The sequence below is a fragment of the Perca flavescens genome, chromosome 22, assembly GCF_004354835.1.
Source record: "Perca flavescens isolate YP-PL-M2 chromosome 22, PFLA_1.0, whole genome shotgun sequence".
In the NCBI taxonomy this organism is placed as follows: Eukaryota; Metazoa; Chordata; class Actinopteri; order Perciformes; family Percidae; genus Perca; species Perca flavescens.
This window is the reverse complement of record NC_041352.1, coordinates 22,612,726-22,684,814: the sequence shown is the minus strand read 5'-3', so window position 1 is coordinate 22,684,814 and position 72,089 is coordinate 22,612,726. Positions and strand designations below refer to the sequence as shown.

The window sequence follows — 72,089 nt, the reverse complement described above, 5'->3', positions numbered from 1 at the left end:
CTTAAGTTGGTATCCAATAAGAAACCTATCTCAATATCTGATGTCTACTCAAATTTCTTTGTTTAAGTGCTCCTGCTGTCTATATTATTAACGATTTTTGAAAGTCTGTCTCTTTTAGACTATTAATTTTATTTTTACTTTCATATTATATTATTTGCATATATTTTTGTATCTTATTTGTTTACGTATTGCGATGACTGAATATCTGTAAACTATTTTTTGAAATAAAGTAAAAAAAGTACCCACATTTTCATCGCATAAAATTGCATAATTATCCTGCATATTCCATCACATTTTTTAAGAAAACGTGCCGCATAATCAAGGATTTTTGCCCGCAACAATCACAAAAAAAAATTTCTGGAAGGACTGACAAGCAGTAGGAGACCAAAAGCTCAGCTAAAAGGAAGGTGGATGTTGGACTTAAAATCACCAGGTGGCTAGCAACATGACTCCAAATTAAATATTGATCTCTGCTGCATGCGTAAATAGGAAATTCTTGAAAACACCGTTTACACTTAAAATGTTGTAATATCTCCATGTTGTGTTTGCACCTTGTTGCTACTGCCCCCACATAGCCAAAATAAACCAGTGTTTCATATTTTATGTATTAATTGAGATGAACTTCTGGTATAAGTTATGCTTCACAATGGTACATGCATAACTGGCTAATATCACTACAAACATTGTTTTTCTGATTTTCATTTTCACTTGTAACTGTTGAAAAACCACACAGCAACAACCTGCTATACTATAGTATATTTTGACATTACTTGTACATCGCCCAATTTCTACTAGACTTCTATGACGTCAGCAAATGTGGTTGCTAGCAGATGTGTGTGCAATGCCTCAATAAAATTGAAGAAACTATTTCACATGACAATCTGTTTAGAATTCTACCATTCGTTACTAGGCTTCCTTTTTGCCTTATGTCCAGATATATGGCTTGACTGTGGACAAGTCCTACTGCATGTATACGTGCTGAATGATGGTGTTGTTCTTCTGCCACATCCTGAGAGAAAAAGGGTAACTTTGCCATTTGTTTTTTTTCTTCTAGAGGATAAAAGGTGTCCCGTAGGTGTAAAATAATGTTAGTGGGTCCCGGTATTTTACGATATATTCATTCATTTTAGTGTTTACTGTCCTATTATGGGAAAAATACAGTTCTGTTGAGGTAACGGTGGCTTCTAAATAGACTGTTTTTGGCTTTTAATGGATCAAGGGTTTGAATTAGAAGATGTAACTGGCTGCTTACGGCATCATATTGTGGTGATGATAAAATGATGTGTGTTTTTTTTTTATCTTGCTCTATCTGGCAGAAGGCGAGGTTGCCAAGGAAGGAAAGTGCATCTATTGAGAGGTTGGACTGAAGGTCATCATCATTGAATTGCCTGGAGATATAACAATTGTGCCTTTAAGTAATGTTAGTAATAAAAGTTGTATTATTCTGTTAAATGCTTATATTCTTCAGGCAAAATCTGCATGCGCGTACGTATCTGTAGAATATGTTGTAAATAGTTACTTGTAAATTAGGACTAACATATACGTGTACTGCCAAAAACAAAATCAACTATTTTTATAGTCCAAATAGGTTTTCCACCTACATATGTCGTGAAATGTTAAGATGCAAAAAGAAACGTCTTTTTGTCAAAATGTCAACATTTCACAGACAAATATCTCTACAGAATATTTTTTTTTCTTTTCTTTGAAAGCCAGATGGTGAAATAGGATATGCTACTGCATGTCTTTGTTTTCCACAAAATACCAAAGGAATAGGCCTCAGAATCCATAATCATTTAATTTCATGTACTTTAACCTCTCCAAATTGTGCCATGGCAACACGGTTTCCATGTAATCCTCAAGGGAAAAGATGGAGCATAAAAAAATGCGTAAAAACAGGTTGGATACTCTACAATGCTGGACCAGGGGTTCTTGCCATGTTATTTTGGATGTAACTAATAGTAATAGTAGTAATAGTTAATAGTAACTGAACGCATTAGCCCCTCATATCACCATGTGCATGTGGTGATTATGGTTCATCAGCAAATTGGCTGAGGAGAATTACAGAATTAATTGGAAAATGAATAACCTGTAGAGGGAGAAATGTCAGTGTCAAAGCCGTACATGTTACTCTTTTCGAGAATTGTGGGTGAACAAAAGGAACCAGCCACATGTATGATGTCAAACCCAAAGAGTGATGCACGCCGACTTCTGTAAAACAAATAATTGTTTGCTGAAAAAAAAAGAAAAGATGAATGGTTTTTATTTATAATAGCCTCCCACCACATTTGCATGAAGCCTGTCCATGCACACAGTTTTCCACAAAAAGAAGTTATGTAACACAAAATCCACTTGATGAATAATAACAAATAAAACTATGTGGGTCACCCAATGCAGAAAGGAAAGAAAGAGAAGAACACCAGTGTCCTCCATATTATGTATTCATACATGGACAAGCTAGGGCATAAAGCAAACAGACACATGGGTAGTCCTAATGTTAGATAAGGATATTTGCATCATTATTCAAGCCCGGAGCAATAGTTTTGTGGATTTAGTTAATATAAAGATGAACTGAACTAAACTTTGTAAGCCCAGGGAATTTGACACAACAGCTCTGTTTATCCATACTGTACATATGTTGACATTAAAGGTTCCACCTTGGCCTGCAGAAAAGCACAAAGATCCTAAAGCATCTGGGGTAAGAACACACATATTATCCCAGAGTCACTGAGTATAAGTCCAGAATGACGACATGTCTCTTTGGACACTTTCCAAAAGGAGCAGGCTGTCATTCACTTGCATGAACAATAGAGCCCGACTGATAAAGGATTTTTAAGGCCGATACAGATAGTTTGGAAAATGCCTAATATCGGCCTCAATATGCATTTTTTATTAATATATACAGTATTTATGGACAAATAGTGTCAACAATGTAGGAAGAAAAAATGCAGCAGGAGAAAACAGCACTGGCACTCTGCTCTGCAGCACAATCAATTGACTTCTGATGGAAATTTACAACTGAAAGTGAAACTTAAACTAAAGCTACTTCTGCTGGTTAGCCTAAAGGGGGCACTGCTGCACATGCAATTATGTTAAAAAAACCAAACTTACTTAATTTACTTCAGAGAGGTCAGAACATCTGTGACTCCAGTTAGGGAAAGCCCGTGGCAAAGATTATTCTAAATAAACTATGGGTAAGGTATGGTTATACTGTAGACAGGCAACAAAAACAACCGGTGAAGGTTGGAGAAAGATTGTATTTGCGGTTAATCGCAAACATCATTTGCAAGTCTGTGACACAAATTCTGGTCTCCTGTGTGAGTCTGATTCATTACACGCCAATCAACCATCCCGCTCCATCCTTGCTTTTTGCCTTGCTACATGAAACACACTACTCTCTGCGCTGGCAATAACAGTTGGCTGTGGACGTAAATCAATAGCTGCAGAATCATCCAACATGAATGTAATTCGTACATACCATGTTTTCTAAAACTATTGATAGGAACGTGGGCTGCGTCTTAAGTGTAAAATCAGAATGTGCACCGCAACGTCAACAAAAGTATAACACAATGTCTATTAGGGCTGGGACGGTTACCGCATTATCGCAATACCGCAGTCACGTGACGCCTGACGTCTGAGCTCGTCACCGTCATCAACATTGGCCTGCATGTGTGTGCATGTTGTGTCTAGTGACATGGGTTCATTGATTCCAATTACATGGGTTCATTGATTCCAATGACATTGATTAATTGATTCTAATGACATAGATCCATTGATTCTAATGACATGGATTAATTGATTCCAGTGACATGGATTCATTGATTATAATGACATGGATTCATTGATTATAATGACATGGATTGTGTCTGATGACATTGTGTCTTACATGGATTCAAGGTTTTCTAAACAAAACTTATCAAAAGATGGAGCAAATCCAACCTTTTGCGAGTTGGGGAGCGCAAAATTCCACGACACATAATAACATTCCACGACACATAATAACATTCCATACGTGTTAGGCATGTATATGCGAGAGTAGCCTACCTGTGTAATGTCTTTGCCTTTCCTATGGTGTATTACGGTAGGAAAGGCAAAGACACTTCTCCGTTCTCAGCTGAGGTAGACAAATTAACGTTACAGCTGCAGTGTTTACCATTGCACATTAGCCTAACAGCTAACGGAGTTTCCTTCTGTTTATAGCTTTATCCTGATAAAATGTCACGGTTGAATTTCAGCCTGCATGCACGATTTGTAGCCTAAAACAGAGCGGCTTATATTGGTAGAGAGAGCAACAAGTTAGCGGACTGCCGAGTTGCCCTCTCTGCTCTCTGGCTGCTCAGCTGCTTGACGGGCTGCAACACGTTGTAAGGTTTAAGCCAATGTTTTTCGAGGGTAACGCCATTCACTTTACCGGCGGTATTGACAATAGATACCGTGGCTTGAGAAGCTCTAGCTTGTTGTTTTATTGTTCACTTCTCATTTTACATCAACTTTGCTTTTTCCTCTCGCTTTTCCTCACAGCGGCACTCATACGCTACTCTCCGTTACCGCTCGCTCTCCTTGCGCAACCACGCGGGCACTGATGTCACTCACATAAGGTACCCTGCCATTCTCGCTCTAACTTACGCTACTCTCTTAAGGGGGTTGCGGTATACCGCTCTACTGCGTGAATTTCTTGCTCTTCAACCGCGGTAAGAAAAAACCCATACCGTCCCAGCACTAATGTCTATACGACAAATGTGAAGCATACAATGTTGAATTGTTGATAAAAGCTTTTGATTTAATCTATCTATCCACTTTCCAGTGCTTATCCAGGACTGTGATGTGCTTTCTCCCTAGGTAGATCCTGTAGCCCTTCCTAAAGATCCTGGTCTATTCCTGGCCTAGATGGGATATAAAATATAATCCATCCAGTGCTATGGGCTTTTAACAGCCTCTCTTCCCATTTGGACACTCCCAGTGGAGGATGGATACCTGAGAACCATCTTAACTGGCTCCTTTAAAGCGAAGGTGTAGCACTGAGCCCCTTGCAGATCTTGTTTAAAGATTGCAACAAATAATTGTGTAAAATTGTCCAACTAGTTCTTAGAATTTCTATTCATAAAGTACCAAAGGAAACTTGTTCATCATTTATTTTTGTTCAGTTGAACAAGCTTACAATGGCTCACAGTTTACAAAGTTTGTCTGAGTCATTGTCTAAAGAATTGAAATATGTGATCCCTCACTGCAATCAGTGTGAATGTGAATGAAGGAGATTTTATAGATCATGTTGAAGTTTATTGTATGTGTTGCAGCACTTGGAACGTTATTCTGGGCCAACATGGGGTAGAGAGGAAGGCATTCATGGCGAGACCTCCGGGAACATAAAAGTGTCAGTTTGTAATAGTGACTCAAATGCGCCACGTACATATGTTCAGATAACACACTGTAATATAAGTCATCCTTTCTACTGCCAACTGATTGGTGATCACCTTTAGGGGCACTTGGGGCTCTCCACTGGGGTGGTTAAGGCTGCAATTCTCTCCGAGTTTACCCCTAAGGCCTGCAACAATTTGCAGTCCACAACAATTTGCAGCTTGTATATTATTTGGATGTCTGTCTTTCTGGTATGTTAACCTGTAACTGACAATATAATCTGACAGTGATGCAGTGGGAAGAAAAGCATAATATTGGTATTTGAAGTTGTTCTTTTCCCACTTGTTTAGACCGCTTTCCAGTTACATAATGTGTCTTCAAACTTGGGCTGAATTAAGATAGTCAAATATGCTTATGATTTACTCATGATGACAATAAAGTATGCCTGCAGCCATTATTTGAGCTAACCGTGATCATTTTGCATAATCGTTTCCACAATCAACAGAATTTAAAGACAATGTTACCAATGTGGCAACAAATAGAAAGTGAATTAGGTGCATTTCTATCAGCTGGGTAAATAGCACAATGTTCCCATGTCATGGTAAAAAACATTGAAAAGAGAGAGCTTGGCTGCGAGATTGTACTGTGGTCTGATCTGTTGTATTTGTTGCTTTCTGAAGCAAGATGATGGCAGAGAGGTGTCAATAATGGATCTGTTAGTTTATAGCGGAGAGCCCTTAGCCTATCACTGCGTTTGGCAGCTCTGGGGAAAGGTATGCTGGCGTGGTCGCTTCCACCCATCTTTTTTAATTATATGATTCACGTAAAAATGTTTTCATGGAAACACGGTTATATATATATATTTTTTTTTATATTAAGACGGCCTACACAACTGTTTCAGAACATGCTATTTAAAATAAAGTAAAAATAATAAGCAGAGGGAGAGGTGAAACAGTGTTTCAGCAAACTTTTCGTAGATTAATTGACTCCCCTTTGCCAAAAATTGCATCATTTCGATGACCATTAAAGTTAATAACATAGATGTAGGCCTAGTTTCAAAGCCAAACGGAACAGCACCTATGTGAGGCATAACATGAACAGAAAAATGCAATGAAATCATTAATCGCTATTATTTTTATGACAATTAATTGCCAACTTAAATTTCATAATTACTTGGAAAAATTTACTTGTCATTGGTCAGATCAAGTTTTGAATGTGGTTATGCTGTCCTGATCAAAAACCCCTGTCTATGTGCAGATTTCAGTAGGAACAGGGGAGCAAACAAGATGTCAGTGAAACATAATTATCACAATTGAGACAATTTTACTTGCAGTGTTAATGGAGCCTGAGTCTCCTTAGGCTTAGGACTGATGCACAGCTCGCTGCTCAGAGTGCGGTCAAGAGGTGTATGGTGTAATGGCAGCACAGTTGGAGGCACCGAGGTGGAACACATGACTAGTGGCAGTTATAGAGACTAGTATCAGTCATGACCAATCAAATTGCCTCTTTCCTTCCCTTTAAAAGCAGTTCTTAGGGCTCCAGCAATTTGAGTCAATTTTGATGGAGAAAATGGTCTCGAGTAGATCTGCCAAAAAGGCGTCTTCAAAGATGAAAACAATGTCCGTGGTGGGAGGTGTAAAATCCCAGGAATGACTGCAAAGCGCATTCAATTAAATTTTGTTGGAAATGAATTAACACGTTTGTTTACCAATGGTCCAAGGAGATTCTCTGCCCAATGCACAAAATCATTTATGAAATAGGGCTACCGGCCAATAAAGAACTTGTGGCGGTCTCCAAGGGCAGTTTTGACCAGTCCCTCGCATTTATATAGGATACAACCGCCTCCATAGTTTACACCTAAAGTGCTCATATTATGCTTTTCAGTTTTTCCCCTTTCCTGTATTGTGTTATATATCTTTTTGTGCACGTTACAGGTTTACAAAGTGAAAAAGCCCAAAGTCCACCCCAAAGGGACTTACCATCTTCCAGAGAAAACACTGTTCACAAACTGCTCCAAACAGCTCTGTTGTAGTCCAGCCTTTACTTCCGTGACGAACGTGCGTCACTTTGTAACACGTTATAATGCTCGCCTTGCTGCTAGCATGGGACACATTTCTGTTCCATCTTTGTTGGGAGTCACACATGCGCATGTGTGACTCCCAACAAAGATGGAACAGAAATGTGATGCCTTACTCTGTAGCTAAAACAGAGAGCTCAACACACAGGGTGAAAAGAGGAGCTGAGCAATGTGTAGTACAACACAAATATATGGTGTTTTCTGAAAATTAAACCACATAAACCTATTCTGGTACAACCTCTAAATACAATTATGAAACAAAATAACAACTCTCAAACTGCAACCACATAAGTAATCCTACACACACACCCAGCTTTATTATTGGTTTTCTACACCTTGAAATACCTTAGCAAAGGTTAAATACCACAACAGAAAGTTGAAAACATGGCTTTAGAAAAGAGCGTTGGTTTTAATGGATATGGGTCAATCAAGTTAAGACAGGGAGTTGTGCTCACAAAGTAAACATTATTTAAACTTAAATCACAATTTCTTTTTCAATTTCTTACAGCAGCTGCAAAAATGGATCTTGATTTGTCTTACAACATGCAGTAAACAGACAGATACAATGAATAAGAGATTGCATTGAAATAGTGAGGTCACTACGGAACAGATGCTAGCCTAGAGATGGCTAGGGTTGGGCATCGTTTGGATTTTAACAATTCTGATTCCAATTCCGAATCTTCCTTGAAAACGGGTCACATGCTTATTTCACAAATAACAGGAAAGTTTTATTTTGATTCAATGGTGGTTTGCAGTTTTACCAGACGTAAAACAAAGCCAGACTAAAACTCTGCTTACTGTGCTCCATGGCTGCAACACAGCAACAGCCTGGGTGCTACGGAAACCAAAACTTGCGCATGTCAAATTTGGAACCGATGATTGGATTCTCCAAATGATTCCAATAAAGAAACAAATCCGATGGAATCGTAATTTTTGGAAGGATCCGAGTAGGAATCGGTTCTCGATGCCCAACCCTAGTGATGGCGCCATGACTTCGGCCCTCTAAAGAATTTTAAATCTCTATCTTGGCTTGATCTTGAGACTTAAAATTGCCTATTCTCCTAAATAACAAACTGTGCGGGTGATTTAAATGAGGTGGGCTTAATTTATCGTGTTGCATTACGGTAAATATAGGATTCACTGGTTTTGGCGCTTGAACATTACCAGGAACTAAAAGTCAGCATATCTCAGCATTTGCTGCATTGATTTTGTCCATTCTTTTATTAAAATTCCCCTAATTTCAAGTGCTTTACCAAATCACTGGAGAACCCCGTTAAATTAGATCTTGCTTTTGGGCTTGAAAAGTCACATTGGCAAACTTGTCATTCGTAAAACGTTTTTTAAAGATTTTCATTGGCAAGTGTTCACGAGCGCATCACATGGCAGAGCCACAAATATTACACAAAAGATGACGTGCCATTTCATCACCAACATTTGACCAAGAAGACAGAAATGCAAATCCAGTAATCTTTGTCATCAATATTACACTGTTTTCATTTGATTACTATTGACATACCCGACTGTATCCCTTCCACTTCACCTTGATCCAGTTTTAAAATAATAAACTGCACAAATGTATAATGTTTAAAGTGGATGTACATTTTTTTTTTAAATGCCTTAACTCAAATTCTTTTTCATTCTCAGTCTGCTTCTTTTGCTGCAGTATGTTCACAGAGCAGTTTAAGGATGACCTTGTACACAAAATCAGATTTGTGTATTTAGACAGGGAGCCATTTTATTTTCTCTTGCAATGACAATGGTTGTCATAGAAAGGTACTGTATTGTTCAAGCCAACTCATTTTTTTGCATTGGGTGCTGCAGTGAACTAGCAGAATAAGAGTTTTACTATTGATTCTCACAGTTTAAATGACAGCATTTTCTAGTACAGAACATATTTGTAGTAATAGCTAGCATGTATAATCACATTTTTCTCAATACATTTTTGACATGAAGTATGTTGCATATGAGAAGTCATAACATTCGTCACAACAAATCGTATTGTTACTTACGTTCTGTTAGCTTCAACTACATGTTATTGTTTTGAAGAGAAAAAAATATGACATAAAAATTCATTAAAATTAAGAGATATTACACAAACAGACACTTAGCATAATTATTTCTATAGTAATAAATTTCACCAGCTGAGCGCTGCACTACAAACTCTGGTTAAAGCCTGCGAGGGGGGATTGGACTGTGAAATTTTTTATGATAGTGGCAATTTAGTCAATAAAAGCAGATGTACCGCTTGCTGAGCACTTCCATGAGTAAGTGTTCACAGTCTGAGTGAAGTGTCATCACTTTGGCTGGGACAGGAGCATCCTCAGGGCTTTTCTTGTGAAACCCTCATCAAGCACTTCTTCCTACACACCACCTCACTCCACACGATTGTCACTGTACATTAGTGGGGATTTGGGCACACCAGTGATGGAAGTTTCTTCCAAAAGTAACATGAGACACACTGTGTGAACTTAAATCAATTGCTCTGAGTTACATTATATTTAAACTAGTGCTGTCAAATGATTACAATTTTTAAATCGCGATTAATGTCATAGTTAACTCGCAATTAATCACACCTTTTTATCTATTCTAAATGTCCCTTGATTTCTTTTTGTCCCATTATTTTTTCTCATTTTAATGCGCTTATCAACATGGAAACGTGGATCGGCTTGCTTTGTGCTTTTGTCGCCTGGCTTTGACGAGGGGGCGGAGAATTGGCATCAGCTGTGTGCTCGGCCATCGAGTGGTATTTCAGACTGGATGTGCTGCGATGATAGCTCAGTTCACAAGGACAAAACACACAGTTCACTTTGGTCTTGTCAATGGAACCATTTGCCAACTTTTTAAAAGTAAACTTTCCATCCAGAATCTTATTGGCATCTATTTCGGCGTCTCGCGCTCACCATCCACTCAAAACGTAACATTAGCCTACTACTCTTTGGCCGGCTCGCAAGCCCAAACAAGTGTGTGCAGCGTGCCTGTTGTCTTGTTTCCGGCTAGCTAGATCCGGTGTGGTGTTGTAGTTTTTCTAACGTTACTAGTTGTTGCAACAGCGTATGAAAAAAAACTACAAAGTTTGCTAGGCCAAAAAGAACGTTAATCTCACAATAAAAAAAGTGACGCCGTTAAAATGGGTTTGCGTTAACGCCGTTAATAACGCGTTTAACTGACAGCACTGATTTAAACAATATTTGTCAGTTGGTTTTATTTAGCCTACAAACACAAGCACACTATTTGTAATCACACATTTGCCTGAAATTAATTAATTTGGTCACTGGAACACAATGATATATTAATGTAGGTAAGATTGCAGCCGTACAGAACAGATGCTCAAAAGTAGAAACATGTAAAGAGTCATTTTTGTTGGCGGCTAACCTAGATTCAAAAATTTAAAAAAAGCCTTATTACTAGGAAGCCTACAGACACCCGAAGAAATTGCCATTGCTAAAAAAAAAAAAAGAAAAATACAGCAATGTCTGTGAAGTTAGTGAAGAATAACTGTAAGCTAAAGAGAAATTTATCGAATTGGGCCAAATTCAACTTCCTTTTTTTTTTTTTTTTTTATAAATCAGAGCCCAGGTGCATAATGAAATACTAATCAGAATAAGAAATGCAGATGACTTCTGAATAACCTTTCATTAAAAAAAAAAAAAAAAGAAAAGAAAGCATTCCTCAAGCTCCAGGCTGGGCCAGTGATCATAATGTAGAACCAATATGTTCACAGGTGTCCCTGTTATAGCCAACATGTGTCCATTAACAGACGTGTGAACTGTCAAAGTGTCCTTGAGTGAGGACCTGAACCTTACCCTGTACCATCTCACCCAGTGTTAGTTGGGCTGGGGTAAGAGCTTCAGCTGCAGTAAATCTGTAAAATGTATGCAAATGTAAGTCATAATGGATCAGACTCTACCCTCCAATTCTGCCAACCTTGGGGGTGTAATTACAGTATGGAGTAATTTTCGGAAAGTCTTATGAAGAGAAGGATACAGGTACTGGCCAATGCCTGACACCTTTGATGTGGACGAAGACACACTGAACAAGTCTCACCTTTATCATCGGGAAAACTGCTGAGAAATCTACTTTGGCGAGGATCAAATGCTGAATCAAACGGTGATATAGGGTACGGTGTTTATGTGCTCCACAATATGTAATCATAGAGAAAGGATTCCCTATTTAACAGCCCCGCATCGCACCACTGACAATCTTCTGAAAAAAATGGAGCGCCATCAAACAATTAACTTCAATTCCATTTTATTAATAGTATCAAATCATAACAAGTGTTATCTCAAGACACTTTACAGATAGCGTAGGTCTAGACCACACTATAATTTACAAAGACCCAACAATTCCAGTAATTCCCCCAAGAGCAAGCATTTAGTGCGACAGTGGTCAGGAAAAACTCCCTTTTAGGGAGAAAACGTGGCATTATTAAAGTACTGCTGTGTTTTCTACTGAAGTGACGGTTTTGTTAAAGTGCCAATATTATGCTCATTTTCAGGTTCATAATTGTAGTTTGAGGTTGTACCAGAACAGGTTTCCATGGTTTAATTTTCAAAAAACACCATATTTTTGTTGTACTGCACATTGCTGCAGCTCCTCTTTTCACCCTGTGTGTTGAGCTCTCCGTTTTAGTTACAGAGTGAGACATCACGCGTCTATCCCATCTTTGTTGGGAGTCGCACATGCGCAGTAGCTAGGTAAAGACTACTAGCTGGAAGCTAGCGCTGCTAGCGGTTAGCCACCTCGTTCTCAATGGCAAAACACTGCTACAACATAAACAAGTTCACCCTAATCTACAAAAGAAATTGTATAGAACTACTTACATGTCCTTCGTCTGCAGGGATTCCACACAAAGTTGGAAGTGCGCCCTCGTTTAAAAGAAGTCTCCCGGCTAAACCTGCCTTGTACTGACTGAAGTTGGAGAAACAGATAGCTGATGCGATAAGAGCTAAAGTGGTTAGCACGCACCAAATGTTTCGGCCGATGACGTAGAGGGCCCTGCCGACTTTGACCAGCTCACCCGGAGACTGAAGGCAGGACACATTCAGAAACCCGGATCTCACTCAAAACAGCATGGATGTTTTTTTTGTCCAAGTTTGTATGTGTGTGAAAGCACCAGAGACACAAAATAAGACCGCTAATCCCAGAAAAAGTGATTTTTTTTTCATAATATGAGCACTTTAAAGTATTCCTGCAGCTATGAAATGGGAGGAATTGAAATACCCAGTGCACTCAACAACAATTAAGAATCCCCTAGAAACAAGCAAAGGTCACTTTGTAAGATTTTTTCGCAGATGTTATACCAATACTAGCTGTATTTTCGAAAGCTAAAGTATTTCCTCGCTCAGTTCTGGCCTTGACAAAACTTATTTTCCTTTCTTTTTTTTTCGACTGACAGCCAATCTATTTGATTTAGCTATTCCAACACTATACAGTTCTCACTGCAAACAATGCTGTCAGAGATGAAGCCAACCCCAAAACCACAATGCACAGCTGCACACTTGGCAGCTAAGTATTTCTGTAAAGGAATATTGACTTAAATAAACCATACTGTGCTGCTTTTCTTTACAATGTGGTTTATTTAACAAAGTGAATGACCATACTTTGAAAGATTGACATATTTTCACCATGTGATCTATAACCAATGAAACTCTGGCACTCACAGATAAGTAGTCTTCTTGCGTAATATAGGCAAAAACAAGCTTACAGCTAAAAACCATCATCAGCGTAATTGATGATGCTGATGATGGCTTCTAGCTAAAAACATGTTCATTTTTTTTTATGCCTACCTGTACACCCTTTGTTAGTTTGTAAGGGATCGTGTGGCTGCGTACGATGCTAAAAGCAGCAACAGGAGACAGGATATGAGTTTTCATTGCTCAGCTAATGTGGTCTTGTCATTGCCATACAGAGAGCTATATCCATAACCTGTCAGCACCTGTGGTTGTTATGCTAGCACAGCAAACAGTGGGTAGACATCCGCACTTGAGCGTTCCTTTGAGAAGGCAAGGGAAATCAGAGAGCTAATCAGCAGCAGCTAGGACTGTGGAGGTGAATACAAGTGCAGCAAGAAAGTGATGCTGATGGGAGCCGACACACAGAATTGGGAGAGGATCAGAAGACACCCTTACTTAAGGAAGCTGTTTCCTCAGCCTGGAAAACTTTGATTTAATGTAATGGAGTCCTCATCACGAGGGTAGCATGAAAGCAATGGGAATTTGGAAATTGTTTGCCTGGAAAGTGTGTGAAATAAAAAATGAGAAAAATTGGAATTTTTGTGTGTATAAAGTATTTGAGAATGGGGGCTCCGGAAGATAAAATGTTTCTATATATTTCCTGATACAGTTGCGTACAGTGCTTGTTCTCGTTTTCTGATGTTTGCACAGAGTTGTTTGGGCTGCGTAACAGAGTTATTAATGTCCCAGGGGTGTAGATAGCAGGTAAATTAATACCAATTCTGTGCAGATGTACAAATTAGCCTGTTTTTTATCCAGTGGCTTGTTAGTAAGGAACACCAAACACACACACACACACACACACACACACAAACATTCATCCCGTACACACATGGGTATAAGTGAACATGACAAACCTCCCCTCCTAAAGTCATACATACAAACACAGTACACAAGCAAACACATGCACACATGAAGAAGAAAAATAGAAACGCACACCTACTTCTTAATCTCCCAGCACCATAAACACAAAGAGGGAGCGAATTATGGAGTGTGAGGACTTGGCTTGGTATCAGAGGGAGGCTACCTCGCCCGCTTGTTTGGATGTTAATTAGTTTGGCCTGTTTGCATTTTTGTTTATCTGGTGCAGAGAGCTTGAGCTGATAATCTATTCACAGTGATATTAAGAGATAAAACTTGAGCTCAGATGAGGTTGGCCAGTGTAACTGCTGCTTTTCTTAAATTATTCATCAACAGTGGAGCTCTGAGTGGCATCCCATGCATTTCAAAGTCACTTCCGCCGACCGTTTATCTGCTGGAGGTACATGTCGGGGACGTATATCGGCATCTAAGGACGCAACGCTGCCCGGCCCTCTCTGTCTCACCCCTCAGCATCTCCATGATAAATTATTCCCCCACTCCATTCCCTTCAGTTGAATTAAAATGCCGTATCACTCAATAGGCACGTACTATATTGAGACCTATTGATATGCATCCGACATGAAGCATGTAATGAGACGAGATGACAGAGTGCCTGGACTGCATGTGCACCTGTCACATACTGCCGGCCAAGTCAGCGGGGTAAAAGACGAAGATGAAGATGAACAGAGCAACACACACCCACACATCCCCCTCGCTATGTGGCTGATTTACAAGTTATGGCCTTTTTCTCCTTCATTCCACTTGTCATTGAAAGAAGATTAGATGGGGAAGATTGCTTTAGACATCAAACATCATACGGTCGATCCGTCATAGCAGTCGCTTTCAGCGCAGCCGCGTATAGAGAGCTTTCTGGATGCATTCACAGGATGAAAACACTCTGTGTCCAACCTCGCCTTCAGCCTATCTAACCTCCCCTGTTTCTCCATTCCACAGTCAACTGATGCTCACTGGGATGTAAGGGCACTATTTTCTCCCCTTACCCCACCCCCACTTTTTTCCCTTCCCTTTGCTTTTCTTCCTGTTTTCTCTCTCCCTTTTCTTTATCGCCAACTTGTGAATGGCAGCCAATCAGGGGCAAAGTCGCCTCAGCTTCAGCCTCGGTGACATCCACCGCCAGAAGTGATGCACTGCTAGAGAAAGAGAGAGGAGGGGATAGAGAGAAGGGGGGGGGGGGGGGGTCGGGAGGAGGGAGGGAGAAACAGAGAAAGACAGAGAGAGAGAGAGAGAGAGAGAGAGAGAGAGAGAGAGAGAGAGAGAGAGAGAGAGAGAGCAATGATAGAAAGTAAGTGTAGAGGAGGAAAGGGAGAGAAGCCAGAGAGCGGGGAGAAGAAATGGAGCGAGGGAGGGCAGAGAGAAAGAGAGAAGCATAGAGCGAGTGAGGGAAGCAGGCAAGAGACACTCTCTCTCTCTCGCACAGACACACACACACTCCCATACACATTCGCACCAGCTGTGCTGTTGTCAGTCTTGGAATGTAAGCACTGCCGTGAGGAGTCAGATTCTCCGGCGCTAAGCACCGCTAAGGAGTAGGAACGCAGCACCGTGCACTCAGTGACACAGATGGATGCTAAGCTGTAAAACTCAAAAAGGTAAGGGCTTTTTCTGGTGAATGTTAAAGGACATATTTATATTTTGTCTGCTTCCAGACTCCAGGGGACGATCTGTATATTTTTTTGTTTTTTTTTTGCGCTGTGACGAAGCCCGACTAATGCAGCACTGTGGCCATCTCATGAAAAGAAGTGTTGCAACTTCAAACAGGTCGATAACAGCTAAATTGACCGAAGAAGGGAATGCTTAGATCTGCTGTCCAATGCTCTAATGTTGAATTTGTCTTCATAATCTATTTGTGTACCAGGTGTGCTTGAAAATGGGAAAAAAAATAAAAAATAAAAAAAATATGGATTTTTGTTAAAAATTAGAACTTTAAGCTTATCAATGATGCCTGATAAAACAAACCTAAACATTACTACTAGGAAGTATTTTTAACATATATTAATTCCCTTTAAATTAATCAAAAATAAAATAAATGTGAGCCCATGACACCTGTCACACAGGGAATAACACTGCATATGTGCAACTTTGTAGCATTATATTGTTTATCAGACTGTGCTTTTTTTTTAATTTTATTATTATTATATTAGTACTGACTTTGTCAACCCAATCCAAAGTGGTTTTCGGAATCCATAGTGTGCAATAGAGGATGCCCATACATCTTATCTACGTGCGTAGATGCATGTGCTTGGCTATGTGCATATATATAAGAATACAAGTACATGTACATATGCGTTTGCACCTGTTCCAAGTGTCCATTCTAGGCTCTCTCTCCGTGTGTGTGTGTGTGTGTATGCGTGCGTGTGTGCGTGCGTGCTTGTGTGTGTGAAGACGTATTTGTCTGTCTGCTGAGATGCCGTGAGCGTGAATCATACTGGTGATGTGCTCTGGGCAGATTTGATGGAGAGGCACTGTACCATTCATATCTCTAAAAACGCATGAAGGTGTTCATCATGGTGTTCGAGCGGTGCAGCGAAAGCAGCCAACAGTGTTGCTGAGTATGTACATGTGCATATCCTCCACAGCACGAAACTTAATCCACCGCTTACTCTTCTTCGCTCCTCTCTCTAACCGCCTAGTCCTCGGGTGTGCTGCCTCACACACCGACAGCTTTACAGTCACCAAAGTGATATATTAGGGTGTAGTAGTGTGTTGTGCACCGGGTCATCCATGTAACGCCATTACTGTTTAGTGCAAATTAGCGCTGCCTGAATTATTGTCAGATATGAAGTGACCTTTCGGTGTAGAAATGAAAAGGAGGTGGAAATCCATTCACCCACACATGTACAGAGGCTCTCATGAGCATTCACACAGCTAGCTTTAAAAGGATAAAACACGAATATTCATTTTGGAAAACAGAGACGGAAATCGGGCTATTCTCTGGACAAATTAATGGTATTAATACGGACATTTCAGTCAGTTTTAATTAAACCCCAGCATTTGAATATCCTTCCAATATCTTTTGCCAGAGTGTATTTTTTTTGTGGTTTAGCTATGCTAACCTGGAAAGCCTTTCCTTCACATACTCTAGATCTAGAGCGAGACATATGGGTAGGTTAATTGATTATGATTACCTTGTTAAAATGCATACTCTCTTCTGAAAGCCATCTCAATAAAAGCAATATTTTAAATAATGGAGTGGACTTTATGCTACATGTTCAATGTCAACATACCCTTTTCAAGAAAGAAAAAAAAAAAAAAAAAAGAGGCCCTCCCTCACTTTTAGAGTAGCTTTTCAACAAGGAAGTGTGCACTGTATCACAAAATTGCTTAGAGGATTTCAAAACATGAGTAAAGCTTGCTGAGGTTTGCCAAAGACTGCAGCCAGTGGAGGCAGACTTGGGAAGGTCTAGGGCTCCACCAAGTGGAGGCTTGTACAGGTGCTGCGTCTTGGTACATCGACGCCCCTCATGCTAGATTTACATTTGTCTGCGCTCTGTCAATACCAGCAAGAAATCACTCGAGCTACTCAAAGTGCCAATCACAAAAAAAACACTAGTGTCTTTGCACCCAACTCACATACAGTACGTGGTTAGATGTCGCTGGAAAAAAAAAAATGCTGCATTTTGCCAGCCGTAAATCATGTTATTGGATAAACGGTGCACATACAAATGACCAAAGACTGGTCATGGCACCGGTTTTGTGACCTTGCAACTCTCCTCTGCTCTTCTTTGTCTTTACCACACCCAGTTAATGTACCTCTGCCTGTGCTCATACAATATAGTCACTTGTTGAATTCCTCAAGAGAACAACATACGGCTACAATCAAAATGGTGTTTTGCATGCCAGCAGTTTTAAATGTGGTTGATTTTTGGTTTCGGATGGGAGATGTTTAATCATGTCGCCCCACCCTTATGCAACTCTGCATCTCTGTGTGTGTCTCGATTTGCTTGGATTTAGAGGTGTAATGCTTCTGTAAGAATGTAGAATATATTATAAGATCATTTCATGAAATACATGTTAATCAAAATGTGACTCATGACGGAAGTCCACCGATTACTTCAGACAAATATTTTCTTTGCTTTAAATGGGAATGTGTGTCGTATTCAGGAGCTTTACGGTAAAAGTGCAATTTTACGTTAAATCCATGCAAACGGCGTGGAATGTTTTCACTGGGCCAAAGTTGAAGCAACTGTCTGTACAGCACAGATGGTCAGTGTACGTAGGTGTTCATATTCCCCCATGTATAGAGGATTATCAATTTATTATGCATGCAAGACCTCTTGAAAAGGTTTGCAAACAAGACTTCTGCTGCACAGATTTATTGTCCTACTAAAGTCAGAGAAGCCATGAAAGTGCTTAGTTTTAATGTTTGTGGGTAAGCCTGCGTGTTCAATTTTGGGATGCATGTGCATACAGATTTATACAGACTAATGTGCAAGGCTGTGCTTTTCTGGGAAGAATATCCTGATGAAAAGCTAGTTTATATCTGATCAAAGATATTCTTATTCAGCAAAACAAGAATGTATAATTTTGCAGATTACAGAAATGGAGCACAGCGGAGCTCTTGCCAGAATGTGTAGCCACGATTAAGAATAACAACAGTAGACAACACTTTAAAAAGCATACTCAACCATTTCGGTCCCTTCACATCTCTGTTTTTAATGCCAAGCCATATAAGCTGTCTACAACTTAATCTAATCATAAAGTATTTATTTTTTTTTTTTTAACAAACTCCACTATTTAACAGGAGAAACGAGTTGAGATAATTCAGCTAGAGTCTATAGGATCTGGCATTGATTCAGAAAGCTCATTCATCCTTTAATGGAGTGTTTGGAAGAATTCTGAAAAGACACACTGGCCTAATGCTTAATAGGCCCACCACATCAAAGATTAATATCCAGAATGCTATTAAAACTCAAGGGCAGGCTGGAATGATAATTAGAAAATGCAATCACAAGCATCAGACTAGATTAATTGCAAGGCGGCGTTTCCTGATTTTGGGAACGCACGTGTCACACTCATGCCCCATTATGGGCATGCACAAGAAATAAAAAAAAAATTTAATAGTGATCAGCAATGTACAACACTACCTATATTTTATCTCTTCTACTGAAGCAGTACATTTACAAAATTAAAATCCATGTCCTGGCATCAGAGAAAGACACACAGCTGTAATTCATATTCTTGCAAAATGTTTATAGATTATTCAAAGGTTTAATAACAATAATGATTGTACCTTTATTTGTATAGCACCTTTCATACAATTAAATGCAGCTTAAAGTGCTTTAAAATCTGCTATTAAAACAAAACAATAATTAAAGAAAAAACTACACAGAAATGACAACATACATAAGAGAAGGTCATATGCCGAGAACAAAAAATCTAAAGGCAAAGAGCTAAAAGTGGCAGTAGAAAAAGAAAATGCCAGCCTGATTAGGTAGGAGCTTAAGGTAGTACCAAGAGATATTCCATTTTTTTGGTGTGCTTTACTTTAGCCCTAATGACAATGTTCATCCATAACCAACTTTGATCAACTCAATCAAAAAAGTATTCAGAAGACATGGAAAGTATCGCTGATTTAACAGCTATAACTGGGCGAAGCTGGTCTGAGTGTCTAAGAAAGAGCTGAGTGAGCAATGTTTTAGGTTGAGATCTCATTAGCTTACTTATTTCATTTTCTATTCAAAGGATTACATTCATTCATATTCCGTACTTCACTTTCATCAATGGGACCATAATACTAATTTGTCCGTAGAGAGTAACAGGCCCTTTGTTCATGTGAATACTTCCACTGATAATACAGTCCTTATTTAAGAGCTCGGAACAAAAGCAGAGGGATTGCTAAAGTAGCATGTGCCCAACTTTATACAGCATACCCTGAGGTACACAGCGAATGCTTGTCAGGCTGTCTCTGGTCCTCTGGCCCTCGTACGGGAACCCTACTAAATAGGCTCTTTTAGCAAGAGAGTCAAGATTTATTAGGATTAACTTCCAAAAGACCATGAATTATGCATGCACACCCAAATTACCTATCAGGACGAGTCCTGGCGGTGACACAGCCTAAGTGACAAAGGAAGACTACCAATACCACAAAATACCTTATCACAGTCACAAAGCCTGACACATACCTGGGGGTCATTGCAGCAATTCCTTACGTCTACGTAGATTTTCTCCTTTTAGAGTCCATCATAACATATTGGGAGGGTGGGTGGGGGGGGATACAAATCTATGGAATTAACCATCAGTATGCATATATGCACAGACAGATTGGAGTTAAAACCTTGGAGAAAACGGCTAAGGTGGATGGAAAAGATATGCGTCTTTAGCAAGACAATTTATCTCTGCACACAGTCGTGCAGGTTGCTCTGTAGCGTTGTAAATGAATGAGGGCATAGCAGGAGATACAAATACAAAGTTAGTGTCAGTGGAGTGTTTTACAGTGGTGCCTTTGGCTCATGGCAGAAACATTCTGCTCCTCGACAAGCCTGTATTTAGCTATTAAAATACACTCACTGTGCATCATCAGTAATACAACTTAAGATTGGTGAAGTGCTGCTCACCCTTTTACTACGGAAATAAAAAAGAAACAAGGAAACATGCCAGGTAGCTGCAGTGACTAACCCTAATTTGACAAATGTACTGTGATGATCGCAGTCTCATGTTGACGCATTTAGATTGCAGTGGCTTTTATATTTTTTTCAGTCATTAATCACTCCCTTAGAAGTTTGTCTAATGACCCCTACTGCATTAGTTTTGCATACTTTCTTATCATTAGATTATTTAAATGTCATTAAACAAGTCTACCGAATAGGTCTCTAAATAAGGGTTGAATATGTTTTAGTATTTAACAACCATTATATTTAAATGTTTACTCATCTTAGACAAATCCAATCACGGAATTAGGACTGTGAAGCTCTCCTTCACTCGCACAATGCACATTTGGTGATTGCAGAATTAGCTGCTGCCCTGGTAAAGACCAAATTGAAATAGAGAAATGGCATACAGAGTTTTTGTGTACATAAGTGTTGCCCAATGGTAGTCAGCAATCTGCCTCAATGGATCTTAACTGGTTGGGGTTTGAAGCCTATTGTAAAGGAGATACACAAGTGTCGTGAAAGTGCTTCTCCACTAAAGTGTCCTCTTTTCGCAGGGATCCAAAGGACATCAAAGAGAGGAATACAATGTCTGTTCTGATGACACTGCCTTCCAGTGTTCATCCCATCAGAAGCTCATTACCATAATTCAGAAGTCATCCAGAACATTTCCCAGCTGATTGGATACCATGATAACCAATCAGGTTCTGCTTCTCCTGATGCTCTCTATCCTGTGGCCCAGTACTGCCCTTCCTTTCACACCTGGGAATATTGGGAATCTGTTTGGGATGCCAGAGAGTGATGGCAGGATTCTCCAGCGCTCCAAACGTGGATGGATGTGGAATCAATTCTTTCTGCTCGAGGAGTACGCAGGAAATGACCATCAATATGTCGGCAAGGTACCGTGTTTAAACACATAGTCTGCAGACTAATTATAGAAGGTTTAGCTTGTTGAAGTGGTGTTTGATGTAATTGGCTGAAGACGAATGGGCTGCCAAAAATCTGGCTGTTACAGGCACAGTTAACTGGAACTATCGGATACACAGCGAGTGCACATAAACTGCTCTCTTCCTGCAGTCTTGAACAGTTCTTTTTTGTAAAGTACTTTTTATCATATGGTTTGCTCAGTGAAAAAAAAAAAATACTATTATTGTATATCTAAAATCAAAATGACAGTGATTTATTGTTGTGCAGATGCAGATGCCATCAATGTAAAAAGGAATATTTCCTCAATACCCAAAACACAAGGTGTGGCATTTTTTTTTTTTTTTTTACATTAAATAAGAAATCATTTTCATCAGACGAGCTTCACACCACCGCTCAAATCAGCCAATAATACCAAGGGTACACGAATCATGAGCTGAAGCTCCCTGTTGGCAAGCCCTATTCAAAAGAAAATCACTTTTCTTTATTTCAAAATAATACCGGTATCAAATTCTTTTTAACAATACCCAGTCCTAGAGGTACATAGACGTTGTAACACATGGTGGAAAAGAAAGCGAAATAAAATTTGTAGAAAGCAATGGCTGGTGCTCTGTAATTGCAATCACATTCTGACATTCTACATACTTTCACAAAGTGTTCACAAACATAACATGTACCTGAGGGTCAAACATGCAACTGCATATAAAGGAGCTACTTTACTTTGGATAAGTTTGACAAAAACACAGACAGGGTACAAATGTAATAATCAATACCAGGCCAAGGCCCAGACAAATCAGACTCAAAACATGAACACATTTAAAACCAGTCTCAGATGTCAGATAAGATGTTTCAGACCAAATTCAAAAAAATGCAGCTCTTGCAAGACATTTTTCTCAGAAGAATCAGAGAAAAAAAAAAGAAGGAGAGTTTTGGGACAATGCTCCTCCTCCCCACCCACCCAGATTAGAGAGGTTCTTGTCAGCTCACCCATGCTAGCACTATAAAGACAGGTGTGATGGGGAACGCTACAGTTATCAACTCGAGGGAGGGAAATGAGGTGACTGTCGACAGCCAATTTTCTCAGAGGAAGCTGGCTTTCATCACACACCTCATACTCCGGAGTAAACAAGTGTCTTGTGCAAGGTTGAGTAGGGGGATATGACAACTTCTTTTGCAAAAAACCATCATCCTGATGTGGTGAAAAGAAAGGAACAGCAAAAATAAATGGAATATGGAGAGGAGGAGGAGGAGGAAGAAGAAGAAAACATATCAATCAAGAAGGCCCAATGAAATCCACCTAGCTGTGTTATGTGATGAAGCAGCAAAGCAAATGGTAATAACTATAAATGGGGCCATTCCTTGATATGCCGGTGACTAGTGCGCGACTCTTTGATGCTCTCTGGCGCCCAACTTCTGTGGCATGACAGCAATCACATCACCAGTTCCCTTCTCTTCCTCTGTCCAACATCATTCACTATTAAACTGCCAGAAAAACATGTGGCTGTGATGCATTAATGAGGGGCTGGGAGGGGGCATTGTGCAGACACATACTGCCATTCTGCTTTACAGAAGGAACTGCAGTGATCCATATCACTAATTCAAATCAGTTTAACTTTAGAGTTTTGGACAGAGAGACAGACCGGGATGGTGACAGAGACGACATGGAGATCAAGTTTAAGGATAAATACATAAATATAGAGACCATATCAAAAGATGGATAGAAAATAGAGAGAGAATAATCATGTAAAACAGTGAAATAATTGGCGCCTATTTTTTCCCAAGCAAAAATGCCATATATTCTCATTTTATCATTTTCGTTAGTCATATATGACAGTAAACTTAATATCTTAAGGTTTTACTGTAGACTATTAGACAGACAAAACAAGAACATTGATGACACTGCCATGGCCTCTGAGAAATTGTGAATGTCATTTTCTTGCACCATTTCCTTAAAACTTCAGTTAATTGATAAATAAGTGGGCCCACTGATCAATAATGAAACTAATTGTTAGTTAAAGCCCTAAAAACAAGTTATAAGTTGGATGGATGGATAGAAAACAAGTTGATAAACAGATATTACAGCTGCGATGATTCAAGTCCAGTCAATTCATAAGTAAATACACGGAAAATGATTCCACTATTTACTTCTTTTACAACTTATTAACAGTTTGCGTCATTTCATAAGCAAAAAGGCCAAACAAGATATGCTGCCGGCCATTGATTGGCATGTGTTAATTGATCGTCTTTGGCTTGTGGACTGTTGGAAAAAAACAAGCAATTTCAAGACACCGCCTTAGGCTCTGGGAAATTATTATGGGCATTTTTTTTTTATATTTCCAATAGGAAAAATGGGAGGATAATGACAATGGCAGACAGACAAACAAATAAGAGAGGTTAGACGGACAGGGAGATGGAACGAGATACCAAATGCAAAAAAATCACTTTCATGCCCGGCACAAAGCCATCACAGCCTTGATGGCCCTCCTCATAAAGATCATTTAATGGCCTTTGCAGTGCACTGTGGGAGACCTTGTTTATTTCACATTCAATCAAACCTCTCCAATCAACCCACACACACACACACACACACTCACTGTCACTTGAGGTTGATTTCTTGATTACGCCAATCAAATCTGATGTAAAGAACAGCCACACTCTTGTCTAGCTCGCCTTTTAACTGAAATGGAGGCAGTGCACCACTGGGACTGCACCATATAACAAATGCAGCTCATATCGCTTATCAAGGTGTTCAAAATGCATGCTCCTTTGAAGCCTACATTTTGAGTGGTGCTGACAGATACCTCACAGAATGATAAGAAAAGTAACTGCATAGCAAGAGTAAGGTTTGGAGCACTTACTCAGCAGCTATTGTCAACACTGAAAAAAAGAGCATGTGTGTTTAGTGATTGTAAATATACTATGCAGCGGCTGTGCACGTATCAAGCTTAAAACCCTTAAATCTCATTTTAACTGACTTTCACGGGGCCATTAATGAGTGTGAGCACTCAGTGTGTGCAGCTGTGGTGCCCTACTTCTTAAGCAGGGCTGTGAAGTGTGAACACTTGCAATGCTGAGCAATACAACCACAAACTTTGAATGTTGGAGCATTTGAGTGGCGTGCTTGAAGTGAACTAAATCCTATTAAACCCCCGGATACACTGTATTGTCTTGTGCTTTGCAAAGGAAATGTGCTGCTCTAAATTAGAAAATTCAAGGTAGCTCACTTTGTTGTGTTAATATTTTTGCCAATACGTCTCCTTGAGATTTTGCAAGGCCTTTTTCGATCCATTTCTGCATGAATTTTGCAGAACTTGTACGAGCTCTGAAAACTACAAAGCACACCGGAGATACTGTATGCTGCAACTTTAACCTGCATAATATACATTATAGTTCGGTGTCCCGATTGTAAAGATTTTTTGCCTATGTCTTAAGAGACAGAGGGACAGAGGGAAGAAGAGTGATTATTCTGTATCCATTCTGCACTCTATTTTTGCTATCTCCTCTTTGCAGCAGCGAGCAATGCTTACCAGAGACCTGACAAGAATTGCCAATGATTTTGCCGCTTTACTGACAATTCCTTAGTGTTTGTGCAAGGCGATTTAACTCATCAAGGCTCTCTTCTGTGCTTCTGTTGTAAGGCCTTGAAAAGGCTGTGTTTGTGCTGCAAGGCCTTGAAAGGAGAGCCACTAAATCTCTGCAAATATAGTGCGGTATAGTGCTAACATTTGATTTTGTTAAGGCTGTGTGGAAAACACTTTGTCAAGTGTATCAATATCATTTTTTTTCTAGCTGTACTAGATGTAACAGATTTGCAATACATGTTAGGTGCAGAGTTTAGTTTGCTTTAACATGTACAACTTAACATGTCAATCAAAATCAATTTAGCTTGGTTGCTACACTTTAAGTCACTACACTGAATACTTTCTATTATTACCATTTCTATGAAACATCCCTGCAGAAATCAAATCTTAAAACTTCCACGTTGCTGGTCGATTTAGATGTACAGGAGTGCAATTATTTTTTAGATTTCATGTTATCTCATAATGACTTAGTACACATTGCTTACTTCTGCAAAAAGGTCTCCTTATTTGCACTACCATTCAGTAAAAAATCTGTGGAAAGAAGAGCTGTTTACCCATATGATTAGGAAGTTGACAGCAGACATCCAATAATTAGCAAAAGTGCATGAGGTAAGGGCTTGGATGTCCCCAAGTATAGTGGAAATATGTAAAATGCATACCACAGGGTTCTACAAAGACTGTACAATTCCTATTATCCTGTAGACAGCTTGGCTGCATAGGGTGCAGGCTCCTTTGATGGCTCGTTGTTTGTTGCTTCTCAGGTTCCTTTTTTACTGGATTAACAACCACGACTGGAAATATGGTAATAATCAGATGAAAACTACCGAAGAATACAATCAAAAGATTTGGAAGAGTGCAATTCTTGTGGTTGGTCTCAGAAATTCTATAGGCCTAATTATCATACAGGAAGCATATAGCTGTATTTGAATGGCAACAGCTCTGAATATTAGTAAGGATGGTTGCCCAGCATTGCTTAGTGCATGTCCTAATCCTGCAGCCAATATACAGTACCACTACATAGACAATTCTTTTCAAGGTAGATAAAAGGTGACTGCGGCACTACACAATATAGACTATACAACATTTTATTTTAATTTTTTTCTTCCTGGGAGTAAATGCACATACCACATAGTATATAAAAATGATCTGAATAAATAAATTCATACAGACACTCTACTGCTCACCATAATTAGCCTGCCATTCGTCAATAGCAGTAGCAGCCTTCACATCTATAGCATCTCATAAATCCATGACTCTCTGGTGTACAGCTCCGGAGAGAATTCATATCCACAAACAATGAATACTCTGTCCCTTGAACACAAATATATGTGAAAATTCATAATGACTGCTATTACTCTTTATAGACTTTGGAGTGACGTACATGTGCATCAAAATATTTTCAAAAACAACGCCAAATACTGCGCATATTGTTGATTTAAACTTGACAGCATCTTGTTTTTGCATGAGTCCCATTTGCCTGAGAATAGCTAGCAATACATTCCTAATTTCCATTCAAAGTTGTGCCGTTGACATCACTCTTCCAACTGTGGGGGGAAAAAAAATAATTAGTTTCCTCACAGCATGCCGACATTAATATTAATAAGTTGCTGACGTACATCTGTGTCCCTAACTTCATGTCATTTAAAATGTGAACCCATGAGATAGTGCTCTAAATATATCTGCTGACAGATCCAGTACAGTAATGAGCTTGAATCAAGTGTCTGTCACAGTATGCCGCCGTTACTCCTCCATGACACTTGGAGCCGCTTCAAGGTGATGGATAGGTCATAGGTGACTAATTTTAGCAATTGTTGCTGTAGGTCAGGTTTTCATCATTTTTCAAAGGCACAATTTGGAAGAGAAATCTAAGACTAATTTGATCGGAACAAATGGAGTATGTCACACTTGACACTGTGGGTGCCAAAGCAATGTTCTGTTCTGAGAGTGAAACAGATAGATCCCTGAGTGGGTTCGGGCCATCATTTCAGCATTCGCAGTAGTGTCACAAGGTTTTCATATATCTAGATTATGGTGTAAATGTAGTGGAGCCCCACTTGGCCAAACAGTACAGTAGATTCAATGTATTCATTCCCAAGGAAGTCATGTAGCATGCACTGTTTGTTTACTGCATGTTACGTAAATCAACTCTGGGATGAAGAATACAAACTAACCTAAGTGTCGAGATACAGCTGCAACTAGAAAAGAAAAAAAAAATATTATATATATATATTTTTTTTTTCTTTTTATATATATATATATATATATATATATATATATATATATATATTTATTAAGAAAATAATTGCTAAAAGTTGTGTAAATTGGCCAACTTGAGAGGCGTGTGAGGACAGTAAGGAGTTAAAAGTTCACAAATGTTACCTGAAACTGATGCATGCAATAGTTTTAAATAAATAAAAAAGAGAGAATTGGCAACCAGGGCATGAAGCTAAAATTGAAGATATGTAGAAAAAAGCTTTTTTTTCCTTAGTAATGCCTAAAGACAAAAACATCCTTGGGAATACTCCTAAACTGGGAGACCCATGGCCAGACATTTATTTATTTTTTTTCTTCTTATTATTATTATTATTATTATTATTATTATTATTATTATTATTATTATTGTGTAAGTATCTTATTTTAAGCCACAGTAAAAAAACGCTTCATTGCAAATAGAGATGTAGCTAACAAGGGAGGAACTAATTTGTTATTATGTGGAGAGGTGATCAAGGGCAAGGCTTAGGACTTGTAAATACTTGTGAAAGCTCTTTTTCTCCCAGTTTAATTTAACTTTTAACAGCTATGCACTGTTTCCATTGGTTACACAAAATGGCAACAGTGTTTGTTTTTTTTTGTCTGAAGTTCACGCCAGAAGATTGTGCAATTACAACCCCATACAACATTGCTATATTAGTACAAGTTTGACTCTGTATGTACAAAATGTGTCTCTTTACTTTTTCAGCTGCACTCCAACATGGACAAAGGTGATGGCAATGTGAGGTATGTTTTGACTGGAGAAGGGGCAGGCACCCTGTTCCTGATTGATGAGAAGTCTGGGGATATTCATGCCACCAAGAGGCTGGACAGGGAAGAGAAAGCTATGTACACGCTCATTGCAAAGGTCCTGGATAGGAAAACCAATGCAGAGCTGGAGCCGGACACTGAATTTAACATAAAAATCCACGATATTAACGACAACGAGCCAAGGTTTGCAAAGGAAATCTACTTCGCCAGCGTCCCTGAAATGTCCGAAGTTGGTAAGTTATGATTCGTTTTAGTTCTTTTAGAGATGGCTGGATTTTTTTCAGCACAAATGCCCAACGTTTTCTAATTTGGGATTTGTTGCTTTTCTATGTTTTATATTGTAAACTGTTGATTGGGCTGTTAGTTGGACAAAACATGCAATTTGAAGAAGTCCCCATAGACTCTGGTAAAAATCTTTTTTTAATTGCATTTTATTAGTTATTTCAGTGGAATAAACAATCTCGAAAATAATCCGCAGATAAACCTGTAAATTCAATAATCATAGGTTGCAGCCATACTTTATTTGTGTATATATTCATACATTTATGTCATTCTATAATTAATACAAAGCTGCAATAAACACTTTTCAGGCAATGTAGAAAAACCACTGAACAGTGTTGTTCATCAGTCGGATGCGCTGTCCCATTGTGATGCCCTATTCAGTTCTTCAAAGTTATTTACTGTTTTTGTGCTTGTTATTTGTTTGGTCAGGCTCATTTGGTATTCATAACTAGTAATGCCATTTGCCATTTTAATAGGCAGTAGAAATATTGAAAGTTTAGATTGTCAAAGTCTTTCCAATTAAGGATTTGCTTCATTGCCCTTCACTTCATCCTATTCAAGTCATATAAATAAAGCAATTGGCAAGGAATATAAACAAAGCTTATGAAAATAATGCATGCAGCTTGGAATCAATCCTCAATTATGCAACCACAAATTAATACACAGGAGCAATCAAGGGTAAATCAAAACCCAATTGTCTTATATGACAAATAACAATGGCCTATTTGAAATTCATAATGCACTGTTCTTAGATTTCTCGGCTGCATGGATACTGGTAAAAGGTGGGTCAGGGTCACCACTACTCGTCTCTCGACTGATAAACTGCCTTATATGTTCAGACTGAACACACTGGTTAATCAGCCCAGCCAGCCATGACAAATCAGCAGCTCCCTTTTATGCTATCAGTGCTGGGACTAAGTGGGACAGATGTTCACGGGTTCATTAGTATGCACGGAGACAGCCGACCCTAAACAGGACACGGCAGAGGTCTCCTGAATGCCAAGGACGTTATTTGCAATGTGGAGTTATTGAAACGCTTGGGTGGCTTACGCAGGACTTAATATAGAAGTGACTCAATGACAGAACATCTGAGAGGAAAATATAAAATAAAATATTTGTTAGTTTCATCGTTTTTATTTACTTAGCACAGAAATGACACGTATCCAAGCAGCTATATCACTTGGTTGTTGAGGTTGGAGTTTTAGTGATATGATAGAGTAGGTTATAACGTTTAATACTGCCAAAAATCTCTTTCAATATCGGTCGCTGGGTGTAATCCCAGCTGATAACACCACATTCATTATATTCCAGGTGTCAGTATTTATCTAATGTTGCCACACCTCTGGCTCTGACAACTGATGCATCAGTAATATGGCTTTGCTAAGCTAAAAGCAACACTGGCTCTATGTGCAACCACTGTACTTTTAGCCAGGAGTCTGTAAAGATACATAGTTTATGACTAGATTAGCTGTTTAAGTGTTTCAATACAGAAGTTGATGACAACTCAACATTACATTAGTTGTAGGGATGTCCCGTTCCCGATCACAGCTTGCCAGCCCTTGGCAACAAGTAAAATAATCTGTCTTTCTTAGAACCCTTTTTTTACAGCAGCAGATTACTTTAATTCTCCACAGTTCTTACGTGATTCCACCAGGAAACCAGCTTACAGGCTGTTTTTCCCTGGAGCCGACATCGGTAAACACCCGAATAAAAACAAAGATTAAGACTATTAAGCGCAAGAGGCGTCACTAAGTTTTTGTTGTCCAGTGGGGAACTTGAGACTGTTTATGTTTTGGGGGTGGGATCCTAAAGAGAACCATTTTGGTCTAATTTCCTGCAGTAACTCAAAATATATTAAGCTTAAGACACATTTTAGTTACTTTGTTTACTTTGTTCTTTTTGTTTAAAAAAAATAAACCTTGTGTGCTATTATCTGAGCAACGACAAGTATCGAATCGGGGCAGATATTCAATATTTATAAGATTGGGATGGGGTCGGGAGTCAAAAAAGCTGATTGGGACATCCCTATTTAGTTGCGCAACAAACATGTACTTGTTTATTAGTAGGGTATGGTAAAAGATTGATTTATCAAACCTGATCAGCGCCCCGTGATATATACTGTGGAAACCTTGATGATGTAGCACCTTTGAGTCTCACTGGCATTTAAGAGATCCATCTACAAGGACACCAGGGTGTAATCAAAGCAATTACTTCCACTGAGGTGCCAGAAGAGAAGCAGTCTGCACGACTATCACTTTTGTTTCACAGTTCCGCCAGCTGCAGCAACTACCTTGTTGTTTCTTGGATAAAAAGGGAAGAGATGACTACTAATGTTCCAGATTGATTTTACTAAGACCTCACTGCCTTTTTATAGCCAACTAATTAGATTTTAAACCATGGCCCTGCTATTTCAAAAGCAAAGTAAATACAAATACAGTGAGTTAGTTATTTGATAATGTCGTGCAGTATCACTGCTTTATCAGTCAAATTGACTTTCCATGTTCTTTTTTTCCCCCAGGTACATCGGTTGTCACCGTGACTGCCAATGATGCTGATGATCAGACGTATGGGAACAGCGCCAAGCTTGTATATAGCATTCTACAGGGACAACCATACTTCTCTGTGGATTCTGAAAATGGTAAGCAGAACCCAGCAAGATCTCTTGGATGCAAGTCTGTAAACAGATATCTCGCACTGCAAAGTCTTTCTGAGAATTTAGTCATCTATAAAAAAATAATTAAAAAATGATTGTACTCCACTAAACTAAAAAATAATTACTTTTAGGAGCACATCACTGAGATGTCTTGTTTCAGCTGAAATGTAAATAGTTGATTTCATTGTTTCTTTCAACTTTCAATTAAGTACCATTTACAGATCAGGACTGGTTTAGACACTAGCTCAGAGAAGTTCAGAGAAGAGAAGTTTTTGCATAATTCATAGTTCATTCATAGTAATTAACCACTAGCTAGTTTCAAACTAACAAGGTTCTAAATTGGGTTGCACCAGTCAAGTCAAGTAATGTCTTAGCTAGTACATTTTTATGTAATGTGTAGGTTATGTTTTTAGTTTGGTTCGTTTCAGCAGGATTGTGGAAAAACTACTGGCCCCATTTTCATGAAACTTTGTGGAAGGGTGTAGCATGGGGACAATAAGGAACCAACTCATTTTTGGAGCACAACTTATTTTTCTATTTCAATAACATTAAGAGATACCACATGGCCTTGTCATGATTAGGGCTGTGCTCGATTAAAGAAATTCTTAGTCGACTAACACTCATTCAATTGCATTGACTAATCGATTAGTTGATTTAATCGACAGATCTGTAAATCTGAGTTTCTCCGCAAAGAGTCATGCAAAAGCACCACTTTAATTCTTGTGTTTACCAGAGATGTGCTCGTACATTTCTTGGAAAGAAGTTATTCAGCATGAAAAAAAAGCATAAAACATGACTAATCGACTAAAGAAATCAAAGTTGACTAAGACCAAAACGACCGATTAGTCTACTAATCGACTAAGAGAGAGCAGCCCTAGTCATGATATTATTTGTCTAAGTCTTGTGATGGAAAAAAAAAATCTTTACTTGACTACAGGTCAAAGTTCTATAACAGCATCATCAACAGAAGGACGCTTGAGTAATCTACTAACAGTATTTATATAATCTATAATTAAAGAAAAGGAGTGACCTAAAAAGCCAGGCCACTTCCCAGAAGAAGTGGTCCAAAACCAGAGGTGGGACCTTATTCATTACTGGTACTGGATATGATTGGAGAGGCTTCACTTGCAGTCGACTTTGGTGGTCAAAGTGAATTGAAAGACCAAACATCACGCTCTGAAGACCTTCACCCAACCAACTGTCAGACATCCAGCCCTACAGCCAGCCTACCACACTGTCAATCACTGTGTGTGTCTGTAATCCAGTCAAATAAATAGTCAAGATGCCAGCCCACAAGATAATCCTTCTGTGGGTGACGATGCTTATACAAGCACCTCTTCAGGCAGTCAGATGTCCTGCGAAGAGAGCAGCCTTAAGCTTTTAAGGCAAAAATACATCAAATTAAACAAGATATTTTAAAATCGCAGGCTAAAAACGTTTTTAACTCAACCTTTAAAGTGCTCATAATATGCGTTTTTGCTTTTTCCCTTTCCTTTATTGTGTTATATATCTTTTTTGTGCATGTAATAGGATTACAAAATGACCCCAAAGGGACTTACCATCTCCAACAGAAAACACTGTTTACAAACTGCTCCAAACAGCTCTGTTGTAGTCCAGCCTTTACTTCCGTGACGAACGTGCGTCACTTTGTAACACACGTTATAATGCTCACCTAGCTGCTAGCGTGGCACACCCTCGAACTCTGCTTCTGACCAAGGGGGTGAGCTTCGCTTCAGAACTCGAACCTCTGATGGCCCCATTTTGTTGCTACAAAAGGTATCACCTCTTGTTAGCATTCCACCGACCGCCTTTTTTTTTTTACGTCACTTGACTGTGAATAACTTTACATCTGAAGCGTTTAAAGACTCTATTTGTCCATTGTTTAATTCTAAAGAAACAGGACAATGTATAAAAGGCTCCATTACCTTGTACCTCACGTTATGGCTCCGTAGCAGACGTTTTTGTAAAAATAAGCTAACGATTGTGTCATAACCAAGTGACTTACTGTCGCACAGTAGAGGAATTACCGTATAGTACAGGAGAAGCTCGCAGGCAGTTTCGACTTACATTAGCTGTTAAGGTTTAATTACGAATGTTAACTAGCATGTTAGTTAGCAATAATTAGCCGGTGCTCTCTCCGGTGATCTCCTTACATATACCTACACTCTCCGTCTCTGTAAGATTGGGAATGATTGAGATTTCTCTTGGCACAGCTACCAGAAGACTTACAACTTTCAGACACGTTGCTCACGTCACATTTACGTTGTCTCTGTCAGTTGGAGGCTGCGCAGTAAAGGAAGAGATCACCGGAAAAGTGCTTCTAATAGCCTTCACTGGTCTCCGTCCAGAGCAACGGGGTCTATTGGTCCATTATATATATATGTCAATGCTTCTGACTGGCTAGTAGTCCTTACCTAGCTACTGCGCATGTGCGACTCCCAACAAAGATGGAACAGAAGTGAGATGCCTCACTCTGTAGCTAAAACAAAGAGCTCAACACACAGGGTGAAAAGAGGAGCTGCAGCAATCTGCAGTACAACAAAAATATGGTGTTTTTTTTTTTTCAATTAAACCATGTAAACCTGTTCTGATATAACCTTAAAATACAATTATGAACCTGAAAATGAGCATAATATGAGCACTTTAAATTCATGAAGCTACAACACTGAAAATATTTTGCGACTTATTTTTATTTCTATTCATGTCTACTGTAGATTAAGATGTTACTGATGTGACTCTTTATTCCGTCTGATTCTGCAAAATGTGTGCCTCTTAAGGGACACCATATGTTGCATTTTTATCAATGTAGAAGACAAATTGGTCCATATGCTACTCAGTTGTTACCTCTAGAAGTAACTAGGTGTAAATAATTAGGAACAACTAAGCCCTACAAAAGAACTACTCAGTGTGGTGCAACCCATTTTAAGTATGCCTACACTTTGACTTAACATAATGTATCTTTATTACTGTTATCACTACGCCCAGTTTGAACTTACAAACAGCTGGGGCAACCGGCTCCTGCACCTTTATTGCTTTTCAATAATACTGCACTGTTAGTAGGGTTGCAAAGGGGTGGAAATTTTCCAGTAAATTTCCGGAAACTTTCCATGGAAAGTTTAGCTGGGGAATTTTGGAGACATTGCAATTTGGAAACTTTCATGGGAATTAACGGAATTTATGAGAATTTGGATGGGATGTAGTCCTTGGGCTCAAATGCAGTACTGTCTTCAATCTGTCTTCAATCAGCTGTAGAATGTTGGATTCTAGAAATGGTCTGCGCAGTGGGTGTGGCCTCAATAGCCCTGCAGTAGGGTAAAAAGTAGCCCAAACCATTGACCATTATCTTAACATATGAAGGTAGCTAGCATGCTGCCTTTGATTTACTATGGTTATGGTTATGCGTGCTAAGGTAACCATCAGCGCTGTGTATTGTTTCCAACCTATCAAGAACAAGTGGGCTAAACAATTAACACACATAAGTTAATAGCAATGGGTTATGTATGTAAAAAATTAAATAAACTCCCATATTTTACAAACTAAATGCTGGCAAGTATGTAGTAGCCTATGCTGATTTCTGCGTGCGTGCATGTCATTGACGAATATAGGGAGGACATTCAACTGAAGTTGCATTAAATCAGATTGTTTTAACCAAGATTATACTGCAAGATGGGGTTTTTTCAACTACATTTAAGTTCCCAGTTATATATTAACAGTATTATAACAGCAATATCAAAAATATTCAGTTTATTCCCATTAATTCCCGTTAATTACCATGGAAAGTTTCCAACTTTGAAAATTCACGGAATTTTGCAACCCTAACTGTTAGTTGTTATAACATTTCTTCAACTATTTTACGTTGGACTTCTTGTATAAGAAATCACTTATCAATAACCATATATTGTCTGTGACTCAAAAAGCTTAAAAGGCAAAGCCTTTTTAAGCCTATACTTATTTACTTACTATTTACTTATTTATTTGCAGCATGTCTTAAATTAGATGCAAGTAATGTCTGACATTTTGTGCTTACTTACTGTCTAACTAATAGGTTGATGAGACAATGCCAGTTTCATCTGTGGGTGTTTGGTACAGAGTAAATAGCTCTGTGAGCTTGAAGCAGAGATAAATGGACGTCAAAGGTCCATTCCAACAATGGGAAACTGTTTTGTTTACACGTTGGATGTGTTTATTTAACGTGGACAAAAGAGAAAGAACACTGCAATTCAACATCCAGCTTTAGGCAGTGGATCTGACCAAAAACAGCTAGTCACAATGTATGCAGCAACCCAGAAGTAATCTTTGGCCGAAAAGCCTTTGTTGTTTGACATCCCGAGTCCTGCGTGTGGTTAGGTTCAAAGTCCTGCGCTTTTCATGCACATCCATTCTGACCACCTCCTACAACTTGCATGCTGTACATACTGTAAACTTCTGATGCTAGAAAAGCGTTGCCAGGGAACATAATCCAGGCAGCAATTACATTTCCCCTCAAAACGTAATTGGCAAACCAAATTAGTAGTATATAAATGCAATTTTCTAGGAGACATGGTTGAGCACAGCAATGGAATTGATCTTAATCTTATCTAATTTTCAGTAAGGCAGCACATACATTTACAAATGAAGTTTTCCTTTACAATGGCAAAAGTGGTGGAAGAAATGCTATTTTTTTTCTCCAGGCACCATCAAGACAGCCCTGCCTGGCATGGACAGAGAAGTCAAGGAAAACTACCAGGTTGTGATCCAAGCTAAAGACATGGCCGGACAGATGGGCGGGCTTTCAGGGACAACAACAGTCAGCATCACCCTCTCCGACGTGAACGACAGTCCGCCACGCTTTGCTAACCGTAAGAGGCCTTTGGCCCTGTGCTCTAATGCTTTGTAACAGACCTTTAAACATGAGGGAACTTTAGTTACAAAGTAAAGACAAGTCTCTTACATGGACTCTTGACACACACAAACATGTAATGAGATTGTTTCATTCATTGCCATATGCAGATTCCTTCCGTGTGACAGCTGTGGAGTCGACAGAGATCGGAGGTGCTATTGGACGTATTAAGGCTGATGATTCAGATGTCGGGCGTAATGCTGAGATGGAGTACAGTATCGTTGGTGGTCATGACACGTTCAACATTATCACTGACCAAACCACACAAGAGGGAGTCATCATAATCAAAAAGGTAAATATTTATTTAGGTATATTTTTGGGGTAATTTGCCTTTCCTTTTATGTGCTATGTAGTCTTCTTTTATGTATTACACTGCTTTGTGTTTTGTAGACTGCAACCGGCATCAAACTGTGAGCAGTCGTTTCACTATTTCTTAACTGATAATGGCTGTCCAATCAGGCAAAACCTTTCTTGTGAATAGTGACATGTTTTCATACAGCTGCCACAAATAGCCTTCAACACATGCTGAAGTGTTAAAAGGAAAGCCTTTCAACGAAAAAACTAAAAAAAGTCTTACTACTACATCAAAAATACCACCTGAACAGAAAAAATGTCTTTTAAACTCAAGGCAAAATTCCAGTAAAATATGTTTTTTATTGTTTAGTATGTGAACATGCTTCTTTTTGAATGAAATACTAGCTAATACCATATTTTACAAACCTGCCATCATAATTTCTTTAGTAGTTGTCTTTAATCTTTACAGTAGGAGTTTCTCTTCAATTTAGTATTAAGTCTTAATTGCAACAACTGTAAATTTGAGCTGTCTTTTTAAAAAATGTCTCAATATGTACATTTGACTTTAATGGAAAGACAAAGTAGTACTATTTCAGATTAGAAAAAGCCGTGTGATAGCGTTTATTCATGTAAGGAAGACATGACAGCATTTATTTTTGAACTGCAGTGTAAAATCAGATACTCCAAGTCTGTGAAATGAATAATATAAAGCGGTAATTTGCAAGAAACTCTTTTCAGTTCTCCCCCTGAGATTTTGCAAGATCAGTATCCCTCATTTGGATTTGTAACTTAGAATTTAGAGTATGAATAAGATAAAGGCAGACAAAGGAAACGCAATGAATTGCTTATCAAAATCCTGGAGACGGACTGTTTTTGTGGAACGGTCTACAGCTTGACTTCTGGTGCTCTTTCATCTCCAGGCACTGGATTACGAAAATAAGAGAGACTACGAGTTTAGAGTGGAGGTGAAAAACACCTACTTAGATGCAAGGTTCATCCACGGTTTGCAATTCAAAGACTACGCCACAGTCAAGGTAACAGTAGAGGATGTGGACGAGCCTCCCGTTTTCACCAGGAACCCTTACATCATCGAGGTGCATGAGGACACAGCTGCTGGCAGCTTCGTCGGTGTGGTGTCGGCCAGGGACCCCGATGCTGACAACAAGCCAGTCAAGTATGCTACAAGACACAGCTAGAAGTGTTTAGACCCTAAACAGTGCCAGACTCCCTCCCACATGCAAAATCCCCTCCCTACCTTTGTCATAGCAAAGTCATTCTCCTTGGGAATTATCTCCTCGCTATTTAGCCAACTTAGGAATTAATCAATGACCTGTTAAGCAGAGATTTCCTCACCGACCAAGTGGACGTAATTCGTTATTGTGGTAATGCGATTGTTTCAAAACTCATTGTCCCAGCTGTAATTGTAGTGGTATAAAAATCAATAAGAAAACAAGCAACACATGGTAGAAATAAAAACTCTCCTCTTATCAGCTCTTTCAGCAGGATGATGAAATTGTGCCCACTTGGCTAAATCTAATCCATCAGCCTGACCATGTGTCGGTGTGTGTGGGGCTATGGCTATAGGGGGGGGGGGAGATATTATTCATGGGTCCCTCCTGGTTATTTCCCTGTGGAAGATGGCGGCGGCGGCGGCGGCGGCCCTGTGAAGTGAATACAAACACTGTTTATTTCCCGGAATTATGTAAGCCCTCAGTGGCACTGCACAAAGTCAAAGAGCCTAATTTGCTGTATCGATTCACACAGCTCAGTACCGTCATTCAGAACATATGGCGCCTGCCTGATATGCCACTCTCGGCCCATGCCACATGGCGTATTGTGTTGCATATTCAAATTTCAGTGGAATATGAAAGTTGACTATGACAAATGAGAAGGAATGAGGAAAAGATGTATCATCCTTGGACAATAGGGAGGAGATATTTATTTAAGATTCAACTGATGTACTGTGTAAAGTACATTGTGGATTGTATGAAGTAAAGATGTATGTGTCTTGTGAAGAGAGATCTGTGCAAGCCGAAAACATAACTGCACTTTTTTATGAGCAATAGTACAGGTATGCAAATGTCAGAGATACACAAGTTGCTACATGTTCACAGATCAAGGCGTGTTCTTTTTATTTTATTGTATTAATTACATGTCTGCACGTAATTCTTTCAGATACTCCATTGATCGGCATACAGATCTAGAGAGGCTGTTCAACATTGATTCTGTGAACGGCACCATCACAACACTCAAAGCATTGGACAGAGAAATGTCAAAATGGCACAACATCTCTGTGGTGGCCACTGAAATAAGTACGTTTTGTATTTTATGTTGCAATTCCCAATATATGGCCTTTACTTTTGTCAAGATGCTTCTTTATTTCTAATTCTTCGACAACAACAAAAATGCTCTTATTCATTTATTTTAATCTATTTGTTTCAGATAACCCACGTCAGACAACTCGAGTGCCTGTGTTCATCAAGGTCTTAGATGTCAATGACAACGCCCCTGAGTTTGCAATGTCCTATGACACGTTTGTCTGTGAGAATGTCAAAGCAGGACAGGTGCTGAAAATTCATGAGCTTATATATGACATATACTGAAATAAGGATTTGTTTGGCTTACATTATCATTTAAATAAAAGTTCAGGTTTATTATCAGTTATAAGTATTGTGATTTACTTAGACTGTTATACATAACGTTGCTGAATTACCATCCATATCATTATACCGGGTACCGAATGTAATACTTTTTAGGCACGGACCAAAATGCCTCCTTAGTATCGAGTATCGAAAAATGCCTCCTCATTTAATACCAAATTTCAATACCTAAGGAGAAAATCTCATCAGCTTCAGTGAGCCAATAAAGCATGCAGCATGCTTCTACCAAGATCTGATAATGCTGGTGATTGGCTGTCTAACGTTACACATCGTAGAGACACACAGGAAAAAAACTCTACGTTACGCACAGAGACTGGGCTCACGTAGCAGGAGTTGTCTACTTAGACTGTTATACATAATGTTGCTGAACTATAAGTCATATCAAATTGTGCACGTGTGTGCTTGTGATCATATTTGATTAGATGTGTGTGTGTCAGAGGTGCTTAGCCACCAGAATATGCATGGATACGTAAATGACCTTCAATTAAATTAACTTGGAAGCAGGTAACACATGTGGTTATTGTGAGGCTGTGGTCTTAGGAGAACCATTTCCTATGTGAGGAAACCGTTTTCAGTCTTATTGGGCAAAATGCCAAACAGAAGTTGGCAGTGATTATCTATCAGTCTCTTCCTGACATTTCCAGAGGAAATGTCTGAATCCACAATGCTCCCTCCATGATGCGCATGGTGCGTGCTGACAGATCTGTGTTGGGGGACAGTCATTCACTCTAAAGCCACATGCGTTTATAGCTTTGGAGTTTCGAGAGACATCAAATCCCTTAATTGTCTAAACACTCCTCACTAATTGCAGATTAGTCTACAATGTATCCGATCGGCCCCAGTTTACTCTCAGTGAATGTTTAAGATTAGATGCTTTCAGATTTACCTTCTAAGGGGAAGATTTACAAGCTTCCATGTGTTTTCTCATACTTTGTTTCTCCGCAGCTGATTCAGACCATAAGTGCTGTTGACACAGATGAACCCCTTGTTGGACACAAGTTTGTCTTTAGCATAAGTTCCACCAATCCAAACTTCACAATTGTTGACAGGGAAGGTAAGACACACATTTGTTCATGTTTACTGAAAAACCAAACATATTCAAATGCTTCTCCTTGTACGTTCAAATAAAAATGTTAAAATTGTTATTTGTTCGATTTCAGTCTTGGTTGATTTATTGATTGGTGAAATGGGGTTTGAAATGATAAAAATCTCAAGGGCCATAACTTTATATAAAATCATAAATTAGAACAGTATATAAACACTTTATTTGAAAAGAATGTATTACACATTTCCATTGTGCGATTGCAGTCCTTTGATGCCCTTTACTGAAAAATCCTTGAATGTCCAGAGTTGTGGCAACATTTAATTTACAGAAGAGCCATCATGAAAATCAGCCTTGGGACAGTCATCCCACATCTATCCTGCCTTGTGCTACAGACAGTTCCTTGGGTCATACAATGAAAAATATGTTAATGAAAAAAGTAGTTATGCTCACAACCCTTCTTAGAGAGAAAGAAATGTAGAAGTCATTAAGCAAGCTTGCAGTAACATATTGGACAACTTCAAATGCCGGATCTGCATATTCCCTTTCCATTTAGTAACTGATTCAGTATGCCTAGTCATTCAGAATGAATATTAACTCAAGATCCTCAACTACTGGGGTGTATCGCAGTAGACAAAATAAAAAGACTGCAAAGAAGCTTAAAACAGAGAGTGGAAATTCTACCCCAAGCGGAATTTTACAAACAAACTTTGGACTTTAATTAGTTGTTCAAGAAAGTGTGGCTATGCGTAACCACTTTGCTCATGTCTTTATAGAATGAAGACTACCATATGATTCCTCATTAAGCTGTGTTTACTCAAAAACAAAGTCACATATCACATGTTGTTACTAATATGCTAAGTGTTAGTTTTGATTACTATTGAGACATCTTTACTCACGACCCAGGTAATTCTAAATGGCCACTGAAAGTTATCACGAGCCGTCTGTCACAAGATACAAAGAAAAGGAAATAAAGATTGCAATTCTTCCCTATATGATCACTTAGGTGAGGGAATGTTATTAGTTATTAGTGACATCTTTACCCATTTGCATTGTTCCACAGATAACACTGCCAATATCCTGACGCGGAGGGGAGGTTTCAGCCGGCGTGAGATGAGCATGTACTTCCTGCCTGTAGTGATCTCAGACAATGACTACCCGATTCAAAGCAGCACCAGTACACTGATCGTGCGCGTGTGTGCTTGTGACAGCCGTGGAAACATGCAGTCCTGTAACCCCGAGGTCCTGCCCTTCTCAGATGGTCTCACAACTGGAGCTCTGGTGGCCATCCTGCTCTGTGTCATTATTCTCCTCAGTAAGTCCCCCCTGTGTATGAGCATGTGTGTGAGAATGCATATTTTAACCCTCTTGACCATCCTGTGATATTTGTTTCTTTGTTCAGCCACGGTTGCAATTGCTGCTTGTTTCAAAAAAAATAGTTATTTAATGGAGGTAAAGTCAATTTGATTTATATAGCCCAGAATCAAAAATTACATATTGGATTCACAGGGCTTTTCAAATCAGTAAAATGTACAACTTTAACTTTTTATACTCTCAAATGATCCTTTGCTTTACCCCACCCCTGTTACTTCCTGTTGCTATGCATGCTAAGCTTTCTATTTAGGCATAGCACATTTAGCATTTTATACTAATAATGATTGCCGATATTTAAATTCATGGTTCTTTTGTAATCAATGGGTCTATAATTTCACACGGAAGTTAACAAAAGCAGGCATCTCATTTGTAGCCAGCCACCTTTGATTTTGACGGCTGGAATGAGAACTTTTGCTGATTAACGTTGTCTTCTTGAGTTGGTTGAAAACTGGTCCGTGTACTTGGCGGCCAACGGATTTACGTTTTGAAAGGAAAAAAACAAAAATGAAAAACGGACAGTTTCCAAATTACCATTAGTAAATAGGAAAACAAACAACGGAAAACAACCCATATTCGTTTTTTGTTTTGATATTAAAAAACGGAAAACAAAAAACTATCTCGTTATCCGATTTTCTTTGATGTGTTTGTAGATGGAACTCGGAAATTAAATTGTGTGTATAAATCTTATTCCTCATTCATTTTTTTCGTGACCCGGAAGCGATCGTAGGTAGTAAGCGGCTGCATACCCGGAAATCATTTGGACATCAATGAGACCCACGATACCATGGACAGTTAGAATGATACGGACGTAAAAATGTTTTTAGACGAATATGCTCGTTTTATATCAGAAAACCGAAAGAATGGGATGTCTTGTGGGGATATAGCAGCTGCGTTGGGTTCACAGTTTGGAACGATACGGGGGTTTTCTCAGAGGAGTGTGCGGAGGTGTGTGCTCAGCAGGGACTTGTGGCGAAACACAAGTTGACTTTTATTACGAAGTGGTCACAGTCAGCGCTGACTGTTCTCATTCATCAAAAATTTGTCTACACAACAAGACAACCATCATAGTCTAATAATAATAATAATAATAATGAAGCGAAAACATTTTCAAAATTTCTCATTTTCACATAAAAGGTCTCTAACGTTGTTTTGCGCCATTGCTTTGGCAAATATCTGTCAAACTAAAATCGAAACCATGATATGGCTTTCCCTTATCAAATCGCAAAAGACTCCAATTTAATACAACAATATCTGTCAAACAAACAGGGCTATAATTAGTATAAATAAGATATAAAATCAATATAAATGTGATTTTTGGAGGTTAAAAAAGTAACTAAGTAACTCTACATTTTAAATAAGCTACCTTTACTATTTTACTTGTACTTGAGTAAACAACAAAGTAACAGTACTTTTACTTAAATAGAAAATTTTTTTTACTCTTTTCACTTCTGCTGATTTATTTAAATCTAAAAATTGCATAGACCTAGACCTAGTCTGCATATCGCTTTTAATATGCAAATATTAAAAGCATTTCACTGGCGAAACACAAGTTGACTTTTATTATGAAGTGCAGGAGATTAGCGCTGACCGCTCTCATTCATCAAAAATGAGTAGGGGTGTGACGAGACGCTTACTCCACGAGACGAGACACATCACGAGATTGGGTTCACGAGAACGAGACGAGACGAGATTTTAAATTTTTTTTTTTAAGAAATCCTCAATGATGAAATATATGAATGGAAAATAGTTTTTTTATTCAACTGAAAAATCACAAAATGCAAAACAATTTAGGTGTCTTTTGAAATCAACTATTAATGATGAATGTTATTTAACTTTTTTTTTACTATTTTAATGAATCATATGCAGTAAAGGACATGCAAACACTGCAAAATGTTTTGTATAAAATCTACCAACTGGCTTCTGCCCTGTGAAATCTAACTCCTTTCCACAAATCGAACATAAAAAAATAAACAGTATAAATAAAATAAATGTGTAAACAACAGAAAATGTTTAAATGCAAACAGTAAGTGTATCAATAACCAAAGTACTGCTCTCTCAAAACTACAAGTGCAAACAGAAACAATTTTTTTTCTATAAGATAAACTACACAGAACAGCCTAAGATATGGTCATGTTATTTTTCAAGAATATAAGCATGTCGACTATTTCTGGCAGCAGTTGAGACCTTTGGGCAGTAACTATGTCTCCTGCAGTAGAAAAAACACACTCACTTGGAACTGAGGTAGCAGGGATGGAAAGGTATGCTTTGGCAAGTGGAGACAGCAAAGGATATTTAGGAGTTGCCGAAATCCGACATTTTCCACCACAGAAAATGGCCTCATATCAGCTGCAATGAAAACGCCTATGTCCCTCGTTATTGCCGTGGCTCTTGCACTTACCGGTGGCAGAGATGCAAAGGCTTCTAGAGTTGTTTGGCCTTTTAATTTTTTCGTCGCGGGTGCAGTAGTTAGTAGAGAGCTGTGGTGGTGCTTTAAGTGTTTTTGCATAGTGCTCGTGTTAGCCGCGGTATACGGCATTTTTTTCTTACAATATTTACATATTGTGTTCGTCTTGTCTGTCACTCTTTCGCCGTTTATTATTTCCGCAGGAAAACCAAAATGTTTGCACACAAATGATTTAAAAGTGGCAGGGGGATCTTCAATAGTAATTTCACGCTCCATCACGCTGACATAACATCGCCTCACGAGACAACTTTTCACCTCGACGAGAAGTCTCGTCACGTTTTAATCTCGCGAGATCTCGTTTTACGAGATCTCGTCACACCCTTAAAAATGAGTCTACACAACAAGACAACCATCATAGTCTAATAATAATAATAATGTGCGTACGTTTTTTTTTGTTTTTTTTTATCAATCGCCGTTTACCGCTTTTGTTAAACATACATATGAATGCTACTCTTAAAGTAAATAAAAAGCTGACCACCACAGCTACGCCGATATGCAGACTAGGGCTAGGTCTATGCAATTTTTTGATTTAAATAAATCAGCAGAAGTGAAGAGTAAAAAATATGTTCTACTTAAGTAAAAGTAGGCCTACTGTTACTTTGTTGTTTACTCAAGTACAAGTAAAATAGTAAAAGTAGCTAATTTAAAATGTAGAGTTACTTAGTTACTTTTTTAACCTCCTTAAATCACATTTATTTGATATCTTATTTATACTAATTATAGCCCTGTTTGTTTGACAGATATTGTTGTATTAAATCGGAGTCTTTTGCGATTTGATAAGGGAAAGCCATATCATGGTTTCGATTTTAGTTTGACAGATATTTGCCAAAGCAATGGCGCAAAACAACGTTAGAGACCTTTTATGTGAAAATGAGAAATTTTGAAAATGTTTTCGCTTCATTATTATTATTATATTATACCATTATGATGGTTGTATTGTTGTGTAGACTGATGAATGAGAGCAGTCAGCGCTAATCTCCTGTGACCACTTCATAATAAAAGTCAACTTGTGTTTCGCCACAAGTCCCTGCTGAGCACACACCTCCGCACACTCCTCTGAGAAAACCCCCGTATCGTTCCAAACTGTGAACGCAGCTGCTATATCCCCACAAGACATCCCATTCTTTCGGTTTTCTAATATAAAACGAGCATATTCGTCTAAAAACATTTTTACGTCCGTATCATTCTAACTGTCCATGGTCTCGTGGGTCTCATTGATGTCCAAATGATTGATCCAAAAACGAATAATGGGTTGTTTTCCGTTTTTTGTTTTCCTATTTACTAATGGTAATTGGGAAACTGGACGTTTTTCGTTTTTGTTTTTTTACTTTCAAAACGAAAATCCGTTGGCCGCTAAGAACACGGACCAAAACTCTGCCTCCAGCTGACGTTTTGTTTTGAGCTGACTCTTTAAAAAGGAAATATGATGAGGAACCCTGTATAAAAAGATCTTACGCATCCCCTTGACTGCTGAAGACTGAGGCTATTTCTTCTATTCCCTACCAATCGATGCCCCATGTAGTAGACACGTAAATACGGAGCAGTTTTGTTCTCGTTTGGTAGGGTAGCAAGTCAGCCTTAGAAGCACAGAGTATAGAAACATTCCATATAAAAATGTTGTTACTAATAAACAACACAGAGGTTGTACAAAAGTGTCTAAGGGTACCAAGTTTCACTTAGAAGAGATAATACATGATTGTAGAACCACTGTTTAATTCCATCAACTCCAAAGATGTTACCTCCTGCGATGTCAAACGTGTCCCTTTCTTTGTGACAGTGAATTTTTCCAAACAGCGATCTACCTGACCTTGAAGTCACATTAACGTGGGTGGCTTGTAAGCACTACGGTCGCATATATCCCTGCAGTCCACATCGACATTCATTGCTACCATGGCTGTGCTCAGAATCAGCTGTCGTTTTAGCATTACAACTCCTGAACTCTTGGTAGGAAAAGAGCCAGACCTAGGATCTTAATGACCGTATCACAGCAGACAGTGTTATTTTTTTGATGTTCTTTTTTCACGGTGGTGTTTTGCCGTCTATGGCGTGGACACATCATGTACAATTCGCACTCCAGACAGGCCTTACTTTCATATGCTCCATGCTACAGCCAATTTAAGGTGCTAAAGTCAATAACATGGCCCAGAGTGAGTTGCTTTTCTCAAGTACATGATGGTGAGTGCCCACATGGGGGGAATAGTGAATACCTCTGCTATAACAAGGTCTATCATTACAAACAGGACATCGATTGAAAGCTGTCCCATTTCACTGCAATCAATACAATGTTGCTGAAAATGTGCATTCATGCCAGCAGTCCCCACTCTGGCTGGCACCAGCGTAGCATCTTAGTGTATTAAAACAATTATTGTGACACCAAATACTTGCAATTGTTGATGCAAGGAGATGTTGCTCTTACACAGTTCTATCTCAAAGTGCACAGGAATGACACCTCATACCTAAATGACAAAGTAAGTTGTTTATCAGTGCCTTCGAAAATGACTCATGTGGTCAATAGAATGACTCATATGAATGAGCATGCAACCTACTTACTTAAGCTTAGATCTTTAATCGTAGTAATCTTTAATCTCAGGAATACTGCATTGATTTTTGGCAGATACAAACCATACGCCCAACCATCCACCCTGATGGTTTCACTGGGCGCTTTGAACACGTTTTGCTACGGTACTTCCACCTTTGCTTCTGAGAGAGGACCGTAATTATAAACGGGACTACAGGAAACAGGAGGTTTACTATAAAAAAAACTACAAAAAATAAGCAATATAAGGCATGCTACATTGTGTAAGAATTTCTCCCATCTAGCGGTAAAATTGTATGACAACCAACTGAATATTACTTTCTAGCCCCTCCCATTCCAAACGAGTTATAACTCCTACGGTGGCCGTATTATTCCAAGAAGTACGACTTTGTCTGCGAGAGTTCCTTCCGGTGTAATAATAGTTTTATGTTATTTTGGTACCATTTCATTGCTAACATTAGCTATCAGGTTTCCAAACATATGCAAGCTAATGTTAGTAAAGTATCAGTGCTATCGTTATTCTGTAAATTGTGCAAGATTAATATTGTATGGCAATGTTTAATGCGTAGGAAAGAAGCAACGGACGTTTGTGTTTTTAATATATTTCTCTGAGCGGTATGAACAATGTCAATGAGACCGAAATTAGACCTTAGTATCTCCGTCGTTTACACACAGCTGTTCTAGCTGCAACTAGTCTGTGTTACAACTGCACATGACGTGAGTTGTCTGCCAGGGAAATCACATACGATTACGTTTGTTACAAGATAGACAATCCTTTTTCATCACTGACGTGAGGAAAAGTATCCTAGATGTTGTTTTAGTCGTTTCATGCTATAGTTAGCCAAGCAACTATAAAACTTCGAACTTAAACAAATAGGCAGAATTACCTTTTGAGAAGAAAGCAGGCAACTTTGGCGTCCCTTTTAAAATGATTGCTCCTTATGAGCGCTTTCCGTCTTGGAAAAGCCACTCCAATATTAACTTTGGTGTTGGCGCCACATGGTAGTATTCTGAATGATTCTGAATGGCAGATTCTACGCTTACGAGGAATACTTTGATTAGTTGGTGGAAGTAATTACACATGCACGAGCACGTATTTGTGAAAGAACAAGGTTTTTTTTTCTAAGAATCAACTCAAAAAATTACACAATGGACCCCGTTAAACAAACAACCAACGCAGTTGGCATGTCAACCCAGCAGGATCAAGGACACTGCAGTAATATTCAACATTTCTGTCGCCTGCTGCAAAGAGCTACAGGAGGTTTTGGTAGGGTCCCTTGAACATGTAAGCAATAATTAGCAATTCAAGCAAGACCAATCAAAGACAGGTCACTTTGCATACTCTGTAATCCACGGCAGTTCTTCCTCAGAATAGTACTGTGGTTCTTAGCTCCATTTATTTGCAAATAAATCCACTTAACAAAATGGTCTGTGTATTTCCCTGGTAGGTTGCATGTTACTTCCTGACAACCTAAAGCACCAATTTAGTACTCCTCGTGATCTAATGCAGTATGTAAATGTAAAGTTTTTATATAGCGCTTTTCTAGTCTTTACGACTACTCAAAGCGCTTTTACATAGTACAGGAACCATTCACGCTGCCGCACAAGGTCATACAGGCCACAACAGTGCCTATCATTTTACCCAGCAAAAGAACAGAAATGTGTAGTGCTTATATTGTCAAGGGCATATCAATAAGTAATGGGTTTTCAACTGTCACTGAACTTTACCCCATTGGCTAAGCTTAGTGCTTGATAGGAGCAGTTATGACATGGGGACTATAATTCCTTGTATTCTGTTGAACTGTTTAATAAAACTTGTGCATGTGCGCGTGTGTGTGTGCATGCGTGTATATGAGCCTCTAACCCTTTTCATGTGTCAAATTTGAACCCCATTCCTCCTGTCACAATCTCTTTTTTTTTGGACTTTGCCATTTGATCTGCACCCTGACTAATTTAGTAATACAAGCAAATTGCTATTGACCTTCTTTTCTTCCATCTGCTTGTTTTAACTCCAAATTTTAAATTGGGGTGTCTGGCGGTGGGCAGATACTCGCTCCCATATCGAGTGTACTGAAGGTTAAACGTCATGCTCTCCTCTTGAGCAAAATATCATGACATCTGCTCATTATCTGACACTTTTCGCGCTTGAACCCCCCTGACAGACTGTCTCATTCACCTCTGCTTGACTCCGACAGGCAGGGCACTGAGCTAGAACAGCTCTCCCTATCTGGTCCCTTCTCATTGCAGCCCTCTGCTCTGTATTAAATTGTGGCACCGGTCAGTTTATAAGAACCTTAGAAACAGCCACCTCCACCCCCATACAACCCATGTCGAAGGCATTGTAATTAACACTCAGGCGGGAGGCAAGTATACAACTACAGTACCTGCTGGTAGTACAAAAAAGGTAAAGGAAGGAGAAGGAAAGGAGCACATGTGAAGCAGGGTTTATGCTAGTCCTAAATGAGAGATTGCTTCCGCTTTTTCTGAAGAATTATGGGTTTATTTCGAAACTTGCAACCACACAGAGCCACTCTCTGGAAACATGCTCACTCTGCAATATCTGATTGTCTTTAGCTGCTGAAAAAGAATGGAGATGAGATAAGGCTGTGTGCTGGAGACAGAGTGAGAGAGAAAAAGAAGGATCCTCTAACCACCGTGCATTTCATACAGTGAATGTTCCATTGAAGGGAAAAAGAAAGTGGAAGCTTTTTCACTGAATCTTTAATAATGGGAGGTGAATGCCTGAGGCAGTGTGGGGGATTTGTCACTGGTAGCAAATGTGTCTCCCCTCTGCGCTTCGGCTTCCCTGTGCTCTTTAATGCATGACACATGTTAGGAGGCACACATCTTATGCTGAGCTTTCTCTCCCTGCATTTCCCACTGTTTTTGTGTAGTGATCGTGGTGATGTTTGCTGCCCTGAGGAGACAGAGGAAGAAGGAGCCTCTGATCATCTCCAAAGAGGATGTCAGAGACAACGTCGTCAGCTACAACGATGAAGGGGGCGGAGAGGAGGACACTCAGGCCTTTGATATCGGCACGCTGCGCAACCCAGAGGTGATGGATGCTAACAAGCTGCGCAGGGACATCACACCCGAAATGCTGTTTCCCTTTCGGAGGACATCACCTATAAAGGATAACACGGACGTCAGAGACTTCATTAGCGGGAGGCTTCAGGAGAACGATTTGGATCCAACGGCGCCCCCCTATGACTCCCTGGCCACGTACGCGTATGAGGGCAGCGGGTCGCTGGCGGAATCCCTCAGTTCACTGGAGTCCGCTGCCACTGAGGGGGACCACGATTACGATTACCTCAGCAACTGGGGACCACAGTTCAAAAAGTTGGCAGAGATGTACATAGGGAAGAGCCCCGACAGAGAGACCTAGACAGAGACATGATGGTCTCTCTTTTTCCATGCCCATTTTTTTCCCCTGTTTATCTAGCTAGCTAGCTACGCAGCTATTTGTCTAGCTAGCTAGCTAGCCACGCAGCTATTTGTCTAGTTAGTTAGCTAGCCAGCTAGTTGACCGTCTGTCTACCTACCTACCTATCTATCCAGCTATCTATCTGTTTATCCGTCTAGTTTGCTAGCTAGCTAGTTCGCTAGTTAACTAGTAGTCTGTTTGAATCTCACACGCGTGCATGCGCACGCAAACACACAAAGACAGCAATTCCTGCAATCCACTCGTGGATGCTAAAATGGAAATTAACACTTGTTGAGCTTTCTCATTAATGGAGATAGAGTATAATTCTCAAAGTTTTACTGTTTTTGGTCATAATCAGTAAAGATGCCTTTGAATTTTAGGATTTTTTGTGAACTATGGTGTGGACAATGTGTTTTGTAATTGACCTGAGAGATAGTAGTATTGTATACTATCAATGTTTAATGGCATTGGACTGGGTTTGGGTGGGTGAGAGAAGGAGTCAAGTGGTTTTTCCAGCCACCTCCATTAAATACTGTAACTGTACAAAGTGTTTTTAATGATGGACATCCTATATGCTATTTGCTATCTTTGTTTGACAAGCAATGTTCATGTGAGTGGTTGGTGCAGTTTATTTGTCAAACTGTGAATTAATTTCATCATATAGGTGTAATATGTAATGGAAAGTGTATGTTGTAGGAGAACTGTCATACACTGACAATTCATACTGTTTGAATGCTGAGTCATATGGTTTATATTTATATTTTTATACTTATTTTCTTAATAAAATGATGTAAAAAAAAAAAAAAAAGAATCAGCTATAGTTCCAGTTGATTGTCTTTATGTGTGGTTTTTAAAAGGCTGTTGCTGTAGATGTTGTATAGATGTATTAAGGACAAACACAATGGCAGTTTCCTGAAGAAAAGCAAGTATCCAAATGTCATGCAGTTTGTGAGTTGGGAAAACTGTTCCACCCACTATAACTATCAATGGAGATGTGGTTGATCAAAACATTTACAGAACCGTCTAGGTATGCTGTGGGATAATACAGGCCATGTTAAGATGTATTAAAACTGTTAGGCCTAGGTCAGTGTACATGGCGGGAGATTACATAACAGCATTGCATTTTCAGTTGCTTCTTCTTTTATCTGGGTTAGTATTGTTAAACATTTATAGTTTTCAGAATAAAACACAGAGGGTATAATGTGTATAGAGACCCAGAGAAAAAGAAAAGGAAAGTAAGACCTTTAATCTTTATATTTTTATCTATTTATTTTATATCAACATTGCAATAACTAATTTCCCTTGGCTGAAAACATCAAATTAATTAGAAAATCTAGCTGTCTTGTTAGCATAACCACGTTGCTCCTGAAGTTGACAAGCTGCCTGAATTCAGCAAAGATGTAAGAGGTGCTAACTTGGGTTTTGACAGACAGAATATCCCTACAGATGTGGAATGTAGTAAGTAATGCAGTGCTATGTATTTTTGTGGGTAGATTTAAGATGAATCTAATCTGTATTTGTAGCAACATGTAAGGCCCAGGACATGGCGCATTGGCCTCTACAGTGCATCTCATTTTGACTGGAGTTGGACTTGGATATTCTCTCTTCTTCTTCAAAAACTGACTTGACTAAGAAGAATGGTTTCATGTTTGCTATACCCATTGAGACATCATGAATGATACCTGAGGAGCAAGAGTTATTGTGTGGTAGCAATGATAAATTATCTCTCAACTGTGTGCTTAATGGTGTCCGGGTTGGCTCAGTGGTAGAGCAGGCGCACATATACTGCGAGGTTTATGCCTCAACGCAGAGGTCCAGGGTTTGAATCCGACCTGTGACGATTTCCTGCATGTCTTCAAAAATTAAAGGCGTAAAAGCCCAAAAAAATAATCTAAACAAACAAAAAACTGTGTGCTTAATCTTTACCGGGAAACCTAGCACAATACTCAGTTCATTAAACAAACCAAAGCCGAAGAGAACTAAAAGCCAGAAGAAAATGTTTCCCAACTTAAAGTATACTGAACGGTGCTTGGTTAATTACACACTCATCCGCAAATGTTCTGTTATTCACAACAGTACTTGCTGATTAGTGGGCAGCTGTGGAGATGACAATACCTCCAATCAATGCCCTTCTCACTTTGTTTCACTTGATTTCATATCTTAACAGCTGCCAGCTTACCGTTGCGGTGCCACACATGTACTGTAGCTGTTGTCTTATTATTTTAATGTATGATTCCTGAAGTAGTTCCAACCAGTGGTGTAGTCTGTGTGATACGCAAGTATACGCAGTGTACCCACTAAGAAAGCTCCAGGATTTCCATATACCCACTTAAAAATGCCCAATGATACGCAACAACATACTTTCCATTATAGTTTTGATATATTTTGAATTGTCATCTATGTTTTTCTTCTTCACATAGGCTAAATAAAGGCATTTCCACTGTAAATCTGTGCATAAAAGTGCATCAGAATACAGGAAATGAAGTCCTTGATGCTCCAAACTTCCCAGGGGGAGGACACCCAGACACCCACTTTTGAGCAAAATTGAAATTTGATGTGTCAAACTCTTCAATTTTCTGCATTCTGGTAAATGTGTCTGCACAAATTTATGGTGCAAATGTCTTTATTAATGTAAGCGAAATTAATTAATTTTGTGGGGGGGTTGCACTGGCCAGTTTTGATTATTTTGATCTTTTGTAAATTACGCCTATGACAGAGAGCATTTGACTTAACACTGTACATTTTGCGGCCTTTGCTAGCGTTTGTGTTGCCATGGACTGCAATACATGGATAGGAGTTTCTACTGGTTTGGCCACACCTACTACAATCACCTTTCCAATAATGCAGTCAAATACAACAACAATACTCACCAAGGCCTCAAAAAAGTCAAATTAACTCCTCTCTAACATAGTGCATTTTTTATTATTTGCAGGGCTGAATTGTATTTCATTGTACATGTGTAAAAAACTTCATTATTGAATTGTAATTTTGATAGATAGATCAGACAGACTTTTATTCATCCCAAATTGGGAAATTTCGGTGCTACAGCAGCAAAATGTCAGACACACAGCACATACAGAATATACAAGAAATAAAGTGTGATGAAAAGTGTTATTGCCTATGGTAGGAATGATTTCTTGTAGCGGTCAGTGCGACACCGAAGCAGGCGGAGCCCCTTAGAAAAGCTGCTCCTCTGTTGTACCAGTGTATTTAATGCACATTCCAAGACGTGTACCGACAGGAGGGAGCTGTGACTGTGCTTCCAGAAGTGAGGTACGGCAGGAAAGGCTAGATATTGACAATCCTGCTCTCTGTCATCTGCCACTGCTTGCAGACTCCACAGAGCATACCTTGTGAACACATGGGAGATACTAGCATTTCCCATATTGATCATCTTTCTGCTACTAATGATGATGCAAGTAATGGCACCAAAATTCTACATCTTTTTGTATTATGATATAACAGCTAGCTAGTGAATTAACAGGATAAGGGACGTTTTGAGAATCCTATGTTGGAAAATTGGTTGAATAAAAGAGCATACTCTGCCGTTTTTGTTGCGTTTTTCCCCCACATACTGTATTTGGTCTATTGTTGAGCACTCAGTAAGATATGGAAGTAGCGACAGGCATGGTCTTCTTACAGATGAATAATTAAAACTTGTGTCAGGGGTTTGTCGAAGTTGTTTTGGTAGATGTAGCACATGTACAAATCCCCCGCCAAATAATTTAGCTGTAGATCTATTTTTCATTGTAGATATGGTAGGTCTTTAATTAACCCAAACACTGAAATATGGACATTGTGACTTTTGTACAAAAAACAATGAGATTATAAGCAATATACTTGCATTGGAACAAATCAGTTAAGACTATAAACTGCATATAGTACATAGAGATTGCCCATATAATTGTGTATGCAGCATTAGTTTCTGCGTTATGTTTTATTGCATAACTGTTCGTAAGAGTCATACAGTACATTTTGAACATTTACTGTATTCATGAATGAGAAACACTACTGTGATATGATTTTGCTTGTCATAAAATAATTTAGTTTTCTGTCCAGTGGGATGAATCAAAGGAAATGCTCTAAATTTGAACTGCTGTGTAGGGACACAAAGGCCCAGTGAGAAGTGATTATTATTCCATCATTTCATTAATGGTGTATCACATTATGTTTCATGTCTTGCCACTAATTTGACCACAGTGACCTGCTTTGAGCCCGGCCTCTTTTCTCTTTAAGGTCTCTATTGGCTTTCTAGGCAGAAAGAGATCATTTTCTCTGCTCGCCATGCTCACACAACTGCATGATGAGAGCTTAACTAGAACATATCCCGTTTGATGTAAGAAAGGCATTTGCATGACACATGGAATAATACATGATACTTAACCCCTGATGGTAAACCAACTTTGGGCTACTGCAGCTTTATTAGTTCAAGTGAGGATCATAAAAGGAGAAAAGAACTGCTGATATTTTTCTCTGATGGACAAGCTGCAGGATGTACGGGATGTAAATTATTAGTAGGCCTATGCTATTTCCACTCATTACTGAGCAACTCACAAAAAAATCAGCCACCAATCTACAAAAAGCTTTATTGTTTGCTGATTGTTTGTGCACAGATGCTCTAACATTGTCACAGACAGACTTCAGACAGCAGGTTGATGCCACAACTTCAAGACTTTCATTTTTTTTCTGTGCCCCCTGCCAGGCTCATGAGAAGCGGGCCTATTGTCAGGATACATAATGCACCCATGTTTCATATGGGTGTACTGTGGCTGGAAAAGACTAAAAGATGCAAAGTACCACAATCAATAATGCAGGTGAAATATTGGTATGCAGACCAGATGTGACAGCACAGACGGGCCACCTGAGGCTTTGTTTCTTGTCCTGTGCCTGGACCACTTCAAATAGTCCTTTCTAGCATAACATTTCCCCAAAACAAGTTGCAAGCAGTTACCCAATTTTCTAACATGCCATGCATCAGCTTAATGTGGCTAAAATGTAACCGAAAGGGTGTTATTTTTAACACATATTGATTACATAAATGTCCATTTGGCCACTTGTAAAGCCTCAGCTACCCAGCTTGAGTGCATAATTGATTTTTCCATTAACTGACCTTTAGAAACTAAAACCCACATTTGCCAATCGGTAGACTTCAGAAATGTGCTGCAAAATAAAGTCCGCTAAAAATAAATCATGAGGAGCATTGTTATCAAAAGCTACTACGGGAAATATAGATATTGATGTTGTTTTGAGCCTAAAGTAAAAACCAAGTTAGTTAAAAGTTATGTTTTTGTGTTAGTTGTCTAAGCACTCACCATCCCTCCGTTTCATATTGTAAACATAAACATTTTGTATTAGGACCGACTGTGGTGCGACCAGGGTAGGCACGGCCCGGCCAGTTTTAGCCAGGTTGTACACCTTAGGACAGATCGTCACATGCTTGTGAGCCAGAAAAGTCACAGCATGGCCAGGCAATAGCCAGTGAACAGAACAGAAGACTGTGAAGCTTAGTTGAACCCCGGAGTCGTGACATGTGGTGACACCTGCTTTGTCTCACACACCTTCCATGAGACTCTTGCTTTTAAGACAATGGACGAATCACAAAATGTGTATTTTTAAGAAGAATAAAAAACTAAAACATAACATGATAACCAGTGACTGCCTTGGTTCCAAACCACTCTGAACTATAGCACATTTCATCAATCCAGCTACACTCAAAATTGCAATTTAGACTGAGAAGGTCTCAACTGACTGTTTTATTTATGACCAACGGCATTCATCACTTCAGAGGATGGTCGTGTTGGTCCCTAACATTATGAACTCAAACCAGATTTCCAAAACGCCCTTCAAGAAGGGAAAAAAAACTAAAAAGGTAACCAAAGGCATTGCAGAAAAAAACTCAAAAACTGCCAGCAAAAAAGTGATGAGTGATGTATGGCAGTTTGGGTCCACATCAAATTTAAAACCCAAATTCAAACTCAGTGCTCAGAAAGAGCCTATTGCTATCAAAAGTCAGATGAGATATTTTCAATTTGGATTTATCAGTCACAGGTATATGAAGTCATGATTATATTATAGGTCATTGAGATACGTAAAATATGTGAGATGTAAAAATAGCTTACTTAAAAAAAAATGTCATTAAAGAATAATTTCTTTTGCCATTATTACTGTATATGTGCGCTAAAGGTACATGCTTGATGAACAAGATTTTATTAAAAGCAGAACACTCGGGCGCCTGGGTAGCTCACCTGGTAGAGCGCACGCCCATATATATAGAGGTTTACTCCTTCGACTCCGGCCTGTGGCCCTTTGCTGCATGTCATTCCCCCTCTCTCTCTCTCTCCCCCCTTTCATGTATTCAGCTGTCCTATAAACAAAGGCCTAACATGCCCAAAAAATAATTAAAAAATAAAATAAAAGCAGAAGACTCAAAGTGGAATTCAATACTAAATAAAACAAATTAAAAGCAATATATCCTTTAAAATGAGCATTCTTGTCGTTTACTTGTGATGGTAGCAATTTCAACCATTCCTTTACCTAAAAGACTTTCCACTTTTCATGAAATGATTACACTTCATTTTGTGATAGCAAGAACTCCACATGGAAATTTCATAGCAAACATCCTGCATTGACCATTTTTTTTGGTAGCAGTTGCAATTTCGGAGTCACTCTTCCAGGTTTTAAGCGATTTCAGTGCTCTACTGGCTAGTAGTTATGGATGTGGGCTGAACATTAAAAAAAACACAAGGCAGCTTTTTTTCCCTTAGGAAAAGAAAATTGCTTCTGAGCACAAAGGGAATGCATCAGTGGCATGGCATACTGCCTAGTTTGTTATAATTACAAGCAAAAGCAGTTCTGAATAGGCATCTTAATGACCAAACAAATTGTTGCATATTTCAAACCCATCTGGATAATTTTCTTAGGGGAAATGTAATTGCTGTTCAAAAATGTTGAATGCTATCTTTGTTGTGGTGAGTGTATGCACACAAAAACAGCATCAGAGATGATGCGTAATGGCACTTCCTTTGCTGCCAATGAATTGTTATTCTGTCAGGTTTCATGCAATGCAGGTGTTGCCTTCTGCCTGTCTGTTAATTAGGCCTGCACTAGTTTATTAAAGCTCGGTTTGAGAGCTGCTTTTACTTGTGTGTGGTACTGCACTTTAACAGCGAACATGATGCAATTTGCCATATTGAAGGTAACAACGTGGAATCTATCACAAAATGTATGTTCAACACAGTTCAACTTAAGTTCGACTTATTAGCTGCCTACTTCCAACTTGGTAATGCCATAGTGTGCTTTAAGAATGTAGTTTCTTACCACTTCAACGGTAGATTTATTTCATTAGTATTTGGCTCCATCTCCTGGAAGCCTAAAGTCACAACACATAGATGCTGCAATTCTTCCAATAGTTGCTTTATTCTCACCGATACATTTTCAAAAACTATTCGAGACAAGTTTTCCAGATCATGAAAGAATATGGTAATGGCAAGAATATAGAAATGTATAGATTTCCACTTTGAAGTTCAGTACCAGTCAAAACTGAATCTAACAAAGTTGACATACAGCCGTATTATTTGCAGGAAATCCTACTAGATATTATTTGGAATCAATTACATGATTTGGTGTCTATTTAAATGGACAGTTAGCTCTTTATTAAGTACACAATGTTTACAGTATTAAAGTCTGTTTTACACTTATAGTGTTATACATACACACACTGTGTGGGCTGTTTGGTTTGATGCCCTTGCATGGCCATCAACAGATGGCAGCAGAGATCTTTGAACAGGTAGTTGAAAGCCGTACCAAATGTTTTGCTGCAACACTCACGCTCCCATGCACTAACCTATAGCAACTTCAAAGATTTAAATGATATTTTAATGGAATGCATTTTTTATCCAAATCTTGCACCCCCAGAAAATTCATCACAGCACAGATATGAAAGTATCACTGAAAGTGACTGATGAGTCGTTCCTATACGCAATCAGGTAGTAAAGATGTAAATTAGTTATTTGTGTAGGCAAAACTCCTCAATCATCTGGCTATAATAAAAAAAAAAAAAAAAAAAAAGCTGAAAAACTGTACAGATTGAGACGCTGCGCTTCTTCAGCGGCAGTTACATTGCGTGGTGAATAATATAACATTCATTTACCTAAAATGATCCCATAATAGGTTCATAGAAAAGTAAATATGTTTTTAAACCACTTCTAAAAGTAAATGTTTTGTTTTACTGTATTTCCCAATTGTTTAGACATTCAATTATGTAGGTGTTACCACAAGAAAAGAGCCATCTTTGTTTTCTTTTCGAAGACAAGCATATGCAGAATAGATGGAAGTTTTAATACATTACTTATTCAAACTGGAGACGTTGACAGTGGGTGTTGACACTGGGTTATGACTACGCAACATGTAATGAGAAAGGTGTCACTGGTAATTCACATAAATCCATAGCCCAACTCTGCAGCTCCCCTCAGCTCTACAGAGTGTTTCAGCATCTTTCTCGGTTGGTTTTAGAACCCACAGCCATTTCTAGGCAGGTACATACATTTTGTTTTTACATTGATGTTCTTATCTAAGTTGGCAATAAAGCAACTGAGCATATTTCCATCAGTGTCTAACTACTCCTTTAAACGGATGGCAGCTCTTTGTCAGCTTTAGGTAAATGATGCTTCCATAGGTATAACAGTTCACCAAGAAGTGATTCATGTGATTTCGAATCAGGGTATTCATAAGACCATAACTTCCATTGATCTAACCTATACCTCCATGAATTCACGATCCACAAGAGGGAATCCTTCCGTAACCAATCTATGATAAAACATTCCTCATAAAAGATGCATTGTTGGAATTGCTGCGACAGTTCTGGATGCCATTTCATTAGTTGTGTTATACGAGCTGCGCCATTGAGTGTTTACGATCATGGACGTTCTATGTCCATGTTACACAGATGAGATGCTGCCAAAACCGTTGCACCTTTGTACAGATGATTACATTTCCTGATTTCGCCTTGCCCTTGCTTTCACCCTGCGTACAATGAAAATAATCAGAAAACAATGAGTGCCTACTGTCATCAAAGAAATATGTGCATGAAACCTTTGAGATGCATTGACCAATCCCAATTTATTTAACACCTTAACAGAATTAAATGAGCTCACATGTGGAATCCTTCCATCCTTTCCCAGCCTGAAAACTTTGCTATGTAGCCTAACAAAATCATGAAAAATACAGTTGTTCTGCAAATAAAAAAGCATATTTGCAAAGGTCATTGGGTTGTTCTTATGTGTATTTTGCAGTGCCAGCATTTGAAAGATTACAACATGTTCATACCACCCCTTTTATATAAGCTATGTGACTGCAGCCTCTAGCTTTTGTGTATGGAGTGTGTTCCAGAGGTCAGCTCTGATCCCATCTTCTATTTTCTAACGTTCGTTAAGCTCCATTCTGCTAAGCGTGTCCAAATAGGGTAATTCTGTGTTTAATTAAGCAGGGCAGACACAGGACATTCAACACAATGTCAATGAGATGCCACTATGAGTGAGCTATCAATTTGATAGACAGTCAGAGAGGAGGATAATAAGCTCTTGTATGGCCCCTGATTCTGCAGCACCCAAGGCCATCCCTACAATTGAATTGCACTGGTGCCTTGGTAAGTCACAGCTGATAGGGCCTCACACCTTGCAAAAAGCCACCTTGCAGTGACTGACTGTGTTGTATAAATGTGCAGTTGTCTGTAGCTATCATGGCACTGTCATCCTACCAGCCATGGCCATGAAGCCAGTATAAAGAGACCCACTAGGCCACACAAAGCACTGCAGTTTTCCTTAGGCAATTTTCCAGTGAGAGAGAGAGGGGATGGGGTGATTCTGCTATGCACAGCAGGCCAAATATCCCTGGGCCAAAAGCCAAGTGGCCAGTCACAAGGATGGCGTGCCAAGAGAATGCCATCCGGCCAGGTTGCACAGCCAGATAAAAAGCTCCGCAGGTTGCCTGTAGCTCAACACAGACATCCCATAATACAGCAGTCCCTTCTCACTAACTAGCATCTTGCAGTTCACAGCAATGCATATGCGCTGCAATCGCTGAAAAGAAAACCAAACCGAGAACAGAACATTGCTATGATCTTCAGATAACTCTGCCCAGGTGTGAAAATACGAGTTTATCCCAGGGTTGGCAAAAAGAGAGACAAGACTCAAAGCTTTGATTTTGTTTAGTCACAAAGCCCGGAGCCGATGCACTGACATTTCTTCTATTGGGCTTAGCTAGTAAGCCTCTGAACAAAAGTTCCTCGGGGGTGTTCGGTATCTACCTACTGTATCTCAAAAGATACAATAGAGAGATGGATGCAATACTTTGGAAAAACTTTCAAAAGTGCTCAAGGTTCATGACTCAATAGGCTGATGGCTGTAGACTACAAGGTTAGCAAGTTCTGCTATCTTATCCAACATCCTGATAGACAAAAGTAACTAAGACTGCAACTACCAAGTATTTTCATTATTGATTACTCTGACAATCATTTTTTTGATTATTTAAATAATTTAGTTCATAAAAACACAAAAAAAAAAGTGTGTCTCTCTTAATTTCCCAGAACACAAGAGGACATCTTCAAATTGTTCGTTTTGTCCGACCAATAGTCCAACACAAAGATATTCATATCATTCGTATCCAAAGTTTTCACCGTTAAACATGTTTCTTCTTTCAGTCACATAATACATAGATATGAGCTACACTAAAACCAAGAATAGATTGGGCAGCATCCCAAAAGTCTGACTAATTGGCCAATCTTTACACAGTACTAGCAATCGTAAAGTACAGAAGAAAATATGCACGCATACTCATGAGCTTGTGTGTTAATACTTATTAGATGAAGTTCAGTGTGCAGAAGGCATTTCCAGAGGGTTTGGTTATTTTTAATATAATTGCATTTTATTTACAGAGTAAGCAATGAGACAGCAGGTTAATAAATATATGTAAAGTAAATAAGAGGGTTGGTGTTGCATAAAAACAACTGCCAGCTTCCCAGACAAAAGTAGCAACTAAGGGGAGTATGCATCTCTTATATGTTAATACGTCTATTGAGCCTTATTATGCCACTGTGTAATAATGAATGGTGTGTACTTATTTTACTTACTTCAAACACTTTGTCCACAGTTGTCACCTCCAGAGTTCACAAGAATGAATAATAAAAAACATATGAATGAAAGAAAAAAAAAAAAAACTCCTTTAAAGTGGTCACTTACAGTTCACTTCAAAATATGTTTTCTTTGCGTATTGCTGTTACATTGTCAAAATGGCAAACATGTTTAAACCTTAAGCACCACTGATCTAAAGCGATGTGCCTTTAGCCAGGATATTGACAAAAGTAAATTTTCTTTTTTGTGTATCGGCTTTCTTGGAGAGAAAAAAAAAAAAGGTGGCAGACAAGTGCCAGGGTGATGTTGAGAAAGCAGCTTGAGGATGGCAGGGGAGCGGCAGGAGGGTGTAATGACAAAATTGGGAAAGACACAAAAGTGACAAAAGTGAGACAGCAGGGTGTCAGAATTGGGAAAAGACCAGAGGAACCCAATTTTTTTTTTTTTGTCCCCCAATATACAAAACCACCATTTCTGCTCATGAGAATAGTCTTCTGAGTCACGGTACATGTATTGTAGGCGAAGTGAGAACAACACATTTTCTCAATCACAAAAGGGATTATGCAAAATAGATATGAATAAAACAGGTGAAAGCTGAATCGAGTAGCATCCTTTAAGTAAGGGGATAGATGTTTGCATCAGCCTGTTCAATTCCTCACTAAAGTCTTTTTATGCATTTGTTAATTTTTAGCATATTTCCAGTCAGTCATATGGGAGATAATTACAACAACTAAACCAGATGTGCAATGCAATAGTCTGAGACTGGATATCTTAGTTTACCATGTCTAACTGAAAATAAATTGGGTTGTAGGCAGAAGGACAAAAAAAGCCATTATTGCAGTGTCATCTCTAAAAAAAAAAAAAAAAAAAAGGAGTTTACGTTTTAACTGATTTTGACCAGCTTTAGCCAAAGAGATGCATAACCCTAGCCTGACGAGCCAGACCCATATCAAGATGTTGGGTCTGGGAACTCACCATTGGCAGGGCTCAATCCGAGGGGCGGGATAAATGGTTGTCTTTCAAATTCCCTCTGCACTCATAGCCAACCAGAGCAACGCTAGTTGATAGATTCAACCTTTGCCGTATCCGGTCGCGAATGAGTTGCTATAAAGCTAATTAAGACTATCAGCTCCACACAACTCTCTCTGGATTTCTCAGCATGGCTGTGTTCAGGAGATAGTGTCGTCCGGTGACTTTTCCGCCAGAAGCTCGAGTGAAGGTAATTACCTTCTTGAAGAGTCCATCATGTTTTTTGTTTTTTTTAAATCTTCCATGTCCTCCTTGGCTACTAGCAACAGTGTGGAGGAGGGGTAGGGTAGGGGTGCCTGCGCGATCACATAGGCCTAATGCTTAGTACCATGTGGACGCGCTGACAGTTTTGTTGTCATTACTTTGACAGAATCTACGCACTATAGCTTTAACCATGTCAAATCATAAAACCCTTGGTTTCCTCCAACCCTGGCAGTAGTAACATTATTATTTCCCTAAATTGTGTTAAATTCAATATCAAATAAGTTGTTTCAAGTTTTATTCTTCAGAATTCAAACGATTGAAATGCTCTAGATCGTTGTTTAAGATTGTTATTTGTAATTTACAACACGTTTTTGATTCACGGGACTGGCAGTTATTTTCTCTCAAGGGTTACATGCACTGAGCTCTGTAGCTAGAGTTGGCCATTAATCTGGCTTTACATGTACCCCCATGAGTACAGCAACTCTTTGCCACTGTGACTGGTCAGAAATCTATCTGGCCTGAGGAATGAAATCATCGATCCAGATAACAATTATCTCTTGGAGATGGCTCAAAATTAATGGAAGCTCTTTGAATTAAACTAAAGAGTCCTATTCCCTTTCCAATTAAATCATATGAAACAAATGTCTAAGGTTCTCGTTTCTTTTTTAAGTATGCAAGTCAGGATAAGACAAAAATAGGAGACTGCATTAGGCTGGTGCTGTTTATTAAAACAAAATAGACGCAAGGATGAAATCTGTCCAGAGAATTCATATATCTTATTGCTGAGGGCGTTCTGTGATAGCCATTATGGAGAAAAGCATGAAGTCCATCGCTCAATATGTCCAAAACGTACTGACATTTTTGTTGTTTACCCTAACCCTTTTTTATAAAAACAAAGAGGCAGAATGAAAGAATCCAATCCTTTTACAGTAATTATGGTAAGTTGTATTTGGCAAAAGCCCAACATCAGCTGATTTCACCTTCCCAAGATGTGTGTACAAAAGTGACCTCCAGGAGGTCCAATAAAGGGCAGAGATGATAAAGGACACGTGTCTGTTGTTTCACTGGAAGCTCTCCTGCTGATGACGGGTGCCAGCTTGGCTAGGCCGTGTCAATACAACTCATACCTTTCATATTTATAACCTCCTCTCCGTTTTACCCTAAGAGCCTTTGATGCATTATTTATGCTGCCAAGACGATATATTGAATTTTGCTCTAACACTTTAATACAACACAGTCTGTCCAACTTAGGAGGGCTACGCGAAATCGTAACATCTGATTAAGAACATCAAGCCAATGGATTTGTTTTAATATCAGCAAAGCTATGTTATATACTGTAATAAACCTGTTTTTGTCTTTACAATAGATTCCAATGCATGTCCAAAATCACATGTATTGACTCATTGTCCTTTGTCATGTTTAACATTAAAGGCCCATGAATTTTTAATCATCAACATGGTAACAGTTGGGCTTCTGTATTGGCAAAGTGCTATATTTAGCGCTCAGCTCAGTCAGAGAGGCAGAAAGGTTGGAGGAATGTAATATGACCTTAATGTGTCAGACCCAAAGACCTCGGCTGGCTCAGGGCCTGTCAATATTACATCGGGATCAGCACTTTTGAAACCTCATACAGTAGAGCCTCCCCACCTGCATCTCTGCAGCAGGAGGCGGAGAGCTGTCTTCCTTCACTGTTTACAAGCAGTAGGGTGTTATTTGCCCCTGATGTGATGCAGCTCATCGCACGGTTCTTTCAAGAATACAGTAGCATGCGTGTTTCAAGTTGGACACGAGAAGACTATGTAAATATAAGATTTATTGGAAACAGGATAGAAAAAGGTGGTGAAGCACAGGAGTCAGATGATGACACTATACATCATGTTCCAGTTATCTCTAACCACGCTCTATGGTGCATATTCAATGTGTGACCTTGGTTTCAGTTTGATCAAGTTTCAGGTATGTTCATTTAATGGATATGTTATCTCTTAAAGTAATCAGAATATGAGTGATCTGGGCACCTTTATTTATTTATATATATAAAAAAGATGTACTTAAGCTGGAGCAGTGTATTCATTTGAACACCAAGTGACACACAAGAACAGAATGCTAATAGTCTTTTAGCTGGGGTCTCAGACATGTACTGCACTTCCTTGTGCTCCTATCAATCTAATATCTTGCTTTTAGCAAGCATAAAAAAATGCCAGATAGAAATCTAACAATATTTATGTGCACACAAAATGTTTGAAGATTTATACAGTGCCTACTGCAATATTGCTTGTGATGAACCTAAAGGATAAGGATGATTTTGATTCAGGGTTTCAATGCTCCTTGACCAACTGAAAAGGATAGCCTAAATGTTGATTTCTAAACCCCAGCTTGATAGAAATCTGAATTAAGATAAACACACTGGCCCTCATTTATCAACCTAACGTAGAAACCAGCGCAGATATGAGCGCAGAAATCATCTTACGACAGGCTTCACGTGGGATTCATGAAAAGTTCGTATCACACCAATCCGAGCGTAAGAATGGTCGTACATTGATAAATGCGGCGGCTGGAAACGATCGTCATTTAAATATCACGCCCCAATATATTCTGGGTTTTGAGGCCTCGCCCCTACAATTTACGACATGGCGAGACGTAATCCGGCTGAGAAGCGGAACTTTTCAGAGGTGGAGATTGAAACCCTGATATCTCCGGTTCATTTGCACTAACGTGTGTACTATTTGGCAGCCTGAAAACTGGTATTAAATGCTGTAGAAAGAATGCGGGATGAAAAGAGATCACTGATGCGGTCAACGGTGTTGCCGTAGTAAATCGGACTCCAGTTGAAGTTTAGCCTATTTAATTCACATCCTTGACACATTTTCTATAGTCCTAATAGTAATATACAGGCTTCTATTGCAATCTATTAGGCCTACATGTAGGTGTACCTATAATTAAATAAACACACGGTAGCGGAGTTTATGCAGTGTCTTTTATTTTACTCGTGTTCGTCGGAACGAGGCAACAGCTGAGGGAGAGCGCGTGTCCTCCGCCCCCCCCGTGCTGGACCCTGTCTCCTGACAGCAGAGGGGCTGGAAAAACAAGCCAAAATAACTTGGTCAATGGCAGAAATAAATCATTCACTTGAAAGAGAAACAAAAACCTGAAGAATAAAAAGGTTGTGCATTGTCATGTTTCCTGTATTGAATATCATTGCCAAACATAACACTATAGGCTACCTTTTAAAAGTGAGGAATAATATCCTGTCTCCTTCGTATAGCCCTCAGTTGGGGCTGTTCTGGACACTGCTCTCTGGGCATCGGGTCATCTGGCTCCATCGCTACATTTATGGCACCGTGTTTTCCTGTGCGATGTTGTGCAGAACCCCACAGGCTAAAACAATGTAGCAGACCGGCGCATAGAGGTCTTCTAAAAGAGCCAGATCTGCCATTGCTGATACGTGATCAACTGATGACTTCTCCTTCTCCTGTTAAACTGATTATATGCTGCACCGCAAGTCCACACTGACTCGAAAACTTGCGTACACGAGTTCAGACCAGACGTGAGATTTGATCGCAGCCTACGCTCACGTCCAAATATTAGGTTAGGGTTAAGAGTTAGTAGGGTTTTTTGGGCATTTTATGCCTTTATTTTTTTTAATAGGACAGATGAAGACATGAAAGGGGAGAGAAAGGGGGAATGACATGCAGCAAAGGTCAAACCCACGGACGCCGCATCGAGGAGTAAACCTCTATATATGGGCACGTGCTCTACCAGGTGAGCTACCCAGGCGCCCGGGTTAAGGTTATTATTTGACACATAAGCCGCCACTTAGTTAGCTCATTTGAGAACAGCGGTGGATGCTATGGGCCATTCAGAATGAAATATGGTGTCTATTGCCTGACAGGATGTGCTTACTCATTTATTTGCAAAACAATATAAACACAGACAAAAATGGGACCTTTAAGAGACTAGTCTATGCAATAAACAAATACTGTATTTCAAGGCTGTACCTCAGAAACATATATGTTTACCAAGAAGATTTATTAATAGAGATATAAAGGTTGTGCTGGAGTAAAACAATTTGCCTCAAGCGAAGATGCCTGCGGTAGCAACACCCCCCCTCCTCACCAAGTATTAAAATAAATAGCATCTGCTTCTGTTAACACCACCTTCACTGCAGCTGTGTTGATTCCTCATAATCCCCAAAGAATATAAACCCACACCCGGTAATGCTTCCTCAACTGTCAGAACGGTTTCATCAAAACAAAAAGCATTTGTTTACGCTCAGCCCATCTTTATTTATTACAAATGACATCAGATATGCTTTATAGTTTGCATCGTGGCAACAAGTTACTTGCCTTTAAAAATTCTTGCAATGTTGTGAAAAATGTACCATGCAGCTGTTGTTCAGAACAACTTTCCATAATTACACCAGCAGACTGAAGTCTCGTCTATTCTACAGTTGATATCAAGCAAACACATTTTGAGAGTGCAATGTGACTAATGTAATGACACGTGATTGGCCAAGATCATCAATACAGTCACCACAAGTTGCATGCATATTTATGGATAGGATAAATGTTCCTTATTTGTCTGACTATAAGTACTTATTTGTATTACTGCGTGTGTTTAGCACCAAAGGAATGCAATTTCATTCCCATGTACAATGAACATTGCATATTGAGAGAATGACAATTATACCTAAAATTTTGAGCTACCGGTAATACATTCAAAAGTCAACAATACAGCAGTTAATCGGAGAAGATCATTAAATATACTTTTAAGTTGAAATTGAGCGTAAACTTGAGGAAAGAATACAAATGATGCTTGTGTTGTCTAACATCTGACTCTGAGACTTGGTCCATGGTCAAGACTTTCATTGGTAGACATTGTTTAATTCTTAATAAAAAGTAAAGGCCATTTGACACAACCAAGAGTAGCCTTTCCGTTGTCATCCAAATTGCATCACATACGATTATTAAGCTGCTTCAAATTAATGCTTAAATTAACTGTCTAAAGCATGTTCTGTATTGGTCATTTCTTTACGTGAAAAAAAGGGTTTTACTTTTTGATGTGATGTAAAACTCAATATTAAAATGTCTAATACAAGAAATGCACCGGCTTTATAAGCATTCACATTTAAACCATAGGTCTGCATGTGTGTTATGCTGATCTTGACAGGTTAACTTGTACCAAATGTGTGGCAGTATGGACTTGGTGTCTACTTCTGTGAGTAGATGACACATCAGAAGTACATATACTGCATGAATGTTATCCGAAGGCATCGGGACACTCTCAGTCATTCTTAAACTCAATCTTGGTTTACTTACCTGAGCCACCAAGGTTACAGGACTCTGACCTCCATTTCAACAATCTCGAAAGCATTTTTTTCCGCTTCCACCATATGGCCAAAATAGCTTTCTTTGGAATTCACTGTCACCAATGCTGAACGCTGAAATAATTTAATGTGCAGGAATCCGGGCAAAGCTAATCTCTGATAAACTCACCTTGTCCATACTGCCCTGTTACGTGTGAAATATACTGGGCATCAGATATCATATCCTATACAGGCATCCTGCAACATTTAACCTCAGAATACCATAAAGCAATGCTTAAAGAGAAAGGTACAGAATAGCACTCGGTGTTGTAATACCCACTGCTCATTTCACCTCGCTGAGCATTCACCTCATATTTGTGATGCACTTCTGTGCCTCAACAAGCAGTGAGATCCCAGAGCACTCTGTAAATTGGACAATCAGTAATGGTATTTGATGCCATTAAGAGTGTAGATGAAAGGAAGGACACTTCAGTTATAAACAGGATAATGGGGCTGCTGCTTTGCACTGTGTGCCCAATGAAATGGGACTCAGTTAATTATCCCGGCCATTAATTAGGCCATCCTATCAAGGAGAAAGGGGTTACTCTTCAGTGACAATATACCATATTATATTTAATTATCCGCCTCTATAAATGGGGGTTATTTTGTTTGTTTCTGAATTTGAAATAGGTGTGCAGGGACCACGTCTCACCTGAGTGACCACACAAATGAAACCAAATAAAGTCCTGTTTTTTCATTTATTGTGAATGAAAGCAGCAGCAGCCTTCCTGTGAGACTGCAGGAAAATGTGATGGATTTGTCTGCTGACCGTGGGCTTAAGATGGCGCATGCTGAAAAGTCACTGACAGAGTTTTAGTGTGATGTTGAAAAGGAACATCTTGAACTGGGAAAACGTGCATTAAATGAGCGTTGGCTTTTGGATCTACTTATATGTGTGAAGTGACCTTCTCAGCTTTGACTCACATCAAAACCAAGCAGAGGAAGAGACTAAGTTGTGGAGAACAGCCTGGTTACAGCTGTTGCCATGAACTGTCAAAGCTTATGAAGGATAAACAAGCTCAATTGTCTCATTAAAACTCAGGTGACATAATAAAATGTGTTGAAACTGCCTGAATATTACTTTTTTTACTCACAAGAAGTGTATAACCTATGTATTGTATTGAGGTGGTGTCATTCAAATTATTTGGATTTGATTCAGTTTTTTTTTATTTTAATAATCAGTAGCGTTAGATACTAAAAGTTTAATTTATTAGTTTATTAAACCAATTTAAAGGGGAACTATGCAATTTTTCTAGCTTAATTAAAGACTAATTTAAGACTTCTGTAGAAGTTCAAGTATCAACTCAAGCTTTTTACTCAAGTAAAAGTGTAAAAGTACTGGTTTCAAAACTACTTAAAGTATAAAAGTAAAAGGAATGTAGGGGGGGAAAAAATGCCATTAAGGACAAAAGCTTAGCCCCCACAGGAGCCTATAGTGCACTACCCCACCTCCACAAAAAAAGTTTTTTCTAAAAGGCCATAATGACTATAATAAGGTTATATTAAAATCATACCTACAAACTCAGAATGGCTGAAAAAGGTGACACATCTCTGTGTCTGTGTTTTTCAGACAACAGCAGCTACAGTCTGGTGTTAGAATCCTCTCCAGTGAAATACAGACACACTTTTACACCGTTTAGCTGTTCAGCATTTTATCAAATTCACTCTTTTTTGTGTGCGTTTTTTTGAACGATGACAAGCCGGAATGAAAACAAGCCAAACTGAAATATGAGTAACAAGGCTATTTTTAAAATGTAAGGAGTAGAAAGTACAGATAATTGCGTGAAAATGTAAAAAGTAGAAGTAAAAAGTCTGCTGTAAAATAATTACTCCAGTAAAGTATAGATACCCAAAATTTCTACTTAAGTAAGGTAACAAAGTATTTGTACTTTGTTACTTGACACCTCTGCATACCGGAACCGGCTAGCTATACAAACAAGGTAGTGATGGAGTTTTTCACACAATCGTCATGGCTGAGCCGGAAAAAAAGAAGCAGAAAGCTTGGAAAGCACTGTCGGAGGAACAGAGAAAGAGGAAACGGCAGACTGACCGAGCGAGGAGTCAGACACGAGTAAACATCGGACCTGCGTTTTCAGAATGGCGAGAACGGAGACAAACAGAAGCCTGCAAATCCGATGCTGACCTGGCGTTCTTGCTGTTGCACTTGTAAGTATCTTTGGGATAAACTCTGTTTAATCTTTGTATTCCTTGTTATTGTGACCTCAGGATGTTTGCTATTGTCTGTACAGGTTTTTATTATGATCGCTGTCTGTTACGGGCTTACTAGCCTTGCATTCGCCGGCTTCTTTGAAAACAAATGCACATGACCAAAGGGAGAAGATGGAAGGGGGGAGAGTCGCCAACAAGTATTTACGACAGTGTTGCCAAATATCTTTTCCGAAGCTGTATGCTCTATAAAGAAACCTGTGAGCAAAAAGCGAGAGAAAACAGCGAAGAAAATGCCAAAACTGCCCCTTTTAGAGAATCGGGGCTACTACTGGCCCGGCAACACAGCTCAAGGGGTACACAAGACAAAAAAGGTTGGGAACCACTGCTCTATACAACTGTCTGTAATGGTGAAAAAAGGGCTGTTGTTGGCCTACAGTGCACTAAGGAGTGGCACAGTGAATCTCTGGTTATCGCCGTCACCTGCTTTGGTAGGACAAGAATTTGGTAGCCAATTTCCAATACACGTTTTGTCTTAACAAGCAGCCTTGCAATGACTCTCCTGCAGAGCTGTCCCTAGCTTCGTCTTGAGGGCCGTAATCGGCGCACACAACGTATAACACAAACTAAACATCAAAATGTCATTCAAACTTAGTCTTTTTGATGTTGCCTTTGAAAGACATATTGTCAAAATATGAGCAGGTCAGTAAACGCATAAAACCAAGTTGTGGAAAGGTTGCAGTGAAGCATGCATGAAGATGAGTATGTAACTTATGTTTAATTATGTTCTTTAGATCTAAGTGTATCAGGTTATTACACAAAGCAAAGTGAAAATCACTATTTTTCAACAACTGTACAACTACATTAGCTAAAAAAAAAAAAAAACATTAATTCAATTGATACACTGTCTTGTTAGTTAAACCCAACATGGACTACACCGAAGCTCAATGCTGAATTTGAGTTTAGTGAATTTCAGGCATAATGTGACTAGTGCTTCAAATTGAAATGTGCATATTTCCCATGTTAAGTCTCATATAGTTGTAAAATGTGAGATCATTTTCATTTGGGAGTGCCTTTGTGATGGACAGACATGGAAATTAGAATAATGAATGGCTCTTGGAGGACTTCAGCTCCTCCATTCTGAGTCCACTGACATGCAGATACGTAGTCCCAAGTGGGCTGCTAAACATGGGAGAATAATTTGTTTTTATTATCAGCTACCAAAAGGGGGTACTAAAGGTGTGTGCTTCAAAGCCTCCCTTTACGTCTTTGTTTTATGAGATAACACTGGCACAAAGCTTAATGAAGAAAAATGCCAAGGAAATGAAAGATAAGTACTGAAGTAACTTCAGTTTGCTCATTGCACAATGATGAATTATTTGATAAGTTTTAACATTAAAGTTATACCAAATCAACAACAGAGTTGCTAAACAATGTGTCACATTTAACAGCACAAGGACTATGCTAATTTAAATCAGCATTTAAAATCTGCCTCAAGAAACATCATAGATTGTTTTTCTAATCTGTTCTGCAACAAGCCATTCTGCCAACCCCAGGTCACATGATTTCTTAATTTGGCAGAATCATATTATTACTAAGGAAGACAGGAACAGCTAGAGGCAAAAGGAAGGAAGACAGATTTAAGATTTTCCATTATATGTCAAGTTTATTATCTATTTTGCTAGCTAAAAGGATGGCTCAAAGGCATATTCTATCCATGATTGCATTTATGTAAACTTATAATTTCTTTTTACAGCCTACAGTGATGTAATGGTAATGAAAGTTGCATATCTGAAGTACTACAATAAGCAAATTATGCGGTCTTTGTAATCTAATGGAAAAGGAATAGGATGATTGCACCTATGTACTATGGCTCCATATAGTGCTTTACAGAGAACCTAAGTATGAGCCAAATTGAAAAACAAAAAGTGTTTGGGAGGCTATAAGCAAAAGCGTTCCACAAGTCATACAGTATATTCAGTTAAATCAGTCACCGATGCGAGGAAAGAGATGGGTATTCATCCAAAGAAAATACTGTAATTTTGGGAACAATTACACCTGTGCAAATAAAATGTTTTGAGTTGATAATTTCAGAGCACTGGCCACTGAATGAACATGGACTATACCTTTAGAAAACCAAAAACGTACACTTATTTCCTGCACTTACGGATTTCAAATGAAACAATGAAGTCCACCTTTTCTAACTTTCGTAACTGACAGCAAGAAATGAGCGTTCATTGTTTGAAACAGAGACATTACCATTCCTCATGACAGTAATTAATTAGCAGTTTACTTGAAGATGATCTCAGCTCTCTGGCTCCCTAGTTGATCTGCTGGAGATGGAACTAGGGAGTCATTCTTTATAAAGAATGCAGTGATATTGGACTACGTGATTTGATAGGTAATATTATCCCATCAACCACAAATATAACTTGCCA

The 72,089-nt window shown here is 39.0% G+C and overlaps 1 protein-coding gene across 1 annotated transcript; it reads left to right on the top strand.

The window, feature by feature from the left end:
* Positions 1-21,418: 21,418 nt before the first annotated feature.
* cdh10a (cadherin 10, type 2a (T2-cadherin)) lies at positions 21,419-49,725 on the top strand. The gene is made up of 11 exons (XM_028569185.1): positions 21,419-21,529; positions 28,095-28,389; positions 30,957-31,076; positions 35,762-35,929; positions 36,081-36,262; positions 37,185-37,438; positions 38,440-38,576; positions 38,707-38,828; positions 39,870-39,978; positions 41,030-41,281; positions 49,235-49,725. The coding sequence occupies exons 1-11, from the start codon at positions 21,419-21,421 to the stop codon at positions 49,723-49,725; spliced, it is 2,241 nt and encodes a 746-aa protein (XP_028424986.1).
* The last annotated feature ends 22,364 nt before the right edge of the window (positions 49,726-72,089 follow it).

Excerpts from the sequence above, each read along its gene's own strand:
- cdh10a (XM_028569185.1), top strand. The coding sequence starts at position 21,419 with ATGCCAGAGAGTGATGGCAGGATTCTCCAGCGCTCCAAACGTGGATGG. Across the intron at positions 31,077-35,761 it reads CTCTGTGGATTCTGAAAATG|GCACCATCAAGACAGCCCTG; the intron begins GTAAGCAGAACC and ends TTTTTTCTCCAG. Across the intron at positions 35,930-36,080 it reads TCCGCCACGCTTTGCTAACC|ATTCCTTCCGTGTGACAGCT; the intron begins GTAAGAGGCCTT and ends TGCCATATGCAG.